Genomic DNA, 72,089 nt, shown 5'->3' with positions numbered 1-72,089 from the left:
GGGCATCTTTGGGGGGAATTATTCTGTCTACCATACATGTGGAATTAAGTGAAAGAACTCATCATATCCTTCCTATGCAGAAGTGTCCATGCTTATAAAACAAAGAGAAGCTGGCTTCTCAACGCATATGACTACCGTGAAAGATGTCGACCTTCAATGTTTTCCTGTCCTAGTTCTCTGGTGAGAAGCCTGTTGCACAACTCAGCTTTAGGAAAACTGTACCACAGGAGAGTGGAATTTGTTTGCAACACTGCCTTCTAACCTTCCCATATACCCGTAATATAAGAAGAGGTTTCTAAAAAACAAGAAAGAAACATGGATTCCTATTTTTCTCATCTTGTTGTTTGGCAAGGCTATTCCAAATACAAAAACAAACACCAAATTCACAGTGAACAAGATTAATAGCTGTGACTTACTTAAAACGCAAAACCCACGTAGGTTTTTCAAAAAACAGAAACAGAGACTTTCAGTTTCTGGTTCCACATGTAAGAAGTCACCACTCTGTCCAAACAAGTATAAACCTGAACTGAAAAAGCGAAAAGTTGTCTTGTATATTTAAGAGAGGGGAGGACACGGGGAAAACCGCTGCTTCCAAGATTCCAAACAGGCTAATGCAGGGAGTCAGGACTTACCAGAACAGAGACTCAGGACCCGTGGGGACAGGTGTCAGGCCAGGAACACCTAAAATGTAACCAATGAATTTCTGAAGGCTCAGTTGGTGTGGACAACTCTGAGAGTTAAACTTCAGGAAGACCCGGTTATCAAAGGGGACCCCACAATTTTGTGAGTTTTACCTCCAGGAGCTTGACCAGGAGCAAGGAGAGGAGAAAGGAGCCATTTTGAAGTAGCAGAGCACGGGATTCTCTTAAATAGGCCTGTCCTCAGGGGAAACTAATCAACCAGGACTTACCCCTTCGGTAATAGAGGAGCCTAGCTGGCCCCGGGGAAGGGGAAACACTGAACTTCAGCCCAATCTTGCCATCTTGTCTTACCTGAGTGGGAGAAAAAAACCTAAGAAACACTTGTAAGTTCATATTTTAGAGACACAAGCTCCCTAAAAGTCTGAGACCTAATCTCCGGACTATAAAGCGCTCCCTCCCGCTCACAGCTACATTACCGAAGGGCTATTTACAGCCATTCACTTCACCTGATCCATGTTCAGCTAGCAAGAAAAATTCACAAGACATATCGAAAGGCAAAAAACACAACTTGAAGAGACAGAGCAAGCCTCAGAAGCAGACCGGCAAGAGATGTTGAAATTATCAGAGCTGAAATTTAAAACAACTATGATTAATATGTTAGGAACTCAAATGGATAAAGCAGACAGCATATAAGAAGAGATGGGCAATGTAAGTAGTGATGGAAATCCTAAGAAATAACCAGTAAGAAATGTTAGAGATAAAAAATGAGACATTGAAGTTAAGAACAATCTAACAACAGCCAGAGGGGAGGGGGGAGGGGACAATGGGAGGAATGGTTTTCAGGAACTACTATAAAGGACACATGGACTAAACTAAGGGGGAGGGTGGAAGCAAGGGAGGGAGGTGGGTTTGGCTGGGGTTGGGGGAGTGGTGGGGAGAAAATGCAGACAACTGTAATAGAACAATAATAAAATAATTTTAAAAACATACATTAAAAAAACACGGTAACAGTCCCAAGTTACTGTGCTAACACTCATCAATAGACAAGTGGATAAAACCCACTTTAAATATAAAGACACATATATATTGAAAGTAAATGAATGGAGAAAAACTATACCAAGATAACAGTAATCAAAAGAAAACAAGAGTAACTACTTTAATTTCAGAGAAAATATTTCAAAGCAAAGAAAGTTATCAGTGATAAGGAAGGGCATTACATAATGATAAAAGGTCAATTCTCTAAGAAGTCAACATTCTTAACATGTATGTGCCTAACAAAAAGTGTCAAACTATGTGAGACCAAATCTGATAGAACTGCAAAGAGAGATAGATGAATCCATTCTCACAGTTGAAGACTCCAGCACCCCTGTACCAGAAGTGGAAGGATTCAGCAGGCAGAAAATCAGTAAGGACTTAGCTGGACTCAACAGCACCATCAATCAACTGGATTTAATGGACATCTATAGACTACTTCGTGGAACAACAGCAGAATACACATATTTCTCAAGCTCACACAGAGCATTCAACAAGATAGATGACATTATGGGCCATTGAACGCACCTTAACAAATTTAAAAGAATATAAACTATGCAATGCCTAATTTCAAATCAAAATGGAAGTAAACTAGAAATCAATAACAGAAAGATAATGGTAAAATCTCCCAATACATGGATATTAAACAACATAACATATGGGTTGAAAAAAGAAAACAAAATTAAAAGACAAACAATAAACTAGAAAAATATTTACAAAATGTGTAACAAGGGGCTAATATAACATCAATATAGTGTCAATAAGTAAATAGCAGTTACAAATTAATCAGAGGAAAAAACAAATACCACAGAGGCAAAATGGGTGACTGAAATAGACACTTCACAAAAGAAGATACCAAATGATTTATACACATGCGAAAATGCTTAACCTCATTGGTATAAAGGTAATTTAGACTAAAGTAATTTGACAAATATGAAAACAAATAACTAATTCTGGAAAAGATGTGGGCACACTCTTGATTGCTGGTAGGAGTGTGTATGGTACAAAATTGCCAAAGTTACACTGGCAATATGTATTAAAGTTTAATAATTGTACACACTCAATGACCCAGAAACTTCACGTAAAGGAATTTATCTAAAGGAAATCAGGAGTACATGCAAAAATTGAGCTGCAAAAACTTTCCACTTGATAATATATATATACATATATTTACACAATCTAAATATGAAAGGAAATAATCTAAATATTGGAGAAGAGATTGGTTAACTTTGGTTAACTATATCATAATCTGCTATAAAATAGAATTTAATGAAGTCATTTAAAATGAGAATTTTATCAATTCAATTTTATTTATTATCTAATATGTTTCTTGTTTTCCCTCACTGAAGAACACGAGTAGGGACTTTTTCTTAACTGCTGTACACTTAGTGACTAGAAGAGTGCATGGAACTCTTATAAATGTTTGATGAGTGACTTGTTATTATAAAATGAGTTTTAAAATAATATAACAACATGTGAAACACACAATTAAAAAAACAAATCAAGCCCTTACTGGTGTGGCTCAGTGAGCTGGGCACTGGTCTGCAAACCAAAAGGCTGTTGGTTTGATTCCCAGTCAGAGCATGTGCCTGGGTGGTAGGCCAGGTCCCTAGTTGGAGAGGCAATTGATTGATGTTTCTTTCTCACACTGATGTTTCTCTCCCTCGCGTTCTCCCCATCTTCCCCTCTTGCTAAAAATAAATATATTAAATCTTTAAGAAAACCCAAACAAATCAAGATAAAAAAACTTATGAAGAGTGTGATATAAAAACAAATAAACAAAAAGATTAGAACAAGGTGTGGGTTCGGGATGGGGGGATCAAGTGAAAATGAAAAATAACTCATGGACACAGACAACAGTGTGGTATTGGTGGGGTGGGGGGGTGAAGATGAGAGAGGGTATAAGGGGGATAAAGGGTAATGGAAAAAATACAATAAAAAATAAACTATTAATAAAATTTAGGAGGGACTTCTGGTCAAGATGACAGCATAGGTAAACACGCTTGCCTCCTCACACAACCAGATCAAAATTGCAACTAAAATATAAAACAACTATCACTTAGAACTATCAGAAATCAAATTGAATGGAAGTCTGAAAACTATGGAATTAAAAAAATAATCAATCCAGATTGGTAGGAGGGGCAGATGTGTGGAATGGGCAGGTTCCACACCCACATGTGGTGGATAAAAATTTGGGGGGATATTTCAGGAGTGAGGAATTCCAGCCCCACACTAGGCCCTCCGGCCAAGGGTTCCAGTACCAGGAAGATAAATCCCCATAACTGTTGGCTGTGAAAACCAGTGGGAATTGAGTCAGTGAAAGAAACTTCTGGAGTCCCAAGCAGTTCCCTGTGAAGAATCCACACATGGACTTACTCAGGTTCACTCCCTCTGAATTTCAGCACCAAGGTAGCAGCTTGAAAGGCACCAGTGGGGCCCTGGATGGTGTGGATCTGTGGATTGAACTTTGGCCTGCCAAATGAAATGTTGCTGGTTTGATTCCCAGTCAGGGCACATGCCTGGGTTGCAAGCTAAGTCCCCAGTTGGGGGCATGCAAGAGGCAACTAGTAGAGGTTTCTCTCACACATTGATGTTTCTCTCCCTCTTGTTCTCCCTCCCTCCCCCTCTCAAAAATAAATAAATGAACAAAATCTTTTAAAAAAGGAAAAAGAAAGGCACTAGTGGCATACAGGGAGGAACTGAGGTGTCTGACATCAAGGCAGGAGCTGGAGGACAGTTTTCTCCCAGACAGAAACAGGGCAGAGCTATTGTCCCTTTTCTGAGCCCTCCCCCCCACAGAGCCACAGAGCTGGCAGGCTGGTGCCATATCTGAGACTCCACCAACCTGGCTAATACTGTTTGCCCCTCCTTGGAGATCCCCTGAGGCTCCATCCCACCCAATTTGCAGACCCACTCAGACTATTTACTGTGACTTTATATAAATGACTGATCTTGGCTCTTGCTTTACAACTTCCTAAATTCTACCAAACAAGCAATAGCCAGCCTCAGTGATCCCCCAGCCCTTGCACCTTTTGCTAAGTGGCCCCAGGCATGGCACTAGCAGCAGCCACCCTAGATTCACAGCTTGGCTTCTCTTAGGAATCTCCAAGCCCAGCATGAATAGCAGCCATCTCAGATTGCTTTATAGCTCATGCAGGGTGGCCCCAGGCAGAACAGTGGTGGGGCTGACTTTGGCTGGCACCACCCAGAAAACCTCAGAACTGTGCACACTGTGGACAGCTACAGAACATTTTGGAGCACCCCAACCTTGCCCCTGCACAGCTGCTCCTCCATAAAGAGCAGAAGTTAATGGTTATTGGTCATAGCCAGTTCTTGCAGCTGACTGGCTCAGATAAATCCCTCCCATTGATCTGCCAAGAGCAATCAAGGCTCAACTGTAAGAGGAGGGTGTACTCATCCCACACAAAGGGCTCACCTTGAGTACCCAGCTTGGATGATAGGGGAGGTTGTGCCACTGGATCCTATAGGACACCTACTACATTAGGCCACACTGCCAAGACACAGAGTCAAAGCAGCTCACCTAATACATAGAAACAAACACAGGGAGGCTGCCAAAATGGGGAGACAGAGAAACATGGCCCAAGTAAAAGAACAGATCAAACCTCCAGAAAATGACTAAACAAAAGGGAGATATCTATCAGATGTAGAGTTCAAAACACTGGTTATAAGAATGCTCAAGGAACTTAGTGAGGACCTGAAAGCATAAAAAGGATCCAGTCAGAAATGAAGGATACCCTAATTGAAATAAAGAACAATTTATAGGGAAACAACAGCAGAGTGGATGAAGCTAAGAATCAAATCAATGATTTGGAACATAAGGAAGGAAAAAACAACTAATCAGAATAGCAAGAAGAAAAAAAAAATTAAAAAAAACCAAGATAGTGTAAGCAGCCTCCGGGACAACTTCAAGCATTCCAACATTTGCATCATAGGGGTGCCAGAAGGAGAAGAGAAAGAGCAAGAAATTGGAAATCTATTTGAAAAAAAAAATAGTGAAAGAAAACTTCCCTAATTTGGTGAAGGAAATAGACATGCAAGCCCAGGAAGCACAGAGAGTCCCAAACAAGATGGATGCAAAGAGGCCCACCTCAAGACACATCATAATTAAAGTGCCAAAAGTTAAAGATAAAGAGAGAATCTTAAATGCAGCAAGAAAAAAGCAGTTAGTTATCTACCCAGGAGTTCCCATAAGACTGTCAGCTGATTTCTCAAAAGAAACTTTGCAGGCTAGAAGGGATTGGCAAGAAATATTCAGTCATGAAAAGCAGGGGCCTGCAGCCAAAATTGCTCTACCCAGCAAAGCTATCACTTAAAATCGAAGGGCAGATAAAAAACTCCCCAGAAAGAAAAAAACTAAAGGAGTTCATCAGCAACAAACCATTATTATATGAAATGTTAGAGAGACTTATTTAAGAAAGAGAAGATCAAAACTATAAATAATAAAAGAGCAAAAAGTACATATCTATCAACAATTGAATCTAAAAAACAAACTAAGCAAACAAGAAGTACAGAGACAGAATCATGGATACGGAGAGCGTTTTGATGGTTGCCATGTGGGAAGGATTTGGGGGAATAGGTGAAGAGGTGAGGGGATTAAGAATTACAAAGAGGTAGTTACAGAATAGCCATGGGGATATAAAGTACAGTATAGGAAATGGAGTAGCCAAAGAACTTATAAGCATGACCCATGGACATGACCAATGGTGTGGGGTTTGCCTTAGGGAGTGGGGAGTGCTGGTTGAGGGACTGCAAAGGGAGAAAATTGGGACAACTGTAATAGCATAATCAAGAAAATATAATTTAAAAATATAAAATTTTTTTAAAGATTAGAAAGAAACACAGGAAATGTTTACACTGGTTATCTCTGGATGATGAGATTGAAAGTGATTTAATTTTTTTCCTTGTACATTTTAGAGTTTCCAAACTATATGACCATGTATTAATTCCATAATTAGAAAATTTTCAATAAATAGTAAAAATGTAAAAGGAACAGTAATAATGTATTTTGTCAAAGTCACAACTGCTCTTCCTGGTCTCTTTCAGAACTGGCTACTCAAAGTGAGGTCTGTGGACCAACAGCACCTGAAAACTTATTTCAGATACAGAATTTCTGCTTCGCCATACTGCTATATCAGAATATGAATTTTATCAAGATACTCACATTATTGGCATACACATTAACATATTACCAAATGATCATTTCATTACTGCATTGGGTTGGCTAACTACAATCAAGATGTAGTATTTGGCATTCTGTACAAAGAGGTTAGTAGCATTATAAATATATTTCTGGCATGAAAATAACGTCAGCATATTTTTAGGAGTTTGGATGTCAGTGATTCCGAAATATCTTGGTGAAATTTGCCTTAGGACTTGCCAGTGTCCTGGGCCCTGCTGCTGGCTGGTTTACCCTCTGATTCAGCTGCTGCTCCAGGCCCTCACTGCCTTCTTTCACTCACCTCATTGCTTCCATTCCCTCATCCCTGAATGAGCTACCCAATTCAGCCTTTGCTCGCCTGCTGAGCTGTGCTCTTCTGTACACTCCTGTTCCATACAGTAAAATACGCTGTCACTTCTGAGACTATCCAAATAGAGATTTATGGGGTTATGTAGATTTATGTAGACAACAGTCGCTTTGATAGAAATTGATTTATTTCTATCATTGAACATTTACCAGGTAATTGATGAATAGGACAGTCCATGACCTTGAAACCCTTTTAATGCAATGGCAGGGGTGGCAGGGGTGAAGAAGCAGCCTGTAGCAAGACTGTGCAGTGAGCTGATGGGATATGTGCCTTTGAGAAGACATGAGAATGGAGCAATAATGGTGCCTGGGGAAAGTCAGGAAAGACTTGAGGAGGAGGTGACATCCTTCTGTGATCCCCAACCCCCCAAATGGGGTTACTCCCATAGCAGATACATCCCTGGGTATGCACATACTACCCTTTCAATTGTCATCTTCCCTGGTAGACTGATAGTCCAGTGAGGGCACACAATGTGGGTGCTTAAGTCATATTTGTTGAAAGAAGGGATATGATCTGAATGTTAGGGAGAGTTGAACTTGGCCCTGACGATGGGTGGTTTCTCCTGGGCAGAGGAAGTAGAAGGCAAGAGGAATAGAGTAGTACAGCATGCTATAACGATTACCGGCATACCTTGTCCAAAGTGAATATCAAGTGGATCAAAGAAACATCTCCATTTTAAAGCAGACTTTTGTAGATCTAGCATAGATGGAGGTTAGGGAGAAGAAAGGCTTTTGGCCAGTGAGCTGTGACAGATTTAAAGTTAAACTGCCAGCCACAAGCACATCTGAGTTATTCTGAAATATGGTTTCCTCATTCAAAGTAAGGACTGTAGTTGCGCTGAAGCCTGTGCTGCAGCCTGCCCAGGATTCCCCACCCCGTGCTTTGTTTTTGGCTGTCCCCTTCGAAGCGGCGTGCACACGTGCTCTGAGTGAGCAGGCAGCACAGCTTGGAGGCTGGGCACCTCGACTTCTCAGAAAAGGAAGCAGAGCTGGAGGGCTGCCAAGACAGTAAGTGTCTGCAGCACGACCAGGAAGAGGAAAACCTAGGCTTCTGTCTCCAGCGCCTCCTCACCAATTCCCCAATATCCTTTGGTGTTTGGACAGGATGCTGTTGCTTTGGGGGAGGATGGCATGCACAGTGACATTTGTGTTAGTGTTTTTCCAATGACTGCCTTCTGTTTACCAAACCATAACAGAAAGGTGGCATTATTCCAGAAAATTTAAAGTTTATGTGTGCTAAGGGTGAAGAACCCAGCAGGGTCACAGGGGAGATGCATCCTGTAGCTTCTTAAAAACAGCCTATCACTCAGCCCTCTGTGCCATCACCTATTTGCCCGATGGTTGGGGCACTGGGCAGGTTTGGCACGAGAGGTTCTTCCTGTCAGTGAGTACTGTGTGAGCAGGAACAGCCAGCTGACGGTGAGCAGGCCAAAGGGAAGTCTGCAGGATCCTGAACTGCTGGCTTCAGGAACTGCTCCCTGCTGAAGGCACCACTCCCCAGGGCTGCACCACACTGCCTAAAGGCTCATGGGACTTTGACCGACAGGAACTCCAAGTCACCCGAGAGAAATCACACCTTCTGGTTCTGTAGGGGTCATTGCCTCTGTACTTCCAGTAGGAAGATGTGAAAAGAACAATTGAGGTGTAGGCATCTGTGCTGAGTCCAAGGACATTGCATAGCTGTTTGCTTCAGTCCCAAACTAGTGTCATTGAGTCATTGAAACTTGTAGTGAAAGTGGTTCCGTGTGTGTGTGTGTGTCAAGGTAAAGATCCCAGCAAAGTTTGATGGGCCCAGGACATATAGAAACCAAGTTAGGGAGGGAGAATTTTCACTTATTCCTCACCCAGAGCATAAACTACCTTTCCTCGTTTCTCTTCAGTACACTGAAGGGGTCACAGTGTTCAAATATTTTTAGAGCATGGCTCCAAAACTCAGTTTTTGATCACAGGGAGCTAAGAACTGTTTTATAGAAAACAGCTCTGTTTTATAGAAGATGTTTTATGCACTCCTAAACATTTTTATGTATTTGCAGTCTCCTTGGAAAGACACGATCCACTCATGAGGTGCCTGGGCTCTACAATGTGTTCCTTCGATGCATGTGGAAATGAAGGGAGCTAGTGAGGGCCTTATCTGTGATGCACCCAGGACTCCAGATCCTGGTGCCTCCCACAGCACCATGAAGACTTGTCTTCACTCTGCATCAGAAACCTAGAATCGTGCTGCCTCTGGAGAAGGTGCAGACAGCATGGTTTGGCAAATTCACTTTCTCTACATCTGGGACTCACACCTCAAGCTTTTTGTAGTATCTAAGGTGCAATATCTTTCTTGGTTTGGACTAAAAATAATCTTCAGTAGGCAGAAGAGAAATGCTTAGAAAGTATACAAGTTGCTGATGTTAGAGGGGGAAAGATTTAATTTCTGGTATCCCATGTAATTCAGCTTTTATTCCGATACTCATATTTGTTTATTCAGCTGCCATTGTTCTAATCTGCATACTGCCTAAAATAATTAATCTTTGGGTCTTACAGTAACTACCTCTTTTGGCAACCCTGCCAACATATTCTTGGAAGGATCTTATTTCACCAGCCTCCAGGGGAGGATGGTAAGGCTTGAAAAGAGCTCAGTACAAAAGAACGTATCTGCATTCTAGGAAGGGTGTTCTTCAATGGGGCCGCTTTTCCCAATTTACACAAAAGCCCCAGAGGGCTGATGGTGTCCTTGGAAGAAAGAGAACTCTGGCCTGTGATTTATATATATAATTCTTGTCTCTGACTGTGGTGCTTCGGGAAGGGAGAGCCATGTCTCTTCCTAACATCCAGCACCTTTTAATTGTTAAAATACTTTAACAAACACACTAAATCATTTTGAAAAAATAAAGAAAATTAATAATGCCATAGCTATTCATGCATATTCTGTTGTTCCTATCCATATGTAATTTACAGCTTATATCAGAATGTATTCACAACTTCTGTGCTGCTTTTTTTTTGGCTTAACATTATACCACAGTTCTATGGGGTTCTGTTTTTCATAATTATAATTCTAATAACACATAGTTTCCACTGAATAAAAGAATGACAACAAATTTAACTACTGCTCTATTTTTACTTTAACATTACTTGTGGTGTTTTATCTTCATAGATAACACACCTTCATAAGCATCAGTGAATCTATAGCTTATTCTTCTTTTGTATTTGAATAAACTCCCAGGAGTGGGATAAAGTATTAACAATTTCATGGACTTTGATATGTGTTGCCATATTGATTTCTTAAAGAACTATAAAAGTTTACATCCCATGGATTTTTTGTGGTTCAATAATGCACAAGCCAAGGCAGGGATGATACTCAACATATTCCAAGTAGTTGGGGCATTGGTACTTACTGATCTATACTGAGGCCAGCTGGTCAGCATGCCCAGGCACTCTGCCTGAATAGGGGCCCTGCAAGGACAGCAAACTGAGTTGCTTTCAGGGCACCCTTTCCCTCTATTTTTTTTCTGTCAACCTGTGTTTCCTTCTCTGTTTCTTATCCTCTAGTTTTTGTCTGTTCTAGTTCATGATTTATTGAGTGCTTTTTCTGCCTTTACAAGAGTAAATTACAGGTATTAGCCAATTAAGCCTTGGAACAAGCCTATAGGTGGTTTAGTTCCATTTTATAGACATAAACATGGAGGCTTGGAAGGTTAAACTACTTTCGCAGGCGCATGCGGAAGAAACGTGACAGCTGAGATTCCAAACCAGTCTGGCTGTCTCCATAGCTCTTAGCCCAGCAGCTGCGTGGCCTACAGGGTGTTGGGCTGCTGGGTGGATGTGAAGGCAAAAGAGGGAGAGGAGTTGAAATCCTGAAGGGATTAAAATGTTTTTTTTCAGTTTTCTTTTTGCTTTTTTACTTCCTGCATTATTAAATTTTTTGATTAGCTTCTCCTGGTGTCATATTTATTTGCAGCTGTTAAACATTAGAAGGCTTCGGTGGGGGGGGGATTTATTTAAAGCATAGTTATTAAAATGTCTATTTTGATTTAAGGGTTTCTTCTGCTTTATATTACTTACTTGTCTCATGCCGCTTTAATCTATAGTCATTTCTAATAAAGAACTTTCAGAACCTACCAGCCAGAGCACTTTAAGTGATTCCTGCCAAGTCTCATTTAAGCATATTATTTCTCGGCCGAATTATTACTCAGCCATACCCTGTCCTTTTATCATTTATATATACTTGGCCATGTGTCCATTTAAGTCTTTTACAGTCATTTATGCACTCTGAGACTATGTCTTTACAGTATCCCATAATCTTATGACTAGAAGAGGTTCCTGATTATTTTTCCCTATAACATGCAATTGTTTTCAGTTGAATTTTCATAAGCTGACTATAGATGTCAACCTTTGAAGTGGGGACCGATGATGGATGTTTTGGAGGAATTGAGGAAAAGCTCTGTTTCTGGTTGTAAACCTCAGAGAAACTTGGAAGAAAATTAGAAACGGGTATATGAGGATTGTATATTCTGGATGTTTCCCTCGAGGGCTTTGGGCACGCAGAGAGAGCCATGGCTGCTGAGGGGCAGGCCTTGGTGGCAAGTGAGGAATAGGTAGAGTGGGCAAATTTCATATCTTCATTTGAGTTCTCCCAAGGCACAGACAAAAACAAGGACCTGAATGAATGTAGTTCATTTGGGAAGACATCCCCAAAGGCAGGAGTGGGAGAGTGAGGAGAGCAAGGGAAGGAGGACAGGTTAACATGAGAGGGTGTGTTCAAGGTGGCTGATGGAGGTTGGACCTCTGAGAAGTATATGGTATGTCTTCTGGAATCTTCCTCTTGGAAGACAGAAGGCTGGTGCCTTTATGTGGCTCCAGTGCCCTGGTGGTTGAGGATTGCCCCAGTGTAGTAATGTCCCCAGCCTGCCCTTCCCATTGGCACTTGAGAAGTAGTACAGGTGAGGGTGGGCTACTGGGAACTGTCCTTCACAGACATGGCTGAAATCAGAGGTGAGCCAAAGGCACATGACACAGTCACCAGAGGGGTCCACTACCCAGCCACAAAATTAGATTTAATTTCAAAATATATCTTGAACTTGACTACTTCTCTTCACCTCCACCATGATCACCCTGGTCCCCGCCACATTTTTCTCTCATCTGGACCCCTACGACGCTTCCCAACTGGCATTCCTCCTCTTGCTCTTGCCTTCTTACATTCTTTTTGCCTCAAGCACCCCTTAAAGCACATTATATAAATCTTCTGTGCAAAATCCTCCAATGCCTTCCTTTCACCCCAAGAGTACAATACAAAATTCTCATCTGGTCCACATCTCCTTCTACTTCATTGCCAACAACCCTTCTGCACACTCACTGCTCAGAGTCGCTCATCCTCCAGAATGATTCTCCTGCTTTCCTTCCCTCCTGCCCAGTATAAACTTCCCTCCCACCTTCACTTGACCCATGGTCTCAATTCAGTGCCTCCTCCTCAGTGTGGACTTACCTGAAAACTTTTCTTAAATTAAAATCCTGTACTAACTACCCAAATTCCAGATTTCTTTTTCTTCATAGCACTTTTTACCACCTGACACTGGCTTTTATATTATTGCTTTGTTTGTTGTTTTTTTCTCACAAATAAAATTCCACAAAGAGAGCAGATGACCACTCTGTCTCAAGCATCAAGAATGGTCCTGGTGTATTACATGGTGGGAATAAATGAATGACTCCAGGAAGAATGATGCCTCCTCCTTTAAGTTCTCCCTCCTGAATGCTCCTGTTAATGTGACTTTCCCAGTGATTCAGGAGGGCATTACTTCTGTATATAATTAATCCTTTATATTAGTGCACTGAGAAACCCTATGGGAACTGGTAGCCTGGGGTGGGAAGGAAGTGGGTAGGACTTTTTGCAGGAGAAGGAGGGCAGGCAGGAAGGCACAGACAGGGGCTAAACTTCAACCACTTACCAACCCATGGTCCATTTGGGCCCAGCCCAGCTGGGTGGGTTGTGTGACAACCAGGGCTGGGACTGGCAAATTCTAAGCTTCTTACCTCTTTTCTTCATTTATTTATTTTAGAGAGGGGAAGGGAGGGAGGAAGAGAGGAAGATAAACATCAATGTGTGGTTGCCTCTCACGTGCCCCCTACTGGGGACCTGGCCCACAACCCGGGCACGTGCCCTGACTGGGAATTGAACCAGCGACACTTTGGTTTGCAAGCCAGTACTCAATCCACTGAGCCACACCAGCCAGGGCCTCTCTTTTCCAGCTTTCTCCTGTCTCCCACCCCCTCAGGAAATGTCAGCGAAGGATAAGCGAGACCATCTGGGGCTGTGGGAAGGTCTGGCGGAGAAGATACTTGACAATGATAGTACTTGGGAGGCCTGACTTTATCTTCATGTATCCAAGCACACAGACAAGGGCCATTTATGGAAGTGAGAAGAGAATTGCAAGAATGTGCTTTTAGGAATTTTGACAGAAATCTGCATTTTGAGGGAGATACAGGGTTTTTGTTAGGAGGCAAAGCTTCTTTCTGTGTCCTTTCTTTCCTGATCTGCACACCAGATGCCAACACCAAGGAAATGTGACATTTCCGCCAGTGGTGCCCCAACATCCTAACTCCTCTATATTTTTCTCTTTAAAACTTACCTGTTTCCCTTAAAGCTCTGTTGCTGTTTTAATGGGAAAAGGCCATCATCCTATTCTTCTACTCAAGTAAAAATGTAACAGGAGCATTCTAGAAACAACACCTCCAACTTCTTTTTCTAGGTCAAGAAATGATTCTAAATGTGGACATCCCGGCTAGTGGCAGAAGAGGATGGAGCATTTGGAGACTGCAAGATGCCACGGTGTAGGCAGAGCTCTGGGAAGGCTCTGGAACCTGACGTCCAAGGTCCAGATCCCGGTTTTGCCATTTGGTTAGTTGTGGAACATTGGGGAACTGTTAATCTCCTCATGCCTCAATTTCATCTTCTGCCAAATGGGGATGAGAGCTGGACCTTTCTCATAGAATTGGTGTGAGTGTTAAATGATCAGAACTGGACCTTTTTTGTGAGGTTTGCATGAGTGTCAAGTGAGTTCATCTGTGTGTGCAAGTGCTTATAAAAATGCTAGTGCACACAAAGCTTCAGAAGTGATGACAATGATTCCATGGAACTTTCAAAGGGAACTCACAGAGAGCCAACCGTTCTTACCACTGGCTTTGCCTTGTTGCTTACGCCGTCTACAACTCTGCCTTCACACGGTTTTTGGTATGGCATTTCAAAACCCATTACTTTCCTTAAAAAGCTCCATCCTGTGATTTTTGTTGACTGGAGAATAAAGTCTCATGATGGGGCAGTCAAGGCCCTGTCCAATCTGTCCTCAGCTATGCATTGTGATTCTTGTGGTTGTATTTGACAGAAAACAATTTAAACTGGCAAAACAATTGGGGGATGAGTTATCTCCCATATCTGAAAGTTAAGGGGCAGATTGTTCTAGACGTGGCAAGATCCAGATGTGTAAATGTGTTGGCCTTTCTCTATAGCAGGCACTCTCCTCAGAGAGACTCTTGGTAACTCCAGATTTTTATCATCCTTATAGCTACCAATTTCATGGAAAGAGAATGTCTCTTAAATTTCAACAGAATTCCTGGGATTTGGTTTGGGGACATTGGATAACTAGAGTCTTGTACCCAACTCTGAAACAACGACCAGATGCAAAGGGATGGAAGGTGGTGATTGGTCAAGTGATGGTCACAGGCCCTTCTCTGACTCCAGGAGAAGGTTCAACTCCACTCTTCAGATACGAAGAGTAGACAGGTTTCCCCAGAGAAAATAGTTACTATTACAAAGAGAATATGAAATAGATATTAGGTAGGCAAAAGTAACAGGTGCCCACCACAACTTAGTCTTCCTGCATTACCTATCATTCTTTGAACACATGCTGCAATTTTTCATTTCCTGCCCTCATATGGGATGTCTTCTTAGCTTGAAATGCCTGTCTCACACCTCCACCTATCAAAAGTTCAAAGTACAGTTTAAAATTATACTTCCTTTACATTGCTTACTTCTTGACAACCATAATTTATTACCTTTATTATAGCCCTCATCATCATCCAACTTGTGTTTTATTATATTGTGTACATATCTTTCTTTTGTTACTGGATTGTAAGCTCCCTAAGGGAGATAAAATCATGCTGCATACCCTGTCGCTCACATGCACGTTATTTGGAGATCCGTGGGCATCTTCCACCATGGGAAGAGCTTTGTGTCAACTGTGAAGTACCATCGTAAATATTCGTTGTTGTCGTCATCATTATTTTCTAGTACAAGGTCTTCTACATTGCAATCTTCTAATAAATACTTGGTTGATGTACTAGAATATCTCATTGTAATCAGAAGCAATTTTCAGCAGTCTCAAAATTCTTCATATTCAGTCTAACTCTTTCTAAACCCAAGATTACAGTTTTTCAAGTGGAGAAGTGTGCCTTTTCCAAGATGCTTCAGGCATCTAGGCCAAGCAAACAGTTATAATTTTATTTTGTGTCTGCATTTAGATTGAATTCTTTGGCATTGCTTTAGTTTTATTTCTTAGCAGAATTTTACATTTTAACACTCTACCTTTTGTATCTTATGGACTTTAATCAAATGCAAAGCTTTGGGTTGTCCTTGCCCCTGGACATTCTGACAGTCTGTGATGAGCATGCCTGGCACTGGCCCAGTGCTACCCAGGCCTGTGAGCTTGATTCGACCCTACTGGCTTTGACCTTCCTCTGAGCCTATAGCCTACTCCTCAACCTAGAAATGAGTCTTGAGTGTCACTGGGCACAGGAAGGCTGATCCCTGGCAAACCTGAAGGGGGCTACCCCTCCTCTGTCTTCTCTGCCCCCCATTTTATGCATTCCCTTCTTTCCTGAGACAGCCCACCGTCTACCATCCTCTTGCTACTCAGGCCACATTTTGGGAATGTGCAGCTCTCTGTTTTGTCCTCTACACTTTCTCCTCCTCTATTCATAATAATTCTACCTGGTGACCCTTTCTTTGGGGCCAATAACCTTTTATTATAATATAGTTCTTGGTCATAAACAACAAATTATGGTCATCTGTTACTTGACATGTTAATCATTCCAGATCACCTGAATTCACACTTTTAGGGGGACTTGCTAGAAACAACCCTGAACTCAAAGGAAAGGCAAAAGTGAGATGGATCATAGGCAGCAAAGCAGCTGTAAAAAAGGCCTGTTTATGGATTAGAGCTGGAGCAGGACAGGGTGGGGTATGCCTTTAGCAGCTCATTATACCAAATGAGCATCCCCAATAAGACTGAGCAAGAAATAGTGAGAGACCAGAGCAGAATACACCCATCATTACTAGTCCGAGAACATCACTGAAAACATGGGTCACTCTGTCCTCCTGGGAAGTTCATCTTACTGCTCCCTTTTGTATCTTAAGAGGCAAGAACCTGGGCTCTCTGACAAGATCCAGCGTGGGCAGTACTTTTGGCCAGTTTGAACTTTTAGCATTTATTTTTGCTAGTTTTAATAGCTGCCAATTTAAACCATGTGCTTGTTGATTACTTTGCATCTATTAGCCTATTTAAACCACATCTGAACCCTCCAAGAAAGTTGATGGCCAAAATGATCCCATTTTTTGAGTGAGGAGACCGAGACTCAGAGAGGTTGGGTTATGTTTCCCAACACTTCTCAAGTAGCATATTATAGAGTTAATATTCAAATCAAGGTCAATCTGACTCCAAAGTCCTTGCTATAACCACTCACTTCTCATATACAGATCTGTCCATAAATGACATATTCATCTACAATGTGCCATCACTGTTTTTTGGGCAATTTTGAGCATACTGCAATCAATGTTTGTTGTTGAGAATACCACGATATGTAGCAAGTGCCCTGGGAACAACAGTAAGGATGGAGCAGTGAGTTACACCTGGGGGTTAGTGCATTTGAGCTGAGTGTTGAAGGAGGAGTAGGAGTTTACAAGCAGGAAACAGGAGGAAGGATACTTAGGAAAGAATTATACTGTTTTCCTTTGAGATTCTGAGAACATGCCCAGCCTAAGAAAGGGAGCATAGGATATCTAACTGGCCTTAGCCATGGAGCCTCCCAACTTGATGTCCCTGGAAGGGATTTGTGAGGTCTCTGAAGGCAGGGGGGAAGGATGAGTGGATCTGGGGTGACATGACACAGCAAGGAACAGAGCGGGGAGCCTGAAATCTGTAGAGGGAGAATAGGAAAACAGTGGTGGAGATTCGGCTTTCGTAGAATTCGGAGAACAGAAAAGCCAGGGAGTAGATTGTGAGGAAGGTAATTTAGGTCAAAACAATATGAAGGAGGGTTTGACTAAAGTGAAGACCCTTAGGCAGAGGTTTAAGGGAGCTTGTCCTGGTTAATTTGTCTTACTGGGAAAAAATTAATTGGTTTGCAAAAAGTGCTATTAGTCAGTGGCATCTACAATTCCCAATATCTAACCATAGGAGAATTGTTGGGTAAAATTTGGTGTATCATTTCAATTGGATTTTACACAGCCATTTAGAACAACTGGGTAGGGATGCAGAAACCGCGGACATTAAAATGGCACAATACAAAATTATATTCCCACTCTAAGTGTCCTAGGAACTAGAAGTTAATGTACAGAAATGGAAGTGGCTGTGTTGGTTGGCATCATTACTTTACTTTTCATGATGTAAAAGGGAAAGATGATCTCAAAGTGATTTTTCAGAGGCTCTGTCGTTACCGCGAGAGTAATGGTCACCACCACGCATTGGACGCAGCCCGCGTGTCAGACACTGTTCTGTGTTATGGATCACCTTGCTCAGTCCTTCCAGAAGCCCTAGCAGGTGAGTGGGGTTATTTGGGGAAGGCCACTGAAGTCTCCGGCCCAGGATCTCACAGGACATGAACCCAGGCGGTTGGACTTGGGAATGTATGCTTTGTCCACCAGGCTACGCTGCTTCATCTTAACAAGGAGATCATTTTGACTTGAACAGACTTGTCGGTTCAAGGTGGCCTAGTGCCATTCTGAATTCCTCTCTGGGGAAAATGGTGTTGTGAAAGTAGAACTTTAAGAAAGTCCATGCCTTTGGGACCAGTGGGTGGAGCACCAGCCTGCACAGAAGAGAAGCTGGATTCCCTGTTCTCTTTAACCCTGGAATGGCCCAGATAATTTAGTAAATTTCATCAGGTCCCTGCCCCCAAAGCAATTAGTTAATCTCTCTGCATTCTGCTCTAGCAAACCAATGTAGCTACTAATTCAACAGGATGGATTTTTCTCCGTTAGCTGAGGTAAAGCAATCAATTAGTAGGGATAGATTTAGAACTAAACAGAGCATCCACTTTAAAGAGTCCCTAGACAAGCTCTGTTAACATCATTTCCCGGCCATCTCAGCCTTGCTTGGCCGAGTTCTGGCTGGGCGCTGCGACGAAGTGGCTACTAAGGGCTTGGAGATGTGCTAATTTGGGGCAAGCACAGAAGCTTACTTACACTTTGTAACTCCTTACGAGAATGTCACAACACTTTCATGGATATTATTTCAACTGATCTCTGTTAGGAACTGAATTGTGTCCCCTGAAAATTCATATGTTGAATTCCAACCCCAGTACGTCAGAATGGGACCTCATTTGAAAAAAAGGTCATTTCAAATGTAATCAGTTAAGATGAAGTCATACCGGAGGAGGTTGGACCCCTAATCCAGTATGACTGGTGTCTGTATGAAAAGGGGAATTGGGAGATAAACAGGCACACATGGAAAACACCATGTGGAAATGAAGGCAGAGATTGGGGTGTTGCAGCCAAAGCCGAGGAAGATGAGCCGAGGAACACCAGCTACTGCCAGCAACCGCCAGAAGCCGGGAGGGAGGCCGGGAACAGATTCTCCCTCACAGCCCCCAGAAGGGACCAGCCCTGCCAACAGCTTGATTGATCTTGGACTTCTCCCTAAAGAAAGGTGAGACAATAACTTTCCGTTGTTTAAGCCCCTCGGCGCGTGTTACTTCATTACAGCAGCCAGAGGAAACTAATATAGTTTCCAAAAGTAGTCTCTTAAGATAAGTAACTATTATTTTCAGCCATTATATAAATACAATCGTGTGCCACTTAACCCTGGGATTATGTTCTGGAAAATGTGTTATTAGGCAGTTTTGTTGTTGTACAAACATCACGGAGTGTACTTTAAATAACCCTAGATCATACAGCCTACTACATTCTTAAGCTGTTTGGTAAACCTAGTGCTACAGGCCTGTGTACCATGTTACTGTGCGGAACACTGTACACAATTGTAACACAATGGTGAGTATTTTTGTATCTAAAGGTATTTAAGCATAAAAAAGATACAGTAAAAACTATGGTGTAAGAGATAAAAAAAATGACACACCTGTGTAGGGCACTTAAAATAAACGGGACTTGTAGGACCAGAGGTTGCTCGGGGTGAGTCAGTGAGTGGCCAGTGACTATGCGAAGGCTGAGGACATTGCCGTACCCCACGGTGGGCTTTATAAACACTGTACACTGGGCTACTCTCCATTTCTAAAAACAACACGAGATTAAATCCAGCACAGGAGAAATTGATGCAATCAGGAGACCATGTAAACACGAGATGCATGAGGCTGCTGCGGGTTTAACACAGCATAACGTTTCACAGCAAATTTTTTTATAGGGAGAAAGAGTACACTCTAAAATAATGACGATGAAAAGTATAGAACAGTGAATAATACTCATAAACTAGTAATATAGTGGTTTATTAGCATTACCAAGTACTATGGACTGTACACGATTGTATGTGCTACATTTGTGTGTGACAGGGAGCACAGTAGCAGGTGTCTTTCCTCCTGCATCCCTGCAAACATGCGAGCAATGTGTGGTGCTACGATGCTACCATGGCCCTGGTGTCACAGTGGCTGCAACTTCACTAGGTGATGGCAGTTGTTCAGCTTTACTATAATCTTATGGGCCCACCATTGTAAATGTGTTCCATTCTAGACTGAAACGTCCTTAGGTGGCGCGGGACTGCACTCACAACCCTCCGACGCGGGAAGGGATTTAATTCTTCTATTTTGTACACAGAAACCAAAGCACAAAGAGGTGCCCCTCAGATACGAAGTGCTAGGGCCCAGATTTCAAACTGAGTGGTTTTTTTTTTTTTTCTAATGTTGCTACATTGTCTCCATGAGAGGGAGACAAGGACATGCGTGAGCTGTGTGGAGAGGTGGGAGTAAAATGATGGGGACAGAGGTATTGATAAGGAAGTGGAATTTGTGGGCAGAGTGAGACATGAGTGTAGAGGCAGACAACAGGAAAATAAGATGTTAGGGGCACATTTCGCAAAACATATGATCATGGAAACTGTTGCCCTGATGAAGAAACAGCCCCGGGTCACCCGAATGGGAGAAACGCTGGTCACTCCAGCCCCTGCCCAGAGATGCACAACACCCGTAGCATTTCAGATGCTCGGACGGGTTTTGCAGAAAAGAAGTTTACATACTGATTTTGTCTAGCCCGTCACTGTTCAGTTGTTTAAGCACGGAATCTTTTAACTGTGGTCTGTCTCTGGTAGCACAGAGCTGGTTCTCCGGGCCAGCGGCCCCATGCAGGAGTGTCTTAGGGGACAATGTCTCAACGTGGTTTTCCGTCCAGCGCCACCACCTCATTTTCTCTCTCACAGCAAGACTCTTACATATCCACTTAGTTTTCAAACTAAACACAGACACACGAATAAGGTATGGAGACTATAGAAAAACACGTTAACAAAACACAACTTGAAAAACGTTTTGGATACACTTGAAAGCTCCTGGGTACTTTCCCCAGTGACATTCTCTTCCTTCTACTTCCCTGCACTTCAGAGGTCACTACCAGCACTGCCCTGAATATCTGACGTGTCATTTGTACGCGGGGCTTTGTGCTTTTCCACCCAGGTATGTATTCCTAAGAGCATGGTGTGGTTTAACATGTTTTCAAACTTTATGTAACAGCCTTCGCAATATACACCTCCTGTGACTCGCTTTTTGTTCAACATTATGTTTTTGAAACTTTTCCAGGTTGATATATTACCTTTAGTTCATTCGTTTTGAGTGACTGTAGTGTACTATTCCATTGTATGAATATGCCAATATATATTTCTGCATGCTCTTATTTATAGGCATTTAGGATATTTCTAATGTTGCCATTACAAATCATCCTGCAATGAATATTCTCATGAATGAATTGAGAAAAACGATATTGCCAAATTGCTCTCCAAAGTGGTTGTGCTGAGCTCATTCCTATCCCACTGTGTCTGGGGGTTCCTGTGGCTCCACATTAACCCTTGAGATTGTCGTCTTGCATTATCCTTGCCCGGTTAATGGGTGTGAAATAATGTCTCATTATGAGTTTAATTTGCACTTTTCCATTTACTAATGAAATTGATAGTTTTATTATGTGCTTATTGGCCATTCAGGTTTCTTCTTCTGTGAATTGCCTCTTCCTTTGCATACTTATTTTCATTTGTTTTTCTCTATGAATTAAAAATTTTTTTCATTGATTTTAGAAACTTCTTTGTTGGTTCTCAATACTAATCTACTTTGGTTATTTGCTTTATAAATATTTTCCTGAAGCCTGGGGCTTTTCTTATCACTTTTTAGAGGTTTCTTTGCATGGAAGTTATAAATTATAATAGAATTTGTCTACACATTTATTATGGTTTGTAGCTTTTGTGTCTTGCTTAAGATTTTTTTTCAACACTGAATTGGTAAAAATATTCTGTTATATTTTCTTCTAAAAGTTTTAAAGTTTTGCTTTTTACATTTAGGTCTTTAATAACCTTGGAATTGCTTTTTGTGTATAATGTGAGGTAAGAGTCCCCCTCCCCATTGGACAGTGTATTGTCATAGCACCATCTGTTGAATAGTCCATTGTTTTCCACGTACACAATCTCCAGTGCCACCTCTGTCATGATATGTTCGTATACAAATCTCTTTTGGATCATAATACTACATCATTTCGTTTATTTCTACACCAGTATCATACTGACTTAGTTACTATAGCGCTATAGTAAGTTGATTTCTGGTATGGTAGGTCATTTGCATTGATGGGTATAATTAATAGCTTCCTTGTATCTGTGTCCTTAGCAATATAACTTTAAAGCTCATTGCACCAAGAAGTTGAGTCTATTTCTCCATCTTTAGAATCAGAACTGGCCTTGCTACATGCTTTGGCCAATAAAATGTGGTGGAAATGACAGCGTGCAGTTCCAAAGCTAGGCCTCAAGAGATCCTGCATGCTTCCACTCCGTCTTTTGGACCACTGCCTTCACTGTAGGAACGAGCTCGGGCTAGTGTGCTGAAGGATGAGAGGACAGGTGATGCACGGCAGGGTCAGTCCAAGGTGAGACCATTCTAGACCAGCAAGTGCCCAGCCAACCTACCAGCTGCCCATTTGAGTGAACCCAGCCAACATTGCCACTCTTGGCTTAATTCACCAGAATAGCACAGCCAACCGATAGACATGTATGCTCCTTGTGCTATGTGAAAATAAAGGCTTATTGTGTTATGCCACCGAGGTTTTGTAGTTGTGAGTTCCACTGCATAATTGCGCTAAAAGATAACTGACACATAGGGCAAGTCTCACGTCTCGTTCTGTTATTTAAAACCATCTTAGATGACCGTAGTCTTGTGTGCTTCCCTGTACAGATTTTAAAATTGGTGAGTCAAATTTCCATGACTTGGTTACCCTTGTATACAGAACTCAGGTTCTAGGACAGCATCCTATGAAGCATAGAGTCCCTTTTAAGGTTTCACCTTAGATTATCCCTAAAGGTGAGGCCAACTAGACCAGTTGTTGCTCTATTTCTGATCAGTTGTTCATTTTTTTGTGTTTACTACATCACATTATAACACCATTATTGTAAAATGGGGGTTCTGTTGCCAGGGCAACCAAATGTGATACAAGAGCTTTCAGCTTTAACTAAAACTTTAACTCTCTTTGGCTACATTCCATATGCTTTTTTTGGCTCCCTCCATTCCTGATGTTGAAAGAATGGAAGATATTCTACAATTCTGCCAGCATCTTGTTTTATATGTTTTCACCTCTACACTCATTAACATGTACAATATTCTCTAAATTTATTAACTTAAGTAATTTCATTTCTACTATGTGCCCTTGATAGCTCCTCTCTTCCAGTACAATACTGCCCAATATTCATTCAACATGCACTGAACGGTCCCCTAGCATGTGCCTGGCCCTGGGGTTACAAAAGTAAACGAGACAGATGTGGCCTGTGCCTCTCTAGAGTTGTCTAGGTTAGGCAGACAGAGACATGACAGATAAAGACACAGATACTTTCCAGTATGATAAGTACTGTGAGAAATAAGCACAGGCCAGCAGGTAGGGCCTGATCTAATTTGCATCAGTGAGGGTTTCTATAAGGAATAAACCACTAAAGTCAGAGACAGTTCCAAAACACATCCAATTTTTACCCCTACCCCAATTCCATAACCCTCTTCTTACCACCAGAAAATTATTTCAGCTTCATGCACACCCACTCTACCAAATCCCCCTTCTACCTTGGCTTCCTTATCATTTTAAATGCAGTGAGTTCAAGAAGTAGAGTTTGCATCAGTTGCTTTCCCACCAGAATTGAACTGCCAGCAGCAATGGTGCCACCATAATTTGGTTAGGATTCCTTGAAGAAAATGGTGCTGGGGTGTCATAGCAGGCACAGTGGGAAATCCAGCTGGCATCAGCGAGAGCTGTGTTTGAATAAGGACTTAGAACCAGGGCAAAGCAAAGACACTCCTTTTGGACAGAACTCACACTGGCCTCAAGTGGGAAGGGGCTGTGGCACAGCACGTTCGGCCAGCCTCATTGTACGTTCACAGCACCTGAGCTTCAGGGACTTTCAGAAAGAGAGTGTGATGGCTGCAGCCACCTCCCCTAGCTCTAAGATTAATCATCAATTGTTTAAAAAATCTGTTTCGTAATTCATCACAATGTTGTCCTTCATAGAAATTTGTCGTTCAAAAATCTACCGAGTACCAAGCCAGTGCCGGGCCCCCTATTGGATGCTATCGGCTCTCAGATGATAGTGATGGAAGAATATGCAGTCTGGTCCAATGAGCGAAAACTTACCCAAGAAGTAATTTTTTAACCTATATTAATAATAATGAAAGCAGTTATCATTTGCTGCGTAACTGGTACATTGTCTATACTATGCAAAGTGTCTACATATGTAAGAATCCTCCTGGCAAGCACAGAGCTGCGAGTGGAAAACTGTGCATTGTTCTGTGCACGCCTTTGAAGTTATCTGATTCTGATTTGATGGCGCGTGTGGGTGGGGGGCGGGTGGAATCTGAGTCTGTCATGGCCTCTAAGCTATCTTACAACTCTGTAGGTTATAGATAACTGATGGCAATGCAAATGATTCTTGTGTGTAGATGCACAAATATACAGGGGTCCGGCACAAGTCGCGCCTCTTTTTATTACAAAATCTTTTATTACAAAATAATAAGCATGTAATTCTGTAATATAACAATATCACACTCATGACATTTTAGATGAAATGTTCAAATTAGAACTATAAATTATCTTACCCATGTTATTACCCTAGCAAGCACACTCAAGCAAGCGTTACTTCTGCCAGACCCTGTATATTGGCTGGGTGGGATTAAATTGGATTCTCCACCCCTGGACTAAGGCAGTCCCTGTCTATTTGTAAACTCATTTCAACATTCCTTTATACCAAATAAATTTGTTACTTTTTTTCTTCCTTTGAACCAATTTAACATTTATCTGTTAAAATATTTAGCATGTGTTCATTTTATATCTGTATGAGAGTCATGATTTTATCTTTTTAAAAAAAATATTGTTGAACACTATATAACTCCATTTTGCAGTTGAAAATACTGTGGCTCTGAGTGAAATGACTTATTCAAGACCACTAATGTTCAAGGGACTTAAGGGCAGAGCCCTGGACTTTCTGACAGCACATCTATGCGCTTTCTTCTAATTAGGTTCCAGCTCTGTGCCAGGCATGTGCTAGAACTGCGGGAAGATTCTTTTAAGTCATTCCGCCATTAATAGCCTCTTCTATGCTGGCACCGTGGGGCTATGAAATATTCATGATAGAATCTCTACTTGCAGGATGATAATCAAGGTGCACAAAAAGGGAGAAAAGTACATAACAGGAGAGAGGACAGTAAGCAAGTAGTAGGTGTACAATGGAATTAATCTTGAAAGCTTTTAGGAAGTGATAGTTTCTCAGTCTGCATCGCCTGAATGGAAAGGGCATTAGGAAGCAGGCTGCAAACGAAAGGCAACAGCTTGTAAACTTTTGTCCTGGAGCCTCAAGTACTGTCACTTAGGAAGCAAGCAAGGAAATAAGATTATACAACTGATTGTACATTTGTTACCTAACAATGTAAAAAAAATGTGGCAAATGAAACGAAGCACCTATTTTAACATCTTAATCATTTGCTTATACAACTATTTTGCATGAAATTTCCATTGGCCCAAATTTGATAGGTGGTGCTTAAAACTGGTTGTTATTGGCTTTTCTGTGTTTTTGGCTAAACTCCTCTATGTCGTACATTTTTGACATGGCCCTTATTTATTTTTCATCTATTCTGGTATCAATAGCATTTCTCCCCTGGCCCCCCACCTCTCTCTCTCTCACACACACACACACACACACACACGCACACACACACATACCCCCCCTCACAATCTAGGTTCCTGACTCCCTGAAGTGCTGGCAGCTCCCCACACTGCCATGCTTTGCTGCACCTCAGCCTCTGTGAGGTTTTGTCTGCAACACCACCCTTTCCACCCCAGCCCACCTTGGCCAGCACTCACTCAGCACTCAACAGTCAGTTTCACAGTCACTTTCTTTATGAGACTCCACTGATCCTGATTTGCAAAAGTTGACTTCCCCCTAAACAAATGCATGTATTTGCAAAACCCTTGCTTGTGCCTCTGTGTTTACACACTTGTTCTCTGGGACACGTCTGGCCTGCTTTGGTCTCCCTTCTCTCCCCAGTTTCCCACGTCATCCAGTGCATAGGGTGTGCTCAGTGACTGAATGCATTCAGCATCCCTGAATCACCAACATAACTGGCAAGGGGGTGGAGCACTGGAAAGGATCATAGAGATGAGCGCATTCAGACCCTTCCCTCCACAGCCAAGGAGACTGAGGCACACAGAGGTGAAATCTGCCAGCCTATGTAGAAGGGAGAGTTGGAAGTATTAATAGAACACAGGACTTCTGCCCCTGAGTTTAGGACTGATTTCAATATGCCACATTGCTTTCCGGGGAGCTGGAGGGTGGGGAAGGAAAATCTCCCTTGGAGAACTGGATGCTTTGTGCTTTGTTTGGTTTTTGTGGTGCTTTATAATTTTGATAAAGATATTTTTAAGCCAGAGCATGGGGCGATTCAGTTTTCATGAACCAGCTTGGCATTTTCCTCTTGTATGCAGTGCAGCTCCGAGCCCTTATCATAGCCCTGTAACCACATCCCCTGCTGGGCCTAATGCTAAATCAACACTGTCAGTTGAAAACAAACACTAACAGGTGTGCAGCACATTGCGGGAAGGTTAGTGTGCTGGAGCGGGGAATAAACGCCACCCAGATATGGTTGCATCCCCCAGTCCCCACAAACCTTGGGCACTGGGAGGGTTGCCAAAGGCTTCTGAGGGCTGCCATGGCTTCTCGACAATCAGGTCTGCTTGTAACAGGGCTGTAGAAATTAGTTTTTGTGATTATATGAAAAGCTTCCGTCAGCTACTTCTTAAAGCTCCGAGGGGCCCATAAGGAGAGGTCCAGACAAGTGGGGCTGACCTACGTGACTCCCGGGTGTCCTTAGCTCCAGCACCTGGTAGGGCCTGCTGACCAGCAAAAGTCATGTTCAGGACCGGCACTTTCAAAAGATCTTGTTTCAGGGGAAAAACAGGACCTTGCAAACTATCTACAGCTTGCCATTCTACACAGCAGATGCAACTCTGCCCAGAGACAAAGACTTCTCCTCCTTTTTTCCTGGGGCTGCCACCCTGGGTCCCCTGAGCCAGGCATCTATAGGGTGATGAGGAATAATAATTATCAGTCAGAAGAACCAGTGTGAGTGGAGCACTTACTGGATGCTATGCTGCTCTAAGTACTTCGTAAGTGTAATGCTATTTACTCCCCATCAACCCTATGAGGAAGATAACACTACCAGCATCCTCTCCACTTTACAAATAAGGAAGTGGAGGGACAAAGGGATACGTTAAATTGCCCAGGGTTATGCAGACAACAGGTTTGCAGGGCAGCCACCATTCAGTTACAGGCAGGTAGTTTCTGAGTGCGTGTTGTCAGGCCTTCACGACGTTGCCTCTGCTTCGTGGGGCAGATCTGACGACTCCCAGCCTGGGCTGTACATCAGAGTCACCTGCGTAGCTTGGAAAACTACAGGGGCCAGGGCCCACCTCCAAAGGCACTGATTTACCGGTACGTGCTTTGGGGTAGCCCCAGCATTAAACACACACGCGTATGTTTTGTAACCTGGTAAAACATATATAACATACATATAAAGTGTTACGTGTATAAACATATACTTTAAAAAGATATATATGTTAAAGACACATATAACATATATACTTTAAGTATATGTATGGTCACCTGATTAAACTTAGGTTCTTCAAGAGTGCAGCTGGCACGGGTAGTAGTCCCCAGCACGTTATCCGAGGTAAGTACGAGGAGGAATGGGCAGACAACACTGGAAGACCAGCCAAGGAAAGTCTGGCAAAGATGCGGTGCAGTGACTAAGGCTTGGGGAAGAATGCCAGAAAGAAAGAAGAGGTGGCCAAAAGAAGTGCGAGAGAGACAAGAAAACCAGCAGAGGCCCATTTCCTTGTTTGCCAGGGGTGGGCCATGGAGGCAGCCCAAGGGTGGAGACTGCGGGGGGTGACAACCTTCACTGCGGCACAGATGGTTCCGGGAACTCTCCAGGACTACAGAGAATTAGAGTTCCCAGAAAGGTGTTTAAAGAGAGAAACTTGCCCTATAAATCACATCTGTTGGAGCTGTGAGGGGGGCAGTTAGGGATCTGAAGCTCACAGTGCAAGAATGTACTGCAGGCAGGGTCTGGGGGCTTGGGATGTAAAGGCTGGGAAGCGAGGAGTTCCTGAGACCTTCAGTGGCTGGTCTGGAATAAGCCTGTACTGGTTGCAAGTTATATTCTCACCCTGTTGTAGCAGCAGCTTACATTTTGGGCTTATATTTTAAAATTATTGAATTTATGTCCTTTAAAGACAAATTAAAATATTTTCAAGTAGAAAAAACAATCACTTACAATTTTATCACCTAAAAATAACAGTTATTAATTAGAATATTTCTTCATGTTGTTGTTTTTCCTGAACCTAATTTTAACGCAATGTTAAGCATAATTTATGTGCAATATTATAGCCTGCCTTTTCACATAAAGTTATATAAGGCTGTTTATTTCTTGTATCAATTTCTTTATTTCCTTCATAATAATTACACTCGCAGTGAGCAGTTTTTACTGGATTACTGAAAGTTGAATAACCTATGAACTCATTCTATGGGAAAAAAGTTTGCATGAACATCCACCGTTGAAAAGAATTGTTTTTATTTTTACTCATTTAGATACATAAAACCTAAAACCAGTTACAAACCTCTTTGCTGCCTGCGAACAACCATGAAATCAAAACGATTTTGTATGTTAGAAACAAAATTCCAAAGCCAATAAATTTCAAAATAATGGTATTAATGAAATGCGACAAGCGAGCTTTGCGTTCGGCGCTCACGGCTGCGGTGAAGGCATGCTGCCCCCCTGGCGCCCACCGCACACGTGCTGTGAGATCCCTCGGCTCTCGCACCCCTCGGCTCTGCTCTGAGCTCGTAGCACTGTCATGCACACCACCCGCAAGCATCACGGGCCTTCACTTGTCATAGGTGCTTCCTTTTTGTCAACTGTTTTTCTTCCCGTCTCTGTGGCTCACAATTCAAGTAGTACCACTTGGTGCCAATGTAATTGGAAACACGGACTTCAAACTGAGATGTAAAATCCAATCCAAATGGGTCAGCTGATCTAGAATATGGCTCTACTGATTTTTAGATTGTGATTGCAAGGTAAACCTGAAGGTAAAAATGTTTTATAGGGAACTTCCAATTCTAGAGAATGCCTCATGAGACCCCTGTCTTTTTGAGAAATACTGGTTTATCAAATGCTTCTCTTGTGCCAGGTGCTGTGCAGGTGTCTTATCTACAACCGTGCATTCACCGTAACAACGTCTAATTGCCCTTTCACGGGTGAGGTAATTGAGGTTTGCAGAGGTTCAGAAACTTGCTGACGGCCGCAGAGCTGTCAGGTGGAGGAGCCGTAATTCCAACCTCTGTCTGTGCCATTCGGCCTCCAACGATCGTGCACAAAGTGTTCTTTCCCCATCTGGGGTTCAGTATGTTTACGCTGACAGGGAACAGGGTTAGAGATAAAGGATTGTTTTGGTTTTTTTTCCCCTCTAGAGAAAATGTAGCATCTGTCATTTGTGGTGTATTTATTTAGTTATATAACTGACCTGACGAGGATGGACCCCTTAAGATATTTCAGTACATTTGGCAGTAGCTTAGGTGGTTGGCAGTGGCTTGCCAGCTATTAAATGGCTCTGAATATATAAAGACTTGTAATTTCCTTCTTCAAAGGGCTTTGCCAAAGAGGCTAAGCCATGTGGCAAAATCCCTGAACACACGTTGGCACAGGCAGGAGTTCGGTTTGTGCAAGTGGATTGTTGGAACCAACTGGGCTAGCTTGGTATTTCCTCTTTTGGCCCAATACCATAAACTGGCACAAATAACATTAGCCCTGCTGTGCACCGAAGTTCAGACTAATAAATCAGCCACCCTGTAATTATATTGGGGGAGCCAGCTTTATTCTCTCAGTGAGCAGACTGATGTATCTGTTTCGACTGGATGCCTTAAGGCTCCCTGGGAACCTGGGCTGACTTCCTAGTGCCCAGGCAGGCACCGCCCCAGATCCCAGTGCATAGAGGCGAGCTCCCACTGTGCAGGTCTGCTGGGACCAGACTGGTTTCCAAACCTGTCTGGCTTCTCCTCAAGGTCCAGAGCTGTCGGAAAGTGAAGCACAACAAAAGGCTGGGGGTGACAGTAGAGCACAGGCTCGTTCATCACGCTGTGGAAGCAGAAAGGCTGGGGAGGCCAGCGCAGATAGCCTGCCCTTGCTGCCTGGCCCTAGGTGGCTATTAACTTAGTGTTTGAGGACAGTCTCAGACAGAAGAGGTTGGACCAGGTAATCTTTTTGTCTGAATTCATGCCATTTCTTCAGCAGTTGGCAGATAGGCCTTAGAGCATAAGATTTATGTGGGCAAAATAAGACATAAAGGAAGGCCATTTCATAGAAGAGAAAAAAGTTACTTGTCCTTTCTCCTGCCTTGGTTTAAAGCACATAAAAAAAGATCATATTAACATATTAAGGATGGAATGGGTGGGTTGGAAAGGGGGAGGTATGCTTCTTAATCCTGTTGTTAAAATTTGCAGGTCGATCCCATTAGAATTTAAATGTATCCTTACATTACAGCCTCAAGCTCCATCAGTCAGTCAGTCAGTCCTTCACTGACACGTTCTAAGACTTTCTCCCATAGGTCTGTTCCAGGCCTAATTCCTGTATGGCTTCATTTGGCCCTGCGTGTCTAACTCATATACCTTCCCCACATTAAATTAGGTGATTTCTTTTCCGAGATCAAGTTGGCTATGTTGTCTTCATGGCTGAATCGCTTTGCTTTTGTGGTTTTCTCTGCTAGGAATCCTCACACTCTAGCTCCTCACCTGCCCCGTACCTTTCCAGTGCTCAGGCCTCTGTTCAAATTTCCCCTTATCAGGGAAGTGTTTCCTTACCGCCACTCCTGCCACTCTCCGTCACAGGTCTTTGTTTAATACTCAACATATTCTATAATTATCCCATGTATCTGTTTCCTGGTTTATTTTCTGGCCCCCTACAACCCATGTATGAATCTTGTCTCGTTCTCATCGCATCCATCCCCCGTGCTTAGCACAGCACTGAGCGCACAGCTGCCACACAGGCAATAGTTGAGTTGTGGGATACGTCCTCAATAGCAGTGACCATGGGCCAGACACTGCGTCTTCTACACACTAGCTCATTGAATCCTGACAACAAGCCTGTGAAGTAGGTAGATCCGATGCTTCTCTCTGTTTTATGCGTGGGGATTTGACCCTGGGCAGGTAGAATTTGACCCTGGCCAGTTTGACTGCAGAGCCTGTGCTCTAAACAACTGCTTTATGCTGCCTCTCTAGCCTTTTTGCTGATAAGTGAAGGAGCATCTGTAATCATCATTACCTGTAGAGTCATAGCTTCCTTATAAGCTCTAAGTTCAATAAACACAAATACCACGATCTTAAAAATAAATCTTAAATGTATGCAAGATGGCATACAAGGTTAAGAGTCACTAGGTTTAGGATGTCACTGTCTCAATGGGTAATGGGTACACCGCTTTGTTCCTCATTCTTAGCTCGCCAGAGATAGCTCTGTAACCTCTGGTAGAGGAACAGGAAATTATAAATCCTGGAGTGAAGCTGATACCATAAAAGGCAAATGTTTTTCTCTTTAAGTTGCCATAGCCACAGACAGATCAGTCAAATGCTAGAAGATGCAGGGAGACGCAATGAGGTTGAAGAATCTTGGTGGATTTTTAAATTTGTTGAGTATTTTAAAATGTGTTATTTATTCCCAGAGCTCTACCACATATACTTTGGTTGAGTGATTTGTACATTTTAAATCAATAGAGTAAATGTTTGTACATTTATTTTAAAAAATCAATATACTTAGTTTGCATGCACAATTGGGAAGTTCTTGAGAATCTTGGGTTTCACATTTACCCCCTCATTTTATTTCAAAGCACCGCTGAAGTGGGCGTGCTGGAATAATCTTATTTTCTCCAGCCTGGTGGACTCCCACATCACTGGTCTGGGCTCTCATTTTCTCCCTGCTCTGTGGCTGCTCCCTCGAATTCCCTTTGCTGGGTATTCATCATCCAACTTTGAAATGTTGGTGTGACCCAGGACTCAACCTTTAGGCATCTTTCCTGCACACTCATCTCCCTGGTGGTCTTATTCATTCCATTGACTTTAAATACCATGTTTCTGCTAGTGATGCTCAAATGTATATTTGAGCTCTGTTCTACCTCATTAGCTCAGGACTGTTAGTCTCTTTGACATCTCTATTTGGTTGTCTGATGGGTATTTAAAACTTAAATACCCCAAACTGGTTGCCAAAGTTGGTCCTCTCAGCTTTCTCCACCTCAGTAAAAGACCACCCATACCACCCATGAGTCTAGTTCCAGGCTGAGGACATGGGCCCATCTCCAACCACCTTCTCCCTTACACTTCCCATCTGTCACAACTTCTGTTGTTTTCACTTTAACAATACACTGCATCCAGAAACTGCCCCCCTCCCTTTGAAAAAAGTTTTCATTGTTGCCACCCTGGGCCAGACCATGACTGCCTTTTGCCTGACTGATTGCAGTAGTCTCTTAATTCATCTCCTCTCTTCTTCTTTGCTGCCCTTTGGTCTGATTTTCAACACAGCAGCCAGAGTGATTCTATTGCTGCCAGATTACGACGCTTCTGTGCTCAGAACACTCCCAGCACTTCCGCTGTCACTTAGGGCAAACTCTGCAGCCCTTCAATAACCTGCACGACCCTCACTGCCCTGTGGTCCCTCCAGCTCTGGTGACTCTGAATCCGCTGCTACTCCCTGGCTCTCCTCCCTCCCTCCAGGCGCACGCCTGCCTCCGCAGTCCCTTCAACAGTTCCTGCCCCACGCCCTTTGCATTTGCCCTCCTCTCTGACTGGAGGGCCCTCCCTCCAGAGGTCTCTTTGCTTTCTCCTCACTTCCTTCAGGTCTTGTTTTAGAGCAGAGATCTGAGTCAAATCGAACTCAGTTCTAAAAACTAGAATGGGTTTCCCCCAAAGAGAAAGCTGTTGCAAAGGAGCATGACCTTTAAAGTGAACTCAGTAATAATGCCTTCTGAAGCATTTAGGTAATTAGGTGTGTTGCGTTAATTGTGTTTTCGGAGCAGAGCGATGTGAAAGAACATGTTGCCTTCTGTCTAACTGTCACGTTCTCATCAGTCCTTTCACAAATTAATCTGAATAAAAGCAACTTCCTCTCAGCGGTGAGTTAAAATAAGCTACTATTCACATGATTATTACTTTATTGTGCTCTTAAGCACATTCCTTGGAGCTTTTTAATTATATATAATTACTAGGGAACAGGAAGTAAAATCTGTTTAATCTGAAATGAAACATGCGAAATGATGTTTCCAGTCCCTAGGGTTTTTGTTTGTTTGTTTTGTTATGACTAACTTAGGGAGGCCAAGTTCAAAAGCCTAGATCTTGTAGAAAGCGCAGCAGCCTACATGATTAAACATTATTTATTTTATATGCCTGCTATTACTTTTAAAAGATTGTCATGTAACTTGGTGACTAGTAGTGACATCTGGGGTGCCATGATTTCAAATGCTGTCTTTTTTCCTCTTATAAATCATGGCAATGAGCTGCAAACAAGAGTTAAACTTGATGGTAGCATATGGTGACTTCGATACGGTGATATGTTTTTACTGCAGTTTTCTATGTGTATGTTTTTTATGATGAGAAATGATATTAAAGCTTGTTACAGAGATCATATTAAGATGTGTGATATAAGTCAAGAGGCAGCATAGCTCCATGGCTAAATCTCAGGCCCTGGAGACACACTTCCTCAACCTGCATCTAGCTCCACCGTTTACATCAGTTATGCTCTCTTGGGCAATTTATGTAACTTCTCTGTGCCTCTGTATCATCATCGGTGCCATGAGGATACAATACTAGTCCTCTCAACAGGGTGTTATTAGAAGTAAGTGAATATATACATAACGCTTAGAATAGAGCACTCATTGGCAGCTAATTGTTGTTATCAGTCAGGGAAGGCAAGGTCATGCTGCAATGACAAATAACTAAAATCTCAAGCTTGAAATAACAAAGATTTATTTCTTACTCAAGCTATATGTCCTTCATGGAGGAGTTGTTTGTCTCAAATGTTGCCAATTGCTGGGGTAGAAAGCAACATAATTCTGAAGGGTCTTGCACTAGCAATCAAATACTCCATGCTGGAGGTGCCATTGTCACTTCTGCCCCGAACTCATTGGTCAGAATTAGTTACTTGGCCACCCTTGACCACTTGGAGGCCAGGGAGTGCCATTCTGCCATGTGCCTGGAAAGCAGAGGGCAAGCATTTCTGGCAAGCAGACCTTACGACATCCACAGTTTCTGTTGTTGTTATGCTTCTGCAGTGAAAGCATTTGGTGCTCTCAGTTTGAGTGGCCTTAACCTTTTGGCTGCTGGCTGTCACTGTTGCTTAAGGAGAACTACAGACTTCTGGGAAAGGCTTCAAGAGGATGGAGCGTGGGAGTGTCTGGGAGTACAGCAGGCTGAGCAGAAGGCTCTATTTAGCTGCCCCATGTCAATCTGAGCGACTGAACCGTCTGGAGTAGACACGGCTTATAAATGTTCTCCATTAAAAAATTTAAAAAACAGTGCTAACACTTTAAACTGTCAGCTCAGATAAAAGACAACGTTGGGAATACTGTCCACACCCCTCATTGATGTCCACCTCCTCTATTCAAAGCTCTGCAAAGTTTCTCAAGGCTTAGTAGCTCTTGGATGTGGTTTTATTTAGACATCCCCAGGGCTATATTTGTTTATTTGTCTTGAATTCCTCTAGGGTCATCCAAACGCTAAAAACAAATGACTTACAGTTAGCTTTTGATTATCCGTGCAAATAGATGGTAATTTTGAATAATGTGTATTTGCCTTTGATTGGGCATCTTTTCCTTCTGTTCTGTGGCCAAGATCCCTGCCCCTCACCCTTCAAATCCTCCTGAGGCTCCTAATACACAGGATTTTATTGTCCTCTGCTCATTATTCAATCCTCTCTCAGACGGACTGGGCTTCTGCTTGGGGGTGGGAATGATGGTGTGTGAGGGCTGCCTTTCCTTTCCATCTCTAAGTACCTTGATAATTTATTCTGGGCTTTCCCATTGCGGTAGCATTGATGGAGAAAAGAGCAATGCAGTTCAGGTTTCAGAAGTCAAGAATGATTTAAAGAAGGGGAGAGCACGGTGGACTCTCTGTAAGAATATTACTGGAAAGAAAAATCTCACAGCTATCATCACTCCCAGCTCCCACCTGCCAGGATAATACACACCTCCATGCCTTTCCTTACACTGGCCCACACCAGTTTTGGAGGCAGAAATACCTGCATTCACATTATAAACCTTCATTGTAATTGCATTCATTATAGCTGTGTGACTCAGGGAAGATTACCTGATTGCTCCGAATTTCAATTTCTTCATCTGAAAAGTAAGGTTTAATAACACATATGAAGGGAGAGCCCCCAAACCAGAATTTATTTATAAAAATTATGTATTTATTCTTACATATTTAAACTTCAGTCACCTTCAAAGTACTCTCCCTTTGATGCAATACACCTATTGAGACATTTTTTCCACTGCTCAAAACAGTTTTTGAACTTGTTGGTTTTGATGCCTCTTGGTGCTTCTGCCATTTTTTGTTTCACCTCTTCCACATTGGCAAAACATTTCCCTTTGAGGATTTTTTTTCATCTGGGGAAACAAAAAAAATTTGTTTAGGGTGAAATCAGGTGAATAGGGAGGGTGGAACACAGGGGTCATGCTGTTTTGGGTCAAAAACTGCTGAACACTCACTGCTGTGTGGGCAGGTGTGCTCATAAATCACCAATCATGAAATGGGCAAACACATTGAAAGAGTTTCTTAAAAATTCACTAAAGCTGAATGCAGCCTCTCACAATAATGCCAGCTGGTATAACGATAGAGATGGGTCCCTAGAACACTCACCTAATGGGGGAAGACTGTGCTACAAGTGGTCTGCCCTCCAGAAGATAGTTCCAGTTTTTTTGGTCCCCCCCTCATATTAGCCTACATGTAGTGTGCAGAGGTTTATTTCTCCTACTATAGTCCAGGAAAGATGTTCCAGGTTGTGGGTGGAGGGTGTTGGGAGGGGGTGTCTCTGCTGTGCACGATCATTTAGAAACTCAGGGTGGTGTTGCTCTGCTATGCTCAATATGTAGCCTCTAATGTCACTCCAGTTATTTGTTGTCTTTGTCATCGCATGCCAAGGCAAGGGGAGATATATGGAGGAACACGTGTGGGGTGTTGTATGACCCAGGCACCCCAACTCTGTCACTCTCCACTGGAGAGAAATTAATCACAGGGCCACAGAGTGCTACAAGGGATGCTGGGAGATGTGCTGCAGCTGGGCTTCCATGTGCCCCACTGCCAGGAGGTGATCAGCTCTCCTCTCTGACCCCTTTAGATTTGTTAGGTATGTTAGAAACATCTTTTCAACTAACCCAGCAGCTCCTTGAGTTAGAGACCTTGTTTTAACTTTAAACTACAAAGTCATGTTCAATGATGAACATGCAGTAGTCATCCTAAAAATGCCTTTCAAATTGCTAATACTCCTGAATGAATAGAGCTATTCTTTGGCTAATGATCTCATACTTGATCTCTATTGAATCTGAATACAACTTACTTTTGAGCAAAGTGAAATCAAAATCAAGTTTTAACAGGTTGGTTAGGGATTAGATGTCTTTGACAATTCATTCTTTGTACAATAATAATTTAAACAAAGGCAAAAACAACAGAAACACTGAGAATTTTCCAGTGATATGTGGATTCCATTAGCAATTCCCATTACTGAAGTTATTCAATATAATCATTTACTGATACATAATAGAATCCATTAGGTTCTCAGTGTTAACTTTTAGTCATCTTTTACAATTACAGATTCATATGTATTAAGATATGTATTTTCTTGAAGATAAATCACATTTATGAAAATAAGTATAGTGGATAAATCATAATTTTGTAGGATTTCAGGGTGAAAAATCTGGTGTTATGCTTTTAAAAAAACCTCTGATTTTCATCTGAAAGTCTAATGAAAACATGTTTGGATTTATAATATGAAGTATGCAAATAGGAGCCAAGACAACTATAGGAGACAAATCACTAATTTTCAATACTTAGTTTACAATTTTTTATGTTATCTTTTCCTCTGTTAAAATAACTGGCATAGTTTTTGTCTCCTGACTGGGTCCCAGTTGATATAATACTTGGAAGTTCTTTCAACAAACGAGACCGCCAGAATGCTATATATTTGAATCACATCATCTTAACTGTTGGTAGATTTGGATTTTTGAAGGTTCCTTTTAATCATGTGCCTTTTAGTAAAAGTTAAACTTAAAAAAAACAGTTAGATGTGCCCTGAGTAGCGTGGCTCAGGTGGTTGGGCATCGTTCTGCAAAGCGAGAGGCCACCTGTGCAATTCCAAGAAAGGGCAGGTGCCTGGGTGGTGGGCTCAGTCCCTGGCCGGGGTGCCTGTGAGCGTCACCTCTCTCACATCGATGTTTCTCTCCCTCTCTTCCTCTCTCCCTTCCTCTATCTCTAAAAGTAAATAAATAAAATCTTTTTAAAAACCAGCTAAATGCTGCTTTGGGATGCCACCTTGAAAACGAATACATTTTTTTTTTTTTGGATAAACCTTGCCACTAATTCTATTATCTTGGATCCAAAGTTTCTCTGTGCCACATTTTCCCCTAGCTGTACTAAGGGAAAACAGGGCGTGCAAGGGTAGACTTGTCTGTGTGCCCAGACAGACTGTATGGCCTGGAAGGTGGGGTGGCCTCTTACCCACCAGAATGTGCGTACTCCATGTCTAGTGGTGCCTCGCTCACGGTGCAATTCGAGTGTCTGTACTGAACAACTCTGCTGTCTCTGGGAAGAGATGCACGTGTTAAATGGTTGCACTTAGCTCTCTGCTATAAAACAAAAGAGGTTTCCTTTAGTAGTATTTTAGATTTAAGGAAACTTTCCACCTAAGTTGGGTCCATCCTCGCAAAACCCAAAGAAAGAAAGCTGTCTGTGACTCTCTTCTTCATGTTGCAGGCCTGGCATGATTCTGATGTTAGTGAAAAAACCAAAAACAAAAAACATTATGTCTTTTCTGGATGCCAAGAATAACTGATGGAAATGACACAAGTGCAAATGAAAAGAGATTTACTTACAAGAAGGAAAAAAGAAAATCAATGCAAACCACAGTCTTACTTGAGGTTTAGAGAACCTGGTGAAATAATAGAAGATGTTTCTTTCTTTTTTTTTTTTTTAGCTACAGGCATACCTCATTTTATTGTACCTCACTTTATTGTGCTTCGCAGATATGCATTTTTTACAAATTGAAGGCCAGACCCTCTACTAGCAAAAAAATTACACCTTGTTGAAGGCTCAGAAAACAGCATCTATAGGAATAAACGATTAAAATATTAAAGTATATATGTATATATATTTTAGACATAAAACTATTACACACAATAGACTATATTATACTGTAAACATAATTTTCTTTAAAAAATTTTTAAAAATATGTTTTATTGATTATGCTATTACAGTTGTCCTATTCCCCCACTTTATTCCCCTCTGCCCTGCACACCCCCTCCCACCCACATTCCCCCTCTTTAGTTCAAGTCCATGGGTCATACATATAAGTTGTTTGGTTTCTACATTTCCTATACTATTCTTAACCTCCCCCTGTCTATTTTCTACTTACTATTTATGCTACTTATTCTCTGTACCTTTTCCCCCTCTCTCCCTCTCCCACTCCCCCACTGATAACCCTCCATGTGGTCTCCATTTCTGTGATTCTGTTCCTGTTCTAGCTGTTTGCTTAGTTTGTTTTTGGTTTTTTTTTTGGTTTTTGTAGGTTCAGTTGTTAATAGCTGTGAGTTTGTTGTCATTTTATTGTTCATATTTTTGATCTTTTTCTTAGGTAACTCCCTTTAACATTTCATATAATAAGGACTAGGTGATAATGAACTCCTTTAACTTGACCTTATCTGGGAAGCACTTTATCTGCCCTTCTATTGTAAATGAAAGCTTTGCTGGATAGATAATCTTGGATGTAGGTCCTTGCCTTTCATGACTTCTAATACTTCTTCCCAGCCCCTTCTTGCCTGCAAGGTTTCTTTGGAGAAATCAGCTGATAGTCTAGCGGGAACTCCTTTGTAGGTAACTGTCTCTTTTTCTCTTGCTGCTTTTAAGATTCTCTCCTTCTCTTTGATCTTGGCTAATGTAATTTTGATGTATCTTGTTGTGTGCTACCTTGGGTCCAACTTCTGTGGGACTCTCTGAGCTTCCTGGACTTCATGAAAGTCTATTTCCTTCACCAGATTGGGGAAGTTTTCCACTATTTGTTCAAATAAGTTTTCACTTTCTTGCTCTTCCTCTTCTCCTTCTGGCACCCCTATGATTCAGATGTTGGAACGTTTAAAGATCTCCTAGAGGTTCCTAAGCCTCTCCTCATTTTTTAAATATTCTTGTTTCTTCATTCTGTTCTGGTTGAATGTTTTTTTCTTCCTTCTGCTCCAAACTGTTGATTTGAGTCCTGATTTCCTTCTCGTCACTGTTGATTCCCTATACATTTTCCTTTATTTTGCTTAGCATAGCCCTCATTTTTTCATCTAATTTGCTACTATATTCTACCAATTCTGTAAGCATCCTGATTACCAGTGTTTTGAACTGTGCATCTGATAGGTTGGCTATCTCATGGTTCCTTAGTTGTATTTTTTCTGGAGCTTTGATCTGTTCTTTCTTTTGGGCCATTTTTTTTTTGTCTTCGTGCACCTATTACTTAGTAAAGGGTGGGGAGCCTTAGGTGTTCACCAGGGTGGGGCAACCCATGTCACTGTGCTGTGACACTGTATGTGGGGGAGGATTCTGAGAGGGAACAATGCCACTTGCTCTGCTCTCTGCTGGTTTTCAGTCACTTTCCCCACTACCCACAATCAAATTGGGCCCTTCTGGTGCTGATTTCTGGGTGGGTGGGCTTGTGTATGTTCTAGGACCCTGTGGGTCTCTCCAATGACCTCTCCTGTGAGACTGGGAGTTTCTCCTGCTGCTTCCGCAACCCCCACAGGGTTTTTCAGTCAGAAGTTGTGAGGCTTTATTTCCCCATCCTGGAACCCTGGGTTGTGTGGTCTGTCTCACTCCCCAGTTGTTCTTCCCAGTTTATCTGCATGTGAATGTGCAACTGCCCAGTCTGTAAGCTACCACCTCACCCAGTCCTCCAGCTGCCACCTTGCCATGAGTCCTCTCTACCCCAGTTGCCTGTCTCCACCCCTCCTACCAGTCTGGATGAATGTTTCTTTTTTAACTCCTTGGTTGTCGGACTTCCATACTGTTCAATTTTCTGTCAGTTCTGGTTGTTTTTTGTTTTTAAATTTGTTGTTGTCCTTCTTTTGGTTGTGCGAGGGGGTGATGTGTGTCTACCTACATCTCCATCTTGGCCAGAGATCCCCCTTCTGCAGTTCTAACAAGTACTCAGGTGATGTCGAAGTTCTGGTCCATGCACCAGGCTTTGAGTTAGCAAGGGGCTAGAGGCCTTTGAAACTAGGATAAGCTAACATAATTTGTATATGTACTAGAAAACCAAAAAGTTCAGTATCTTGCATTATTGAGATATTCGCTTTATTGCAGTGGTCTGGAGCCAAATATCGGTATCTCTGAAGTATGTCTTGCTCTGATTTGTCTCCCATTTCCTAAGAATTTCCCTGGAAGAGAATTAGAACATACCTCATGAAGCCAAACTAAACAAATTTAATCTTTTCTTTATAATTCTGAAGATAATTTAGGATATTGTACACCATAGCAACTGTTATTGTGTATATTATATATTTTCATAAAAACTATTCTGATTATTTGGACATACTGGGTGTTCATATTTTAGATCAATAAGAGTTTATTATGTTCAGATTTTGCTCCAAATTTTAGGATAATAAGAAATAATAAAAGAGCCACTTACAAACATGACATGGACTTGGAAGGAGATTTAGAGATAGTGTAATGATGAGACCCTTAACTTTCTAGGCTTCCACAGGAGAAGGAGCTTGTCTAGGTCTGACTTCTGACCCAAGTCTCAGGGCTCTGTGCTCAGTGCTCTTTCTCTGCTATAAATATACCTGACTTAAATAGCAAGGCTCTGATCTGCTGGGCTGTGATATTGGTTCATTCTAAATGAAATGGTTTACCCATCTGCAATGATAACTTGGAGGAGTCCAAATCTAACTCTATTTCTTTAACTCTTCCATCTTTCCCCCCAATATCAATCTGAAGAAAATGAAAAAGAATGTTGGTGTTAGACATGAGAGTACTTATATTCAAATCAGGAATTGCAAAGTCATTTGCATTTTGCTTTGCCCATATGCTGTGGTAAAAATGTGAAGGTTTTAGAGCTTATTTTGCATCTGTACAGAGACTCTAAATCTAAATCCAATTTTCCTCCCCTGAACTAAGTAAGTAATATTTTTAGATAAATTTAATTTAATGTCCCTGAATAGAAAACCAAGTAAGAGCACCTTTAGCCATGCTGAAGTAGACCTTGGACATTCATAAACTATTCCCTTGGTTCCCCATGCTTGGTACCACCCAGGGTGAGAAGGCCTATGTGTGAAGTCCTTTCGGTGTTTATACAAGTCATTCCCCTTCACTGGTGTCCAGGCCAGTTCTGCTTTTCCCATAATCCTGCACGCAGGTCAATACAGCTACAGAAGGCTCCGAGGTGCTGCAGGTACTGCCAAGTGGCTCTATTTCTTATTTTCTAATTTATAGTCACTGCACTCAGTTTTATCAAATGAAAGAGCAAAGAACAGCTAAAAGTCTGTCTTTGTCTCCTTCAGTTCAAGTAAAGGCAGGGATTAAAGTTTAAATTGATACTGCCTCTTTTTTTTTTTTTTTATAATTTCATTTGCCATCTTAGAGCTTATAATACTCTTCTTCTGAGTGTTATTTTACCTACCAGCCTGCTGATCTGGTATTACGTGAAATGCAAACTCTACTCAAAAGGGAGGTGATATAAGGATACTGACCTGACCTAACCTGCAACATGAGTCAACTAGCTGGTTCTGGTGGGCCTGAGACAGATTTTTAGTACCTTCTCAGTGTTTAGAACAACTGAGGTAATTTGACAGGGAGCTTATTAGTTTAATAGTGACTTCAGAATTCCCCTGGCTTTTTGCCAGCCCATTAATCTCTCTCAAGTAACTAAGTGTGGTTTTACTCTCCAGCCTCTAAATTTTTTCATGGTCATCTCAGATGGTCAATAGTTGGTAAGTCCAAAGAAAATGTGGCTGAAATGAAATGTACCCTAACTTTGCCATTGTTAGAGAAATGCCGAAAAAAAAATGATCAATGAAGAGAGAACTACATTTGGATAAAAGCAAGAGGTGTTATGTGAAAAGACAAGTGTAAGACCTAGAAAGGGAAAGAATGGGAAAATTGCATTGTATTAGTTATGGTTCTTTAGTTGCAAATAGGAGAATGTCATTAGTTAGGCAAAGCTTTAAAAAATTATATTTTGTAAACACTTAATGGATATCGAAGTATCTCAACAGCATCTGAGAATAATTGCTTGAGAGGTTGCTCCTACCAGAATCTAGTTCCAAAGTCTCCTTCTCTCTAAATTTCTCATGGGTGTGTGTGTGTGTGTGTGTGTGTGTGTGTGTGTGTGTGTGATGTTCTGAATGGTCTGCACTGGATCTGGCATCCACCTGGATTATCAGCCAGGCCACAACACAGTATGGCTGCTGAGGGTCCACCTCTGGGCTCAGGGTAGACTGCAAAGAAGCTGGGAAACCACTCTCAAAAATGTCTAAGACACATCTTTCCTTCTTGGCTTGAACACTGAGTATTCACAGCATTTTTTTTTTCTAGAAGAGTTTGCCAGTTAGATAGGTGGGGCTGGAGGAAAGGGTCCAAGAGTCAGTTTCAATGATAAAGCATTGCCATTTGCCCATGTTGTGATCCTGGCTTTACCGCACCTCAGTTTCCTTATCTGTAAAATATCTACTCTACTTGCCTTACAAAGGCATTGTGAGGATGAAAGGAGATGGTAGATGTGAAGTGTAACTTGTAGCACACCCAGACAGCACTTAGCCTTGTTGTGGTGCGATTCTGTAAGGAGTGCTGGTTATCTTGGGCTGTGCAATCTGGGCAGTGAAATGCTGACCTCACTTGGCAGTGAGATCTATCTGGGCCTATCAGACACCTATCTCAAAACAGCCTGAAGGAATTCTTTACTTTGGAAGTTTATTTAAAAAAAACAGTTTTATTAATTCAGAGTGATTACACAGAAGCTATGGACTACAAACCATATCGCGTTTACTAAATAGTATCTTTAGTATGACGATGATGATAACTGATAATGTGAAAAATATTCCTTTTGATTCTTTCTCATTAAGGAGGAGATGAGAGTATCTTTGATTGGGTCCAGTTTTTACCCTTTTTTTCTTTTCATTATCTAATTCAGTGTACCCAATGCAGTTCTTGAATGTCCTTTTTCTCATAGCAGAACTTCCTGTAACGTTCGCAAAGAATTCTCAGTTTCGTCACCTCACTGTTTAAAGCTGTCTTAGTCTGTTTAGGCTGCTGTAATAAAAATACCATATACTGAGTGGCTTACAAACAACAGACATTTACTTCTCACAGTTCTGAAGGGTGGAAGCCCAAGATCTAGGTGTCAGCAGATTGGGTGTCTGGTGAGAGACCACTTCCTGGTCCACAGACAGCTGCTCTTTGCTGGGTCTTCCTTCACGTGGTGGATGAGGTGAGGGGTCTCTGGGGTGTCTCTTATAAGGGTACTAGTGCCAGTCATGAGGACACCTCCCAAAGGCCCTATTTCCAAATACCATCACATTAAGGATTGGGTTTCAACACATGAATTTGGGGGGAGGGATGCAAATATTCAGTATACACCAAAAATGTAGCCTTGTGTTAGAAATTCTTACCAATCTTTTCTGTTTTTCCAGCTGCTTCTGTTTGGAATTGCAGTGAACTGGGAGGTTCCTATTTCTGCGATGTGCTGTTTGGAATGTATGTTGCTGGTAACTAATTGTTGTGGGTATGACTTCTCTGTCTGGGTGGGGTCCAGTTCTCCATCCTCCTGCAAACTGAGCCAAGTCTGATTTATAAGTCTGTGAATCTCTGCTGAGCTGTGGAGGTGGTGGCAGAGGGGGGTTGGAGTAGAAGTGTATTAGAATCAGTACAATTTGCCTTGTTTTGAAGCTCAAAAGAGAGTCAAATTTTGGCTGCTGTTCAATGTCAAAGTTTGGGCAGAGGAGCAGAATTAGGTCTTCTCATACCTAAATGTGATTTTAACTAGAGTCCATCAATTCTCATTACTGGCTAAAGCTGAGACTATGAAGGTTGTTTCTAAGTTGGGAAGATGAAAACCTGAACGTTCCCTGGGGCCTCAATGACATCTCCCCGATGCCGGTGCAAGGGTTCACACACACTCTACCCTTTTGGAGATCGACAAGTCTCTTCCAGGTGGAGGCAGAACATTAAAAATAAAAATTCCTTCCCCTGAAAACCCCTTCCAGCTTTTGCATCTAATGACCCCAGACCCAGCAGTGTTTAAGTCGCAATGAGAGAGTGCAGTGCCTTACAGAGCCACTGGCACGGCAGCCTCTCCAGACATGAGGCATAAACAGCATTCCTAGGCTGCACTAAACAGGATTTGGGTAAGTTTTTAGTGGCTTCCCCCTGCCTACCTTTCAGCATTTCCCGAGGTCAATGCCATTCTTCACTCTCCCACATCACTTCCTGGCGGCCCAGTGCTGCCACTTGACTTGGAGCTGACTGACTCGGAGAGATGTCCTGGATGAAGTACTGAAGCGGCTCTTCCCACAGGAACCCGTTCTGTGGCCAGGACTCCTCCGTTAGTGGAGAAAAGATCCCATTAAAACCCTAAAACGGAGTATTTTCAAAACAATTTTCACACAACTCTTTTGCATTTCCCCAGGACAGAGTGAGGCAAAAGTAGGTTTACAGTTGTGAGTACCTGAAACGTGTTTATTCTTGTATTATTATGTATTAATTGTTGTATTATTTTACCATATGAGCAACTGTAAACCTACTTTGCCCCACTCTGTATTTATCCTTTCTTTTCAATCCCCACAGCTTGTAACTTTTCGTTTTGGAATATGGAAGGTAGAAAAAAAATTGTAAACGTGAACCTTTGAGGGAATGGCTTGGTCATTTTTTTTCTTGCTTTGTTTCCCAGACTTTCAGATGAGAGACTATACTTAGCTTTTAGTCTTAGTTGGGTGAGGTCTAGCTAGTTAAAAATTAAGACTTTTTCCAGCAAAAGAGTAGGCCTAAGAGAGAGGCCACCAATACATCAGGACAGACTGAGTAGTACTGTGGTAACAAAGCCCCTCGAGTCCCAGTATCTACTACAGCACAGGTCTGGTTTTTGCCCACCCTGTAGATCCATCATGGACAGGCTGAGCTTTCTTCCATGTTCCTTTCATCCCGAGACCCAGGCCGATGGAGCAGTGTCTATCTAGAAACATCAATGGTATTGTTACAGAAAAAAAAAGTATAGTGAGCCACTCATTGGCTCTTACAGCTCCTCTTCATAAGTAATACATGCCATTTCTGCTTGCATTTCATTGTCTAACACAAGTTATATGGCTACACCTGAGTTCAGCAGGATATGTTTTATCCTCCTGCCGGAAGGGGATCACAGAAAGGGGCTCTAGAGCATTGGGCAAGATTGTGGTAACATTATCTGCCTCATCCAAGTATATAAAATATTAGCATATGATAAAGATGCATGTCTCATTATTGAAGAAATGGACAAAACAGTAAGTGGAGCTGGAATAATGAGTTAATTATGTGGAAAAAGAAAATAAAGTTAGATTTTATCTTGTCATACACAACAGTAGAATAATTTACTGCTAAAGAGTTAGAAGAGATATACATCAATAATTTAGCATATTGGATGTTGAAGGCTTCTTTTTGTTTAATATCAAAGGTTTGGGAAACTACAAAGTCCAAGACTGATAGAGCAGACTATATGAAAAAAAATCCTGTAGTAAGTAAAACAATCAGAAATAGAACTACAAGGTAACATCAAACAGGATGAAAGTATTTGCACCTTAAATGACAAAGAATCACTATTATTCCTGATAGCAGAGTTTTATTTATCGGCAGTTGGTTGTTCTAGATGGCAGATGGCAGGAGGGGCCACCCTACCCAGAACTTCCATCCCTTTCCTATCATCTCACACTCTCTGGTCTTAACAAAGTGTCAGAGAACTACTCATCCATGCCCATGAGAAGGAGAAAGGGACTCCTGAGGCCTCCAATCCTCTTTTCCATCAAATATTTAATGCAGCCCTCTGGAAACATTGTCTCCATTTCTGTAATAGGACCCAGATGAGAAATTCTAAGTCAGAAGGAAGGGTGGGACCTTTACCAGAACCTTCCTTGTTTTCCTATCCTCCCTGTCCAAATGGCTTTCACCATAGAAGACTCTGGGAGAGAGGGGTGGATGAGGCAGAAGGGTAATTAGGGCCCTGGAGTGCTCACATTCCCAACTTTCCTCCTTCTGCCAAAGGAGATTTGTCTTTCTCCCAATACAAAGATTATTGCTAAATAATCCCTGAACAACTCTTGTCCACTCTCTCATGAAGAGTTCTTAACAGCAGTCATATTTCAGACTGGGAGCTTCCCAAGGACATGCTTTCCTCCATTTCACATGCTATTAGATTTGCTCTCCGTCTGTCCTGGGCAGAATAGAAGTCATAAGCAAAATAGTGTCCTGTATTAACATTAGCATCATCCACCAGGTTGCAAATGCTTTTCAGCCTCAAAGGAGGACAATGGCCTCAGGCAGAAATAGAGCCAGATGCTACTCTTTTCAGTGAAATGTCTGGAATCCTTAGCAGTACTCCAAATTCCTCCTTTACTAAGTAGCCTCAATAATTTTCCCCTTTTGTCTCCTAAATCCTTCTAGAAGTGACCGCCCAACCCACATGGAGTCTAGACTTTCATTTCTGTTTAGCTAACACACTTTCTTCCATGCTCTGCAATTTTCTGGTTAACTATTTATGCATGAATTTTGTGTTGTTAACTCTCTTGTTACGAACTGTCAGTATCCCCACTAGCCAGTGAGGATCTTGAAGGCAGGGCGTGGCTTTGTTCCCTATCTCCTTCAGTGCCTAGTGCAGTGCCCAGCACGTAGTAGGTCAACAAATAGTTGCTGAGTTAATTTGTTGCTAACGGTTTCCTCATCACGAAGGTAAGCAGTACCTTCTTTAGAGCTGGGCTGTGGCATCGGGGGACCAGCAATTTCTGATTGTTGAGGCCTGGGCACCCTGTCCTCAGGTCTTCTGTTGGCCCTTTCTGCCAGCCAGTATATCAGCAATGGCTGTAGTGGGAAAGTTCATGTCCACGAGGACTGCACCAGCGCTGTGGCTGTACATCTTAGAAGGACTCACTCAAAATGGCCAGATGCTCTTCAGTGCAGGTCAGCCTTGGGCTGCCGGGTGAGGCTTCAATGTCCTCAGAGTCATTGGAGCCCATGCATATTTGGCAGAAGAGAGCCTTCAAAGTGAGAATAATCAGGGTTAGTAATTTAGCCTCGCTGTGCCTCGGTTACCTCATTTACACAATGGGGATACTAATCGTACAGCTAGACTAGTTAGGAGATTTAAGAGACAATAGAGGTAAAGCACTTAGCGCTGGCTACATGGGAAGCCCTGTGTGATTGTTAACCATTACTGGTATTATACAGCTTGCTAGTGTGTCCTGTGGTGTCGGCAGGGCTGTTCTGTCATATAGTCCTTTACCAGAAGAGACATAATCTTACCAATGGTGGGTCCTGAACATACCCAAAGTCCAAAAAATGAAGTTTAATAGGGTTTTGATTTTTGAATCAGATTTCCCTTTAACCATGCCCAATCAAGGTGGGACCATTCTTTTGGCCGTCTCTCTTTGTGGTTCAGATCCTCTGGTCCTTCCCCAGGTCCAGGCTGCATCTTACCCACCCCCTAAGTAACGTCCATGTGGTCAGTGTCAAAAGACCACTGTTTCAGCCTCCATTCTGCATAGATGAGATTGGATTTCCATAGCCTTCTGTAGAAGCAGGGCAAAGACGGTATCAGAATCTAATCACATCTCACCTCCTTCTCCATTGCCATCATCATCTTTCCTCTGGACCTTTGCAATCCCTGCCAAGCAGCCTCTCTCCTTCTATTCTTGCCTCCCACAATGCACTCTCCCCACAGCACTAAATCAATTCCCAGCACTACTCTGCCTAAAACTCTCCACAGTCTTCAACTTGCCCCTAGAATTAAATCCAATCTTTGCCTTGGTTTACAAAGTCTTGTGTGAGCCGACCCCTATCTAACTCTCTGACCCGTGACACCCTCTGTGTACTCTCTGGGCTCCAGCCACCCAGACCTTCATTCTGTTGCTTCAAATGCAAGGTACATGTTCCTGCCTCAGGGAGCTGTCCTTCTCCAGAGTTTCCTCTGCCTGGGATACTCTCCTGCTCCTCACTTGTCTGGCTCCCTTCGTACCTTTCCATGCTGAGAAGCCTTCCTTGATCATGTTGTTTATGCACCACTGCCTTCCCTCATCTCTCTTGAGCCCCTTGTGATGTTTTATATTTTTCATAGCAGTTGCTGCTATTCAATATTGCTTGGTTGTGGTTTCTTGTCTTTCTCCTGTACTAGGTGGAAAACTTCTTGATTGTATAGCCTTATCTTCTCCCATGTTCCACACTGCATTTCCAGTTCCTGGGACACAGTAGGTACTCCATCAATATTTGTACAATAGATGAATTCCTCTGAGGATGACAAATATTTAGCAAACCTCCGTTTTGCTATCCACAACTTTAATAGCTTATTGTGCTACAAAACTTTCTCCATAGGAGGGGAGAAAGGACAGAGGGGTATGCAGCAGAAACAGGTACCTTTGCCACAGCTAGAAGCTGGTGTTTCTGGCTGTGGTTTTTATGGCATTAGCCTCTAGAAAGATGTTTTATAGTCCAGGATGCTGTGTCTCCAACAAGCATGCAAGTCCTAGTTCAGAGACACCTGTGGTGCGAAGATGGCTGGTTACTTTTCAACGGTGTCGTGTTTTCTTCTGGCTCAAGCTCATACCCAGAAACCTGGATAGAATCCTGCACTGGACAACCTGGTAGTTGGCAAAACTTCCCAACTTGTAAGTGAGCTGACTGCAGCGTGCCAAAAGAAACCCTTTAAAAAAAAAATTAAACCTTTAAGGGATAAATTCAAATAGCTTAGAATCCCACAGTCCATGTCATTTCAAATAAGAAATCTGCTTGGTACAGTGAGAAAAAAATATGGATTCAACAAGCAAGCAAAATAGAACCAGGGACATTGAAATAAAGAACAAACTGACAGTAACCAGAGTAGGGGGGGGGAGTAATGGGGGAAGAAAAGGGAAGGGTCGTCAAGGAACGTGTATAAAGGACATGGACAAAGCCAAAGGGGAGTAGGATCGAGGGTGGGAGGTGCGCATGGCTGGGGTTGGGGGGAGTGGTGAGGAGAAAATGCAGACAATTGTACTTGAACAACAATAAAAAAATTTTTTTAAAAATCCTGGTTTCAGTCATAGTTTCACCACCAAACATGCTGGGTGAATAAGAAAATTCATTTTAATTCTCTAATGCCTTGGTGTGGCGACTGTGGGAGCCTACTCAGGTGTTCTGCTGCAGGGGCATAATCGACAGATCTGCCCCCTCTGCCCCTCCCCACAGGGCTGCCCTTCTGTATCAACTCTAGCCAGACTTCCACAGGCTCTCCTGAGCCAATGCCCTGGCACAGTAGGGACCCATTCTGAATGCACTTGAGATTTCTTCAATGGGCAACTTTGGCTTGAGAATACCCCCTTCCCCAAGCCTGGCTTTGCCTTTCTGGAAACTGCACTGTAGTTCTGAACTTTTCCGACCTGATCCCCAGTCTTTCCGCCTCGTCCTCACAGGGGTCAGACGTGCATCAATCCTGATGGTTCTCCCTGCCTACTCCTTTTCTTTCCCCCGGTAAATCACTGGCATGTCTAACCTGTCTTAGATTCTGCCATTTGGTAGACTCAGCCAGCACATTTGTTTTTCTCATTTGTGAAACATGGTCCGCGATCTAGGATGGTGTTGCCAAACCCTTTGATTTATTCTCCTTTGGAGGGAATGGATAGAATTTATCCCTAAGTCACCATAAAACTAGAAAATGAGGTACGCAAAATTGCTGAGGGTGGCATCTGCATTATAGCTGGCACTCAGCAAGGGATAGATGAATCTGAATAAGCATCTTCTATTTTCAGGCAAGTTCCTATATGAGGAAAAGCTCCTCTGCATTGAACTTCTGTGCTGCTCCAATCACAGACCAAACATGTGTGTATTTACGGTGCCAGCAAGTCAGAGGCACTGTATTCTTTTTTCTTTTCAAATGATTTGATGTCCTAGAGAAATGTATCAGAACTTCTTGGATTCTTATACTTATTTTATGGCTTAGCATTTTTTATTTAATAGTCAACTTTATGTGGAACAGGTCACTGTATTCTTCTCAATGCCTTGGGCCTCTGCAGGTCTTAATCAGTCCCTCTATCTTCGCCTCCCAGGATGGGCCCCTTGGCTGCCCCGGTCAGCTGCACCATGTCTTCTGCTGGGGCAACAACCTGTCCCCTGGTGCCTTCTTAGTGGGGATTTGACCACATTTCAGTTTAGGGGAGTTCACTCTGGCTACATTATGGAGAATAAGCACAGAGGGCAGGAGTAAATGCAGGGAGATGGTCAGGAGGCCCTCTATTGGAGTATTCAGGTGATAACTTGGACTAGGAGATTTGATGTATTTAGCAGGCACCATCCACAGATAAGGGGAGGACAAGGAAGTGTCAAGGATAACTCCTGGGTGTCTGAACTGGATAAGTGACTAGACAGTGGCTGCATGGCCTGTTTGCCTTTATGCTCTCTTTTTAGGTATATTCTGTCCCATTCTGTTTTAATGCCTGAAGAGTTTTCCTTCAGTATCCCAAGAGCTCCCATACCTGTCACTCATCAGACCTGGCTGCTCTGCACACAGTCCCCAATGCCATACCTTGTCTGTGGTAACAGGGAGGAGGGGATGAGGCAACAGTGGGCACACTCTGATCGGCTTCCCTTAGATTTTTAACAGATTTTTTTGTGTAATAAAATATTTTGTTTAACCCCAAGTGTCATATAAGCATGTAATCGACATAGAAACAGTAATACCACTTTATTTTTTCACAGTCCAGCATATCTGGCCCTCCAGCCCACACATGTCTGGAGCTCAGGCGGCCAGCACCGCTCTAGAAAGCATTCACCCCTAACCCCACATTCTTCCCGGCTTGATTGTTCTTTGTACGCTGTGGGGCGTGGACCAATGTTTTTTTTTTTTTTTTTTTTTTAAGAGGGGAGTGGTGGAGGGATGGGGAGAAAAGGCAGACAACTGTAATTGAATAACAATAAAAATTTTTTAAAAAGTGGACATCCCATTGACCCAGCATGACTAATACAAAGACTGGCTATTCGAACCTTCTCTTTATTCTTTCACTTTATTTCTATTTTTAAAGAATTGACCTCGGGCCTTGAAGAATCTAGAGGACTGACTTTGTTTCATTGGCTCTGCTCACGTCTTCACTTCCCTCCTCCCTTCTCCAGGTGAGCCCGGCCCTGAGTCAGTGACTGAGGCTCTGCTCTCAGGTCTGTGTGCATCCCACAAGATAGTGTTTTTGTTATCTTTCAGCTAAAAATCTCTAATTTCCATTACAAATCCTTCTTTGTCCTACTGGTTACTTAGAAGTGTATCACCTATTTCCTAAATATAGGGATTTAGCTTATCTCTGTTGTTGATTTCTTGTTTGATTCTCCTTTGGCCGAGAACATACTCATAGACTGTTTTGGCTTCCTGAAATCTGTTGAGGTCTCGGTCAGTAAATGGTCCGTGAGTGCTTAGAGAGCAAGTGTAGCCTGCTGTTGTTTGGTACGCTATTCCTTATATTAGGTTCAATGTGTGAATTGTGGATTTTACAACTCCTTGCTAGCTGGCATGTATGGTTAGGGGACAACTTAGCTCAGCTTCTGTGACAATGAGTCTCCTCCCCTTGCATGAGGGCAGGACAGGTAGGTGGGTCCAGCCTCCCAGCACCTTCCTGGGACCCTCAACCAGCTCCACATCCTCCCTGAGGGCTTTTTAGGGACCCCAGGAAAGTAGGAACAAAAGAAGGGAACATTTTTCCCCACTGAAAGTTTGTATTCTCTTACATGCTACACCATTCACCTATTTAAAGTATATATATAATGGTTTTTAGTATATTCACAGATACAACCATCAACATAGTCAATTTTAGAACATTTCTATGTCCTCAAAAATAAACCCGATCATCCTCTCTTCCCCTTTACTGTTGCTCTCAGCCTTGGGCAAAACCATTTATCTAATTTTGTCTCATAGATTTCCCTGTTCTGGGCATTTCATATGAACAGAATCATATGTGGTTATATGACTGGATTTTTTCACTTAGTATAATGTCTACGAGATTCATCCATGCTGTAGCATATATCAGTACTTTGTTTCTTTTTATAGCCAAATAACATTCCGTTGTCCGGATGGACCCACATTTTGTTATCCATTCTTCAGTAGATGGATATTTGGCTTGCTTCCACCTTCTGGTTATTATAAATAATGCTACTATAAACATCCATGTACAAGTCTTTGTGTCGACATGTCCGTCAGCATTTTTATAATCTGTCTAAATGCTCTGATCACATCCAGGGCCAAATAAGCAGCAGGATGCTGTATGGGGTAAGGTAGCCCCACATTTGCTGTCAAAGGAAAAGGCTCAGTTTTACGTATAAGAACCACAGTACCTTGTTTGTTTCACTATAAAGAGTTTCTTTGTTTTGTTCCCTCCAGCTCTGTGTCCACTTGCCATTTTCTCCCATCTGGTGAGAGAAAGAAGGAAGACAGGACAAAATTTAAGAACCTGTATAATTTAACCATTCCTGGTTTTAAGCTTAAACTTTTCTCTGTCCACTAACCTTTCACTCATTCCCATTGAGGCCCTATATATCCTATAAATGTCTATCGCTCCTGGATGCTTATGAGTATGTCAGACAATTGTGCCTGTAATCACCAGCCTTCACTGCTTCTCATCCCCTGGTGGGGACCTGGCCACCTGACAATCACAGCAGAGTGCCTTAGTTCCTTCAGCACACGTTCAAGGGGGCCCCCGGGTGTGCAGTTTCAGGCATAATTCTGCAGCCAGAGCAAGAGGAGCACAGCTGCTTCCCAGCTTTCCAAGCCATCAGGAGGGGGATCAAGGCTTCAAACTTGACATTCCACCCCAACTACAGCTCAGCCTGATTGAATATCTGGGCCTTATCAAATCTTCTAAGCATCTGTCTAAGCCAGCTCCCACAGGGCTGGGGTCACAAACTGTGCGATCTGTCAGGGTACTCGAAGAGGTGGCCAGCCTCCTGCAGAAAGCTGACCAGAGCCTCCAGAAGCTAGCTCCAATGACCTGGTGGTCACAGTGACCTAGCTACCGGTTCTTGTCTCTGCAGCTTCCACTTTGTGAAATGTCCACACAGGCGGTGGAGAGCTGGGATCCATTTACACCATTTCCTGAGAGCTGATTGCTGCATCTCTTGCCAGCTCTGCATTTAGTCATATTATGATAGTAACTTGAAATCAGCTGGGTGAGTATTTACACTACAGAAATTGGCACATGCTATGAAGCAGGGGTTTTGTTTTCCTCCCAGAGAGCAGGTTGTTAAACATTTACCAGCATGTAACTGCACACAGGTCCCTGACGCTCTGGTGTGAGAAAAGGGCTGTCTCCCTGGTTTCAATGGTCACATTGGAACCTTTGGTTACTATAAAATGAGAGCTGGATCAAGGGTATGAGACAAGAATGACCAAATACAAATTTTACAAATTCTCCCCAAAGATCTCCTTCCCCCTTCCCTCCCTTCCTCCCTCCCACCCCCCTACCTTCCTTCCTTCCTTCCTTGCTACGTTTTCTTTCCCCACCTCTCTCCCTTCTCTCTCTCCCCTCCCCCACCCCCTGGCTTTAGATGCTTTATTATTAACTACCAGGCTCTGCTTGCCTATAAACCAACTGAGCTGACAAATGCAGGGCAGACTCCCTCCCTCTCTTTCCCCCTTCCTCCCTTCTGCCTCTCCTTCCCTCCCTTTTCCCCTTCCTTTCTTTTTCCTTCTTCCCTTTTTTCCTTCCCACCATGAGCCAGGAGCTGCGCTGAGCTCCGGGATACAAAGATGCATATGTTTAACTTCTGATCACATCACTTCTTATAGTTCTCTTTGCTTGCTCTTATGTCCGTGCTCACAAAGGTCCTCCCACCTACCTGGCTAATGACAACTGCGCCTCTGAGATGCTTTTTGGACACTCAGGCTTGGCACCCTCTCCTAAGCCACACAAGCAGCGTGACAGGCCATTGCATGCATCCCTGCAACACTGCCTCACCACAGCAGGTTCCCCTTGATTCTCTCTCACTGTGTTGTCATCCTGCAGTCAGGGACTGTGTCTGACTCATCCCTGTGGCCTCAACACTATGGCTGGGATACTGCAGACAATGTATTTTGCTGAATTGAACCGGATACTCAAGGCCCTTACGAAAGAGAGAAGAGAAAATACACTTACAGAGCACCTACCGTGCACCAGTCACTGCAGTAAGCACTTTGTTTTATTAAACTCGATCCTTAGCAAACAGTAATTACTATCTCCTTGCAGGCTGCTGTGCAGCACGAGGTACTGTGGGAGCACAGAGGATAGGCATGTAAACCAGTCTCAGTCAGAGAGGCAATAACTCACCTGAGTTTGGAACGTATGAGTAAGTTAGGCCACAGAAAACAGGAGGGACAGTGGAACAGGCAGAATGACATGGGCTAAGTCTCAGAAATGTGAGATGGCTTGGTGAGTTCTGCAAACTGGAAGCAGCTGAAAGAAGTTGGTGCACAGAGTGAAGAGTGTGAAGGCTGAGCCAGTAGGTCTGGAGACTCAGATGGGGCCAGATCACAGAGTCTCTGTAAGCAGAGGAGTTGAATTCCATGCTGATGAACTGCTTGGCTGTGTGTCACAAATCTGCGGGGATACCCTTGCGCTTTTCTCAGTGGGAAACTCACGGAACACTGCTAGTTTGCTGTGGCTGACTGACATATTCCATCAATTCTAAAACACACAGGTTTTTTTTTCCCTCTGTGTTCTGAGTCTGTGGGATCAGAGTTCATCTTCCAGTTGGATCGGTATAACCACCAACCACCTGCACTGAAGGTGAGGTCTTTGCCTTTGCCTCGGACAGTCATGAGGGCACCACCAGCCCCAAACCACTGCATTTTCTGCCTCAAGATTTGGGGGCTACAGTGAAAGTGTAAATACAGACCACAGAGCTGCAGGAGCAGCTTGTAGTTCAGATTCTCCAGGGAGCTCCCCCCTACCCTGCTGGCAATGTTCAGACACGTAGGATTTCTTGCTGTCCCTTGAGGTCTGCACTTTTCTCATCTATACTTGCACTGGAGATATAGCTGCTCAGTGTCCCAGCTTTGTGGAGAGATTTCCTATTAAGCTGCATTGTTTGGGGTATTATATTTTCTTAATGGTACCTGTATATTTTATAATCAATAGCATCTTAGAATCAATGCTGTACAGCTCTTGGCTCATCAGTGGATGCCCTTCTTAACACCCAGTGATTTCTGAAAGGAAAGTAAATGCTTTCGTAATGTTCGATGTGTAATAACCTATTCTTCTTTACCTATGGTGATTATTACAGGGTTCAGTACAAAAAACAGAGGCTCTCTATGTATTCTATGCATCAAGGGTAGCTTCTCAAAAGTTTTCCACAAGCTGCAGCAGTTCTGAGGCATCTTAGAAAAGCTCCATGAACCACCTCAATCTGCTGCAGCAAAGCCGGTGGTTCTCAGGAGCTCTGCGGAGGGGACCAGCAAGCTTCCCACTGCCCCCACATCTACCTGCAACCACCTCTGGAGAATAGCAGTATCTTCTGCTTCGCTTCTGCATTCCCAGCGCCCATGAGCACCTCTCATTGGCAAACTCTAACCCAGTGATCTGGGCCCAGCCACGGAACTGTGGGATGCGCTGCGTGTGCTGTGTGGAGAGGTGCTGGAATACCTGGGGAGGCTGGCACGTCAGGCCTGGGGAGATGCTGGGATGGGCTCAACAGCCAGGGCCCAGTGCGAGCCAGCACGTTTCTTCTGCCCCAAATAGGAAAGGCTGTGATAATTAGCAGGTTAATGCAAATGTCATAACCATCCCCCAAAATATTCATCAGATTTCCCAAATTTGAACAAAGAAGGAGGGTAGGAGAATATGCCTGACCAGAGACCCCTCTTAATAAGCCAGTTGCTATGGCCCCTCCCATGGTGGGGCACCAGTACATCCTTCATTGTTCTAAGACTGCACGGGTAATCTATACCCTGAGCTCCACTTATTACTTCTATTTGGTCTTTATTTTAGCTTCATTGGGCTTTTTAATCATCATATATAATTTGAATATTCATGGACAAGGGGGTCAAAGAAAAAAAAAGTGTGACTTTCCTACCTGTTTTCCTGAGCAGAAATAAATAACCAGAGATTTTATAGCAGGAGTCCACAAGCTCTCTCCTGTGAGCTAAATCTGGCCTGCTTCCTGCTTTTATAAATAAAGTTTTATTGGAAGAGACCATGCTTATTTGTTTACATACTCCTTCCACACTGAGTTGTGTAATCATCGAAGAGTCTTGTATGGCTTACAAACCTATAATATTTATTGTCTGGCCCTTTATTTTTAAAAAATTGCCAACCCCTACTCTTTAGGGTTATAATTTATTAGTAGAATAACTAAAGTCCAGTGAAAAACAAATCTTCCTATTTAAAGGTTACCTCATAAACCCTCTTTTTTTTTTTTTTTTTTTTTTTTTTTGCAAAAAGCATCTTTTGACATTGATTTTAACCAGACTTAGGTTCTAATCACCAGGTTTGATAAGACCTCTGACAACAGCTGAACAGAATTAAAAAATGAAATATTATTTGCCAAACCCACAGCAGGACTTTCCTCAGTGTGTGCCAACTATTAAGAGTTAAGCATGTTGAGTTTCTAACAGGAACTGGTAAGGAGGGAAACCAGAGTAATTCTAAACCAAAACCATGGCAGCAATATCACGAGTGAGTCTCATACGCACAACCCAGTCAGGGTGGGAGGCTTCGTTTCACGGCAGGAACATGGCTCCAAGTCCAATTAAAACCGATTGATCATTTCAGCTGTTTGGTCTATTCTGCTTGATAAAAATAATAATGGGAGAGATTATCTAGTAGATGTGTAAGTTAATCATACATGTCTTGTGGCCTCCCATTTCCTAAGGGCCAGGTGTATCTTTCTGATTGAATAGAGCATGGCTCGGTGAGTTGAGCCATCGGCCAGATTGTTAGGTGTCTCTCAGAACATGGGAGCATGGCTTTCCCTTTGAAAGTCACTCAGGGCTGTCTCACAGACACAAACATTAAGGGGTGGATTTTTTGTGAGCATGTTAGGTAGACGTAGTTTTAATTCCTACTAAATGTCTGACCTCACTTCCTACCACTCTGACCCTGGTTCTCTCTAGCCACACTGCTCTCCACATTGCTTCTCAGGCCTGCCCGGTGTGCTCATGGCTTTGCACTTGCAATCCTCATGCTCATAACTCCCTTCTTAAATGTCTGCTTGGCTCCCTAAAGTCCCTCAGGTATCTGCCAAATGCCCATTAACAGAGAAGCCTTCCCCGAACAACCATTAAAACAGAGTACATTGCCTTCTCTCTTTCCCTTTCTATCCACCTTTGGTTTTTTTCTTTTTTCTTTTTTTCTTTTCCCATAGCATTTATTACCATCAGGCATGCTACGTGTTATTTCTTTTGTGCTGCCTGTTTCCTCCTAGAGGTCAGATGCTGGTACTTTAATTTACTCGCCATTGGATTACCAACGTCTAGAACTTATACTTGGCACGTAGCAGGGACTCAGTAAAGGCTTTTAAATGGATGTAAGTGTGTTTGAGTGTGTAGTGAAGCTTGCTTTTTATTTAGAAGGGAAAAAAACGTAGGAAGCATCTTGCATTATGCTTACTAAGCCTTCCAAATGCACTTATATCTCCACCTCATGGACGGCAGTGCAATGAAGCCGTTAGGAACACATTTAGTTCACATACGGACTTGGTTTGGGTCTTCACTCTGCCACTTAATGACTGTCTGTAATGTAACCTCTCCAACTCTCAACTTTTTCATCTTTAAAGTGAATATAGCAGTAGCCCTTATTTTATAGGTTTGTTAGAATTAAATGAGATAATAAATGCAAAGCGCTTACCTTGACATATAATATGCATTTCACACATATTTTAATAATGCCCATGTTTCAGTTCCAGGTGACCGTCACCAGAGTCCTGATCAGGATCAATACCGTATAACTAACTGCTGAACTGGAAACTTCATTATGATTTAAAAAAAAAAAGATTAATGTGATTAAATGGTAGATTAAATGTGATATTATCGTAAGGCTAGGAGAAAACTGGAAATCAGTTTCATTGAGGAGTCATGTGTTTGTAATTTTTACTCTACAGAGAATTTTAAAAATGCATTTAGTAAAATTAATCGGTCTTTTTCCTCGTGATTTTAGTTTTTTTTACTGCTCTTGGAAAGTCTTTCCCCACTCCAAGATTATAATTACATTAATATATCGTTTTTTCTGAAACTTTTATAATTGTTTTTTGCATTTGTATCTTAGACTTCTCTATAATTTATTTTGATATGTCAAGTTATTTTTTAAATAGCTATCATTGTATCTTCAATTAAATAATCCAGTTTGCAGTGTTGATAATTTGGGACATAGTAACCCCTTTACCATTTAGTAGGGCTGGTCTCCTTTTGTTTTTAATTCCAGATGGGAAGAAGTCTTTTGATGGTTTAGTCACTATCATGTTGATTTTATAGAAAAAATTATAATTACAACATCAAATCTTTTCACCGTGGAACAAGATATCTATTCTTTTTTTTTGCTACTTTTATGCCCTTTAGTCTGATTTAAAATTTTAAAAAATATAAGTTTTAGTTAGTGTTTTGTGGTGGCAAGCCAGAGATGCTCTCAGGCTAACTTAATCATACATTCAAAGGGCATTGGGGAATTTACATAGTGAAACAAAAGACCAGAGAATCAGGCTGGGAAATAAGACAAGAATCAGAATAAAAATGACATGATTGAACATTGAGCCATTTCTTTTGGTTTTATATTATTCTGCTCAGCAGACAAAGTCCTAAGAAAAAGTCTGATTGGCTGAGCTTAGGACACATGCCTGCCCCTTGGCATCTAGGAGAAGCTCCCGGCAGAACAATTTTCAGGGACCTCTTCAACAGGGCAGACTGTAAGTGGGATCTAAAGAACAAAACAAACAAACAGAACAGGAGCAGACTCATAGATACAGAGGACAAATTGACGGTTGCCAGATTGGGGGTGGGGGACTAGGGGAGCTGGGTGAAAAAGATGAAAGGACTGAGAAGTACAAATTGGCAGTTACAAAATAGTCATGAGAATATAAAGTATGCACAGGGAATATAGTCAATGATATTGTAGTAAGTACATATTGGTGCCAGGTGGGTACTAGAATTATCAGGGGGTCACTTCATAAATAAGAGAATTGCCTAATCACAACATCGTGCACCTGAAACTAATATAAAATAATATTGACTGTCAGCTGCAGTTGAAAGAACTTTACAAAAGAAAAAAGAAGAGGGCAGAGCACACCTGGATTAACCCCAAAACTGAGACTGAACTTAGTTTTAGAGATAAAATTTTCACAGAAGAAACAGGATATTTATAAAGAATTAGAATTGCCCATCCTCAGAAAACAATTGATAGTTATTGAGATGCTACTCTGAGCTGGTGAATATAATTGTGTTTAATCCTCAAATTGTTTTCCTTTGAAGATATTTGTATCCCCAGAGAGATTAAGATTATCAAAGAGATTCAGTGATTTGCTCAGTTTCACCCAAACATGAAGTGGCTGCGTTGGGATTAAAACCCAGCTCTGCTTCAAACCTCACCCCATGTATCTTTTCTTGAAGGGGCAGGTAACCACCAAAAGCTCTCCAGTGAAAATAAGAACCCAGTGAAGAGACAGCAAGCAGTAAGGAAGTTCAAGAGCAGGTAGTGAGATCCATTCGGCTAACAAACTGAAGTTCAGTGTTGGCGTCCAATGCTAGGGTGTGTGGACAGTAAGTATTAACTTATTAATATAGTCATTTGCTTAACAAAGGCACACTGATTCTTACTGTGTGACACAATGATGTTGGAAGGAGTGGTCTAGTCGTAAAGATAGATATTTGTTTACTTTTCAATGTATTCAATAAACATTTATTGAACGACTACTAGGTCCTACATAATGCTCTCAGTTTGGTGTGAAAAACCTACGGAAGCTCTGCTGTAATCTTGGAATTTCCCATTCTTCTCTTTGGATGGTGCTGTGGACCGAGTTATGTCCCTCCTCTCCATCCCCCAAAGCCCAAAAAACTCATACGTTGAAAACTTAAGCCCGAAAGTGACAGTATTTGGAAATGGGTTTTGGAGAGAATGGGTTTAGATAAGGCCGTGAGATTGCAACCCTCAGGAGGGCATTAGTGCCTTTAAAGGAAGATACACCAGAGAGTTCTCGCTCTGCTTTTCCCACTCTACCGCTCTCTGTCATGTGAGCACACAGGGAAATTGACAGCCATCTGCAGATCAGTAATAAAACTCACCAGAAACTGACCATGCTGGCAGTCTGATCTCAGACTTCCAGTCTCCATAACTGACAGAAAATAAATTTCTTCCATTTAAGCCATCCAGTCCATGGTATTGTGTATGGTGCCCTGAGCTGACTAATACAGATGAGGGTCTTGTTTGTTGCCTGAGGAAGGCACGTCTCTAGAACTGGATGTTTTGCTCTTAAAGCTTAATCTGAAATATTTAAAACTTTGGTGATAGAAATCTCAGAGAAGTTTCATTAAGAAACTACCTTTATCCTGAATTGTCAGAGAGTTGGTCTGACAGATCTTTTGATAACTAATTTCTCCAGCTTCAAATTTGTTGAAAAAGAAAATAAATATACTGATATTAAATATAAGGTAATGAAATTCAATAGTAAATTGAGACTAGAACAGAGTAGGGCTAGTAGGAAGATTGGTTATTAAGTGGCAGGTATGAACATAGTTGCATAAAAACTTGAGGAGGCATAGAAAATATTGAGGCTATTTATTAAAGAAATGCTGTATAATATAACAGCAGGAGAAGTGAGAAATGTTAGCATGGAGTTTTCTAGAGTTAATTTCTCTCCAGAAAAGAGATTTCACTTTTCTGTGAAACACTTCTTAGAGAGAAACACTTCTCTCTAGTCACGTATTATAATTTCTCTCCAGAAAAAAAATCTCTTTTCTGGAGAGAAATTATAATACGTGACTAGAGAGAAGTGTTAGTTTTGTTATTGGGTGGTTAGAGGTGCAGAATCCATGAAGCACGGGATGTTATCCACAAAACAACAGCTGATTAAAGGACACACAGCAAGAAGAATAGACTGTTGGAGGGACGCTTTGGTCCATCACCAGAAACTCACTGCCCTGTAGGCTGTGCCCCTTCCTCAAGAGTCATGCCTTCCTGGGACTTACACTTTAACTCTGCACTATGGAACAGCCCAAGCCATACCTTTTTTGCAGCTGGTTTCATATCTTTGCAGGAGGTCTAAGAGTAGTATGGATATCATGCTAACATTTGGATGATGGGAATAATGACTCTATGTTTACCATTTTAACCAAATCTGGTCTCTCTTCATATTCAATGTAATTTTAATAATATAAAGAAGAAGTTTTCTAGTTCCTCCATGGGTAAATTTATTAGAACTACTCCAATGCACAATTTCTATGAATAACTTCATTACATTATGCACATGGAACCAGATCCTAGTGACTATCCCCTCTCTTCAACAAGCCTGACATGCAAGACAGAATAATGCCCCCAAAGATGTCTACACCCTAGTCCCTGGAACCTGTAAATATGTTATATTACACAGCACAGGGGAATTAAATTTGCAAGTATAATTAAATTTGCTAATCAGCTAACCTTAAAATAGGGAGATTATGCTGGGTTACCTGGATGGACCTAGTGTGATCACAAGGTTTTTTAAATGTGAAGGATAGAGGCCAAAGAGTTAGTGTTCAAATGATGTGGGTCAGGACTCCACCCTCCATTGCTGGCTTTGAAGATTGAAGGGAGCTGTGAGCCAGAGAATGCAGGCAGCCTTTAGAAGCTGGAAAAGGGAAGGAAACAGATTGATCCTTCGATCCTCCAGAAAGGAGAACAGCCCTGCCGACACCTTTGTGTTAGCCCATTTAGACCCATGTTGGACTTAGGATTTCTACAAACGTAAGATATTAATGTTTTGCTGTTTTAGGCCACTAAAATGGTGGCAATTTGTTACAGCCACTATAGGAAACTAATACACTTGCTTTACACATTTTGTCTAATACTGCAAAAGCAGAATAGGTAAGTGGTTAGAGCAATCAGGAAATTCAAGGATGTGGTCATATACCTCCTGCGATTCCAGTCAAATACACTCAGGAATACGGCACAAGAATTTGGGTCTCTCCAAATACCAAGATTTAGGTCAGAATTTTGATAATTCATGTAATGATTGAAATAAAAATTACAAAGGCTGGTAAAAAATATCTTTTTCTTCAGAAATAACAGCCTTATGGAAGGTTTAAAATCAATTCTAAATTTTAGTTTTTTTGTAATGAATGGATCCTTTAAATCATTTTGTCTTTTACCAGATTGGATGACGTACTGAATGAAATGGGAGGAAAATTCCACATGTCAATATAGATATTTTGAAAATGTACTAGTAATTGTTCCCAACTTCAAGTTCTTATGCAAAATTCCAGTACATATACCTAAATTGTAAGTCCTGCTTATTGGGAATAATTGGAATAATAATAAAGCATAACTGCTCATTCTTTCTTATGTCTTTAGATGGACTATTTCCACATACTAGTTTACCTGGAATGTGCAAAACTGGTGCAGGAGTTAATGCCCATCTCTAACTTTTCTGCTTTGACCTATTACTGTTCTTCCTTCTTTCCTCCCTCTTTAGCTCCTTACTGGGCTCTATGCCCTTGTTCCCCACCCCACAACCCCATGAGATTGATTGATCTACCTGAGACACACTTCCCTGGTTTCCCTTTAGCACTTCGGGGTGCTACTTTGGTATTCATTCCCTGATCTCATGCAGCATGGTTGGAGGTAAACAACCAGCCTGCCTTCCATCCCATTCCCACCTCCTACAGCCAAGCCTATGGTGAGTGCTGACCCTCCTCCTGTTCAGCAATATTTTTGTCCCTACCTGAAATAAATCCCCTTTGGAGAGAGAGGCCAGATACTCTACATACATCACAAATTTCAAATTTTATCATCTTATTGATTCTGTCTTTATGGAACATGCTGCCTTTATTGTTTCATTGAAATTGATAACAATGTATTTGTAAGAACCTTTTAAGGTTTGTAATGAGACCTAGCTTTACTAGTGCTATTGTTTTCTTTTTTTCTGTACAATCTTTTAGGGCTCAACTATGAATTCTTTTACCTTGAGGATTTTCAGAAACCAAATTTCCACAGTTACTGAGAAACTGCTGTATTGAAAATATGAATTGATTACAGAATGTGGTATTTGAGATTTTAGTTAGGTGTTATCTCCTGAAATACCACATTAATATTCATTGCCTTTTCAATGAAAATTATTTTTTAAATAGAACCATGGAGAAGATTTTAAGGGAACTGCTCCCAAGCAGCATAGCACAGATTAGATGCAATTTATCATTTTGTTAAAATAGAGCACCAATTGTGTTTTAGATCCAGTTGGGAAATAGATGCATCACTGAAGAAGTTTGAGCTGAGATACGAACACAAGACAGCAAAAGAGAAATCGGTACACTGGAAGCACTTTTTTCCCTATACACTTTTATCTATAGTGGGCTAGAAAGGTTCTGGAGATTTCGGACCTTCACCTAAAGAAGTTTACGGATGGCAAAGATAAAGGTCTCTGAGTAACGCGGGAGGCATACCGACGATGGTGACGTTGTTTCCTTGACTGATGAAGATGGCCCAGTCCCTTCTTCCTCTCGAATGTGGCTGTGCTGTGGTTAGTGTCAGGAAATCAGGCAGCATTCCTGGGAACATAAAGAGGATCCCCGATAATTGAGAACAGTTTGGGATAGGCATTGCCTAAAGCGAGAATGATCAGGGATAGGCGTTGCCTAGAATCTGTCATTTTTTGGTGAGGTGGCACAATGGACAACCAGGTCCTTCTGCAGTATAGTTAGCTCCTTACAGTGGGGTGACCAGATATGCAAAGGGATAGCCATGATAAAACAACATTTATATAGCAATTTATAATTTACAAAGAGATTTCACCAGTCAAATAAAGACTTTCAAATAAAGGTTTCAAATAAAAGACTTTCAAATAAAAGACTTTCAAATAAAACAAAGTAGATAGGGCAGGGAGAATTACCGTCTTTTTATACAGTGTCTGGCACAAGTAACGCCCCCTTTTTACTACAGAATTTTTTATTACAAAATCACAAGCATGTAATTCTGTAACATAACAACATTGCACTCAAGTATACCATATGACATTTTAGGTGGAATGTTCAAATTGCTGTCCATCTCGTGCGAGACATTCCCGTACCCTACCAACCACACTCACGCAAGCCTTACTTCTGCTGGACCCTGTAGATGTAGAAAGAGAGACCCGTTGACTTGCCCCTAATGACACAGTTGCTATGTGGGGGAACTGGGTCTCCTGCAGGCACTCTTGCCATTACACCCCACTCTACTGGTAGAGAGAGAATAGCTACCCAGCTCTTCAGACTCACAGCAAAAGAGCATCCAAAACCCACAGCGGGGGATGGGGGAGGGGGATGTTTGTCCTTGTGCTACTTACAATAAAAGCTGCTTTTTTTTAAAAAACAAGAGATGGCAATGAGAGAAAGTAAGAGTGAGGAGTGGGGGTAGGGGTGGGGCCAGAGGAGAGAGAATGAACAAAAAGGTGAACTGTGGACTAAAACTGACCAAAATGAACCAAAATGTTTGGAGGGAACAATACTTGAAGGAAGAGAACTGAGATGGCTTGTGATCCCAGCCCTAGTGTAGCATAACAAAACACTGGCACTAAAAGGTAACACCCAAGCACCAGTACACTGAATGAACTCACAGGAGTCCTTGTTTGGAAGATACGTTCATCTGGAAGGAGGACTGACAGTCTGTAGAGCATGCTGGAGAACGCTTCAAGGGCAGTAGGGTTTTCCAGGATGGATGACAAGTGGAGTCAAGTACAATACAAAGGACAAAGCCAGGGGACCGCCCACTACAATTGGCTGGATGTGGCTTTCACCGTCATGGAGACTCCCTACCCTTGCCTTCTCCCAAGTGTTTAGTGCAACATAGAAATCATTAATTGGAGTGAGGAAGAAACTTGAACGTGTTCTCTGGTCCTTTTGTCACTCTGACTCAGCCACTTCATTACAGACCCCTTGGCATTAGGCTTTGCTTAGGGTCACTTTCCCAGGTCACAGGGACTGTGTAAATCACCTCGAGAGGTTTCCTCTGAGCTCTGAGTGTGGGGAAAGGGAGAGCCTCGTGTGAGTGCTGAGTGACAATGAACCCATAAAGAAGGTAACCTGTATTTACTCCCCCTGGATGTACTTATTCATCCAGAGCCTGAACAGCACCTTAGAACTGGGAAGGAGGGCAAATACTAGCCATGCCCTTCACACATGTTCAACATCGCTTGTCAACCACTCTCTTCCCACTAAGCCTGGACGTAGCTAGCCAAGCCACTGTCATCAATCAGCCATTCTGAATTGATGTGACAAATGGCACCTGTTTGCCAACCCTCTCCTATATATCTGGATAGCTTTGCATGCCTGTAATTCTTTTGTGATAGAAAAAAGTATGGGGGTGGGGGTTGGAGGTGGCATGCAACATTATGGGAAACTGGGGCAAGCGCAGGTCCCCCAGCTGAATACTTGCCCTCATCTTTCCATCCACCCAGTGTCATTAAAGACTTTAGGCCCGTGACAGATTAAGAGGCAAGAACGGGAAAGGTAAGGAAAAGGATCATTCAGTTATAGAAGCCCCAAAGTGGCACAGGTGCTCTTGGAAACACACCTGGTGATTGTGAACAAAAACGAATTAACCAGAATCAACTACTCTGAGGATAATTTATCATAACAATAAAAAAGCCCCCAAAACAAACAAGCCTTAAAAACAATGGTCAAAGAAAAACAAGGAGAGGATCACTAGCTGCATGGAATTCATAAAGAAAAGTATGTAGCAGACACTATAAGCCAACATAGGTTGACAATGATTTACTGGCTTCCGAACATAATTTGTAGCTGCTTTGTATCTCAAACTGAGTGTCAACTTAGCAGTGAATTGAACTTAACTATGGTAAAATGCAAACTTCAATTTACTGTTGGGCTAGAGCCTGGAGTCAAAACAACCACTTGTGTCTTAGTTCAATCAAATAATTGGTTGATTCGGGGAAGAAGAAAACAATTGTTTGAGTGAATTGGTTGAAAAGACTGTGGCAGCATCCCAGCTCAGGCCCAGCCACGGAGCCCGTGGCCATGTCATCACGCTTTTACTCCCCCCGCACAGACTGTGCTCTCTGAATGGCACCAATGTTTTGTGATTATCTGATGAGACCATTAGAAATCCTGAATGGCTGAGTTGTTTTTCCTGCCAGTCTCTTTTGCTCATAACTAAGCCTTATTATGTGTGAGAGAAAAAAAATACATTAAGTGGAAAGTGATCGAATTGAAAAGACAATGAACAGCTGAATTTAAATATATCTTTTCAATTTAGTGCTTTATTTAAGGGGTTCAACTCAGAGCTTAAAGACATTATGCTTTCTCCAGCCCTCCAGGAAATCATGTCCATTTCAAGAAGGTTGTCTCGCTCGAACCACTTATTTGCATAACCATTTAATGGAGAAGATAAAAGGCTGCATTAGACATCACTACTTTGTCCTTAGTGGGACTCCATCCATTCTCTTCAGTTATCCACACTCTTTATTCCAAAGACCCATTGACTTCAGAGAGGGCTATTATTCCAAATGCAATCCTGTTAGATGTACAAAAGAAAAACACTTAAATATCAGAAACCGCTATCTAAGATAATTGCCCTTTGACTACAAAGTAATAAAGCTGAGAATCTATATAGCAAACTTAGAAATGCTTCCAATGTGTTTAGCCTTGGGCTAAGGTCAAATTACTATTGCTTACCCATAAATAAACGTTTTCCTCTTTGTTTCACTGTTTAAAATTATAAGGCACATAGACTAATTATGTAAATATTCTGAATATATAATATTCTGATACAATAGTATGGGGATTGAGCAGATATAAAAGGGCCCAAACGCTACCTCCAAGAATTATATTCCCCCAGTACATGCGCCTACATCTCCTTTTGTATTTGTTAGTACTTCCCACATTACCTTAGTATTCAGCCTTTGGGTGATTACCCTTTGGACTTCGGAGAACATGGATCCTCTTGGGGCAGCTGACCAGCACTAAGGCAAAAACTAACAAATGTTCACAAGTTTGTTACACTGTCTATGCTGAAGTATTTTAAAGTACATTGCATTTAATATACAAATCTCTTGAGAAGTCAACATTAAGAAATATGGTAAAAATCAAAGGGACTTCAGGAAATCTTATTTATCCCATCATCCCTCTTCTTAGTTTCTTTCTTCCTTTTTAGCCTCTTCCACTATCCTTCCACATTCTAATTTATAATGAACAATCTTAAACATTACTCATTTCTCTGAAAATATGTAGAATATTTTCCCTATTTTTCTTATGTTAGATTTGTCATAACTTACTGCATTTAGTGGAGAGCCTACCAACAAAAGGAGAACATGGACCAAAGAGAACCACGGGGAAGATGGTGTGAGGCGAGGATGTCTCCGTGTCTCTGGAGGCAGGGCTGATAATTGTGAAGTAGGCGCTGTTCAGAGCAAGTGGAAACCAATAGGGATGATGGGGTCATTTTAGGACTGCCCAGGAAGAAGGATGACAATGACACTTACAGTAATTTACATTTTTTAAACCTGCCATATTGGCAAAAGAAAAAAGTTATAACACGAAGATACATAGGAGTAGGCCCTCATAAATTTCGGGCAATCATGTAGATTGGTATTTTCTACAGAGTTCATTTTACCAGTACCTATTAGAATTATCACTGTGCATACACTTTGATACAGAAATCTCACCTCTAGGAATTCTTTGTGCAGATTGCGGTGTGTGCAAAGATATACGTACAAATACTCCTTGCGGCATTGTTTATAGTAGCAACTGAGATAAACAGTAGTAGGGAGAGGGTAAATAAGTAAAATAAGGCACACACAGTGTAATGCTGCATACAATCATTTTATAAAACGAGGCAGCTCTATATTCACTGCTGTGGAGCAATTCTTGTTTCAGTTATCTATTGCCACCCTAACATCAAGGCACCCATCATTTCACTGTCAGTTGCTTAACACGATAAGCGTGTATCTCATTCATGAGTCTGCACATTGGTGACACAGGCTGGACATTCCTGGTTTTAGCTGGTTGTTGACCAAAGCAATCAGAGAGAATTTCCTTCCATTCCACTACCAAATGTGCCATCATACCCGCATCGGTGCCCATCTATCCTGCCTTCCCTTGGGTCATAGGGGGTGCACTGTGCTGGCTCCTGTCTGAGGCTCACCTCTCAAAGAGGTTACCTATTCGATGAGTTTGACCCTGCAATTGTCCCGCCTCTCGAATCATGTATTTCCCCTTTATGCTATATCATTAAAACAACAACAACAACACACGCTGCATTGATTTGCACGCAAAACAAAATACTTTCTATAGACCCATGGACACAATTCCCTTTTTTCGTTTTTAGCAAAAGTCCTGAGCTGCATATAGTCATCTCCATAGTCATCACCATCTCCATTTCCACACACTCCATTCTATCTTGAACCTTCCCCAGTCAAGCTGTTGTCACCCCCAAACTGTGGATATTACTTTTGCCAGGGCCTCCAGCGATTTCCATATTGTCTCATCAAATGCTCCCTTCTTTGCCCTCACCTTACTTAGCCTCTTGGCAGCACTTGGCACAGTTGATTGATCACTCCATCCTTCTTGAAACTCTTACCTCTCTGGGCTGTTGGTCAACGACTCTCCTCATTCTCGGTCTATCTCCCTGGTCACCGCTCCTTTTCTTTGGCTGGATTCTCTTCATCTTCCTGACCCCTTCCTATTGCAGGACTCCACGACTCAGTTCTCAAGTCTTTTCTCTTTTTTTCCTTCATTTCCTAGGCAATTTTATCCAGTCCCATGGTTTTAAATACCAGTTATATGTTGATGGGGCTCAAATTTATTCAGCCCTTCATTTTATGAGAGGTATTCCCTTTATTTCCATTTTTCCACTGTGGAAAAAAATGCAATAAATATATCTATGCATATATCCTGCATTAATATTGATTTAACTTCTTAGAAGAAGCAGACAGTTGGGTGAAAGAGTGTATGTATTTTTAAATTTACTACCTATTATTAAATTGCTTTTTAAAAGATGGCAATATGTCACAGTTTCACCAGAAATCTATGAGTGTATAATTTTTCTTACAATTCTGCCATTATTATGCATTATCATTTCATTTTGTGTGTCTGATAGATGTAAGGAGATATCAACTTTTAGTAACTAGGTGGCAACAGTGTCTCTAGTGTAACTGACTGACTAAAATAATAGAGTGAAAGACAGTGAAGGGTTATAACTGAAATAACAAATCTGTATTGTGTACTGTGAAAGAGGAGGAGGTGATAAGATGGATGTTCTTTTAAGGCCTTAGTGGAACAGCTGATCAAACTTTCTAAAGGGAGGAATATAATGGCTCAGAGACTTTTGCAAACATAATAAATGTCCACCTTAGGCAATTGTATTGGCTAATGCCAGGTTCAGCTGAAAGTAACAGACCCATAATAACAATGAAAAAAAAACCATACCTCATATAGTAGTCTGGGAGTCGCAGTCACGGCTGGTCAGGCCCACCAGTGTCAGCTTTTTCTATCTGTGGCTACAACACAGGTGGCTTCAATTCCCAAGGTCACCTCCTAATCAAATACGGCTGCTGGAGCCCTAGCAGTTACACCCTCATGAAGCAGCAGACACAAGGGATAGAAGAAGGGCACATGTCCTCTTCTGAAGAACATTTTAGAAAACGGTGCACACTAATTCTACTTAGCTCATTGGCAAGATCTGGAAATGCCTTATTCTGGATGCCCACCTAGAAATCAGGGGTTATTTTTGCAGGGTGAATGAGAAAAAACAAAGAATAAATAAAAGCAAAAGTTAGGAATGTCTGCCATAGCTGTCACTGGGTCTCAAGTGGAAATTGTTGAAGAAAAGACTTAATTAAAATAATGATGACAAGTTTCTGGGTTTGTAGTATTACACAGAGCCTTAGAGGGTAACTGACTGTCTTGAAAAAAAAAGTAGGCATGATTGTGTTAATTTATACCACACATACTAAACTAGTGGCTTTTAATGGGATGATTTTGTCCGCAAGGAGACATTTAGTAATATGAGACATTTTGACTCATCCCAGCTGGGAGGGAGGAACAGGGGCAGATGCTACTGGAATTGTACGTAGAGGCTAACACCCTGCAATGTACCAGGCGGCTCCCACAACAAAGAGTTGTCCAGTCCAAAGTGTCAGTAGTACTGCGGTTGAGAAATGCTGCCCTGAACAATTCACAAAAGCTTTGGTCAAATTTCAGGATCTGAGCAAACATCTATGTGCACCGTCAATTTTGAGTGATTAAAATAATTAAATCTCATATTTCTTTGGCTTCACTTGTGTTTTGAAATCTTCATTTGATCCATTAGGCCAGAAAGTAAGTAATTTCTCAGAAACACAGCAACTTCCTTTTAAGTGGAATTTTTATGTAGCTTTGTGACAATACAATCAATCTATTTTTTGGTAACATTGGTATGTCCATTTCAGAATCAATTTTAACCCTTTTGACCACCCTACCTTCCTAGGCTGCCCTGGAATGAGTAAAGGTTTCTTACTTCTCATTCCCTCTCTCTGAACGTAGTTTGTGTATTGTGTTGAAGTGTCTGAATCTCCCTGTAGATCACAACCTCCTTTAAATGAAGAGCAGTATTTTATTAATCTTTGTATTTCTAGTGCCCAGTGAAGAATATGCAACTTGGCAGTGCTCAAAAGTATTTATAGAATGGAACTGTACTCCTGCTTTTTGCTGGGCCTTTCTTCATGCCATCTCTAGTTGAGTCTCTTGTCTTGGCACCCACAGCAAAGATTGTATTGCTACTTATGTTATGCACAGTGCTCCTCATTCTGGTATTTTACCTAAAATCTATAGAATAAGAAAACTCAGAGAACAGATGCTAAGGTGGACATAGTTCAGTTCCCCTGTGCCTCTTCTGGCTAAGCCTCCTCCCTGTGATCACACTGTCTCCCCGTTATCACCAGCTTTCAAATAGAAGTATGGACCAGAAACTCATTGAAATGGTTTTTGTTGTTTCCCCCCAAAACTGTGTGTGTTCCACTTTGAAATTTTCTTGAGGAAAAATAAAATGATGTAACTTGTCACAGAGCTGGCAGGTTGGGTGCCAGGAGAATGAGGTAAGAAGATGGAGGAGGCAGGAAGCCATTGAAATAAAATGTTGGCAGGTGTGGGAGCGAGGTAAAGAGAATGCTGCAAACTGGGATATGGTATTAATTCTAAATTTTGGTTGGTGAAAAGGTTAACTGTCAGGGGGTCCGTTATTCAGACATCCTTTAGTAGGTTCCTGTTGAAGGTTCTTCTGCCTAGACCTTATTTAAGGTAATTTCTCTTCCACTGAGAGT

Source organism: Desmodus rotundus, chromosome 3 (assembly GCF_022682495.2).
Source record: "Desmodus rotundus isolate HL8 chromosome 3, HLdesRot8A.1, whole genome shotgun sequence".
In the NCBI taxonomy this organism is placed as follows: Eukaryota; Metazoa; Chordata; class Mammalia; order Chiroptera; family Phyllostomidae; genus Desmodus; species Desmodus rotundus.
The sequence above is the reverse complement of the archived record's forward strand: the minus strand, read 5'-3'. Positions refer to the sequence as shown.